Raw genomic sequence first — 72,089 nt, forward strand, 5'->3', positions numbered from 1 at the left:
TTAAAATTGTTACCACAAGCTCCATATAAAACAATATTTTCCACTGGTATACAGTGGTTATATATGTAGTGCCTTTTGCCTTTAGTATTACAAAGAGTATTCATTTCTGCAGTTAGAATGGTAACTTTTTCTCTCCATCCTCTTCATGAGGTTATTTTATACATTTATAAAATAGTTATGGTTTGTCATTTGTCAAGTCTGCATTTTATTCTGTGATACCTCAGTCTCATAAGTAATTTTTAATTTGCATATATTAAAATTTAGTCTTTGTGCAATATTCTATGGTTTTAAAAACTACATAGTGTTTGGAATGGGGATATAACTCAGTGGTAAGGTTTGCCTAGTATAGAATCCCTAGGTTCAATTATATTCAGGGAAAAAATGATTTTGTAACCTGGCATGTTGGTGCACACCCGTAATCCCTGTAACTTTGGAGGATTGCGAGTTTGAGGTCAGCATGGGCAACCCTGAATGAGAGGGGAAACAAACAAACAAACAAACAAATCATTGTGGTCTTATACAGCTTTTTCTTTACCCTAAACCTCCATATCCTGGACCTATTCAACACTTCCACCTTATATTCTTGGCAACCATTCATCTACGGACCATCTTTATAATCTGGACCTTCAGAAGGTCAAAAAGACAAATCATAAATATGTCGACGTTTTGGACTTTTTTCTTCCACTTAGCATATGCACCATTTAGCTATATGTTTTGGGATATAATAAATAGCTCATCCTTTTATAAAAAAATAACTAAATAACATGGCATTTTGATGTAGTACACTTGATTTCTTTCCTTTTAAAAATACCCATTAATATGTTATCTATTGTCATCAAGTATTATTTACTGCACAGAATTGTATATGTTATAATTTTCTGACTGGCAGTACAGCAGGTCTGTTTATATCAGCATCACTGCACATGTGAGTACAGGGTCCTCATGACTGCCGCACCAGGTTACAGGATTATTCAGCTATGGTATAACCTTTTTATTTTTTTTTTTTAAAAAAAGTTGGTTCAACTTAATTACATATAACATTTGGGTTCATTTTTACATAATTATACAAGCATGGAATACAATTTGCTCTAATTCAATCCTCAGTACTTTTTCTTTTCCTCTTTCCCATTCCCTTCTCTCTAATGATCTTCTCTTTATTTGTAATTTTAAAAATTAGTGCCTTGTATATATACACTGGAAGGTGAGATTCACTGTGGTTATTCATGTATGTACATAGGAAATTAGATCTACAGTTTCCTTCTTGACTTACTTTTTCAAACACGACTTTGTTGCTTCTGGCTTCTGTTGATCATGAATGAAACTGCTGTTAATATCTAGGGCAGAATTGTGTGCAGACATGTTTTCAAGTCTTGGTGGCAAGTAGGAGGATGTCTGATATGGATAGACCATATTAAGTTTTGTAAGAAACTGCCATATTATCTTTCAAAGTAGCTAAACTTTGTGTCCTCACCAGTAACAAATGGATATTCCTCTTAATATTCTATATGTGATATCAGGATTTGGGGATTTTTAGCCAACCTAACAGATGTGCAAAGGTATTTCCTTGTTGTTTTAATTTGTAATTCCCTAATGGTATGTTGAACATATTTTCATTTCCATAGCTGCATATAATTTGGGGAAAATTTTTGTTCAGATAGTACATCCTTGGATTATTTGTTTTCATTTTCAAATTTTAGAGAGTTCTTCATATATTTTGGATACAAGTCCTCCATATATCTATGACATGAAAATTTTTCTCCCAATCTGTAATTTATCTTCTCATTCTTTTAACAATGTGTTTTGTAGCACAGAAATTTTAATTTAATAATGCCCAATTTATCATAGTTTTCATGGGTTATGCCTTTTATTGTATCTGGAATACATCATAAAGCCAAGATTGTGTAGATTTTTCTAACATTTTCTACAAGAAGTTTTATTAGAGTTTTGTATGTACATTTAAACACATGTTATATTTTGAGCTAATTTGCATATGAGGTTTAAGGATAAGGACTTGCTGAATTATTCTTAAATATGTGAACAGCCAATTTTTTCCTGCACTTTTTATTTAAGTTTATGCTTTCTCCATGGTACTACCTTTGTGTCTTGGCCTAAATCAGATAACTGTATTTGCATGGGTGTGGACTTATTTCTTGCTTTATGTGTGTTCCATTTGTCTAGGTGCCTAATAGTTTGGTAATACTACATTTCTGTGACTGCAGCTTTGCAGGAAATCTCAAAAGTCTGATACTGTGAGTTCTTCAGCTATGTTCTTTTTCACTACCATATTAGACATTGTAAATCTTTTGTCATTTTTAGAACATTTTAGAATCAGTTTGCAGATGTTCAGAAAATGAGACATTGGGATTTTCATTGGTATAGAGTTCAACTGATGAATCAATTTGAGAAACATTGACATCTTAAGAATATTGAGACTTCCAATGCAAGATCATAGGTATTTCTGTTTATACAGAATTTTTATGAATTTTATCTGTGTTTTATAGTGTTCTTTGTGTATCGCCTGTATGAATTTGTTTTCACTACTTATACTTCAGTGTTTTTATATGGGCACTACTATTTTATATGGTAATTAAATAATCCTAATCATTCAGTGTTGGTACACATTATAAGAAATTACTTTTGTGTCTTGATTACATAATGTGACTTTCTGGACTGATTTATTACCCCCAGATATTTTTTTTTGTGAATTATTTTGAGATTTTCTTCAAAGAAGAACATACCATCTTTGACACAATACCAAACCATGATTTCTGCGTTTCTAATCTGCTTACTTCCTAGGACTTCTTGTGTTATTTTTATTAGGAGCAGTGTGAAAATATCCTTGTAGTTTTTCTGATATTTTAGAAATTGATTAATTCTTTACCTCAAATTATGATAGTAGCTATAGGATTTTAGTAGATGCCCCTTATTGAGTTGAGTCTGATAACCTCTATTCCTATAGTGCAAAATGTTTATCATGAATGGAGATTTTGGTTAATACTTTTTCCATATCAATTAATAAATTCATATAAACTATACATTTATTTCTTTAACCTACTGATATGTTGGATTGCATTTATTGCTTTTTTAATTTAATAAGATTGTATTAAAGTTAAATATCTTATTCCCTATGTTATAAAATACTTTTTATATACTTTTTGCATTCATTTAGCTAAGCAGATCTTAGTTTTCTTTTTTTTTTTTTTAAAGAGAGAGTGAGAGAGGAGAGAGAGAGAGAGAGAGAGAGAGAGAGAGAGAGAGAGAGAGAATTTTTAATATTTATTTTTCAGTTCTCAGCGGACACAACATCTTTGTTGGTATGTGGTGCTGAGGATCGAACCCGGGTCGCATGCATACCAGGCGAGAGCACGCTACCGCTTGAGCCACATCCCCAGCCCCCAGATCTTAGTTTTCATTTGCTGTATTTGCTTGCCTCTCCAGTTTGGGCATGCAATTTGTCTTGCAACCTCAGTTTTTTGGATGGATTCCCCCCAAAAGTTGTTAATTTTTAGTTTTTTTCCCCAGCTTTTCATTGTAAAATGAAAATGGAAACCTTCAAATTCTTTGCTTGCTGATGTTGAAACCATAAGTGACCCTACTATTTCCTCCATTAAAACAATAATACCTTAATATCCAAAAATGACTGTTGATACTCCAAAAAAAAATTATTTCGGTAAAATTGTGACAGGATAATTCTGATTCTTCTCCTTTCTAACTTTTCTATAATCACAGAATTTCATTCTTTTTCTTTCCTGTTTTTTTTTTCAATTTTCTCATGGTTCTCACTTTTTTTTCTTTTTAAAATTTTTAAGTAATGAAGCCTAAGCAATATAAGTCATTAAAATATTATAAAAATACAATCAGTCAGTAATGCTGCTAGAAACAACATATTAATGTCAACCACAGGGAGGTCTCTAGTCAAACAATTTTCTTCTCAAGTCAGACCAAAAAATGTCATTAATTACTTAGGTAAATTGGAGACACCACAAATATGCAAATCATATCTGCTGACAATATCATGAAGGAATGATAAGTCTGATATAACAAAATTAAATTTAACTGGAATGCCCAACATTATTTTCACTCCAAGTGATGGTTACTAATAATGTAAGTAAAAAAGAAAAATAAGTATCAGTCAACATGCTATCAAAGTATCTTCAATCGCAGTCAAATATCTTTACATAACATCACTCAATATTATTCTTTAAAAAAACATATATAAGACATATTGCAGAATAAATATTATTTTCATAATAAAGAAACTATAGAACTAAGACACTATTTTCATGCCTCAAATAGAAATATAATAGATACTTGAACCCATGGCATATGAACTCTGTAATAATAAATTTAGAAAGATAAGTTTCACCTCATTTAAATATCACATGATAATACATGTTTCAAAATATTACATTGCCTCATGATTTTGTTTTTATGTATCAACTAAATAAGCTTAAATTAAAAAGAAACTCTTTGGTGACATAAATGTGAAAAACATTGTGCTGTAATTTTTACAGTTGTATTTTATAATTTTGTAGAACATTTTAAACATTTCAGTACACTCAGAAAATTACTAAAGATGAGTGAATACTTTGAAACAATCAAAAGAGCCATATTTAAAGATGAATTGTAAAACAGGTCATGGTAAATCTTTTCCTATGGAAAACAAATAGCCTTAGAAGAAGATCATGATAAGTTGAGTTTTAGATACTTGATTTTCTCACATTTAATTTTTTATGTCTTGTATCTGATTTAAAAAAAAAAGAAAGAAAGAAAGAAAGGAGAAGCTACTCTCTATTCTAAAGCTCACTGAACCATAGGTGAGCTGTCTGGCATGCATGATAGGAATCTCCTTCTTGCTGATTCATTTTGATTTCTTAGAAAGCTGCTTGTGATCTATATCATCTCTCTTAACATTAATATTCCTCTTGGCAAGTACCTTTCGTCGGTGTGAATGTGTGTTTAAAAGAAGTAAGATTTATTAAATATCTGAAAGCGCTTCTTTCATTTTGTAGTTCTTTGTTCATAGCATTCTTGGGCAAAAATTTTTGTCTTGAAAATGGAATGCACTATTCCAAGGATGAAGATATGGTGAGGAATTACAGATCTTATGACAGAAGAAGACAAGAAATGTGTATTCCCGATTTTGCAATAATACAACTTTCTGGAAAGTCTAGTGATTTTTTTAATAAGATAAAAAAAAAGAATTCTTTAAAATACCAACAATGATAACTGGAAGACCAGAATATAGCAATTTTATAATTTAGGAAAAAAGTCAAAAGCTCACAGTAAATTATGAGTTTTGCTTACATGTGGGTGGTAGAAGAAAGAATAACAAGAAAATGAATCTAAGGCAGGAGAGGGGAAAGTTGAAATTAAGATTGAACCCTGAATCTTCCGATGAATCCAGGAGGCATTTGGTATATTGATCTATGAAAGAAATTCCAGGAAAAGATTTTATTCCTTCTTGTTTTTCTTTTTGGCACTTGGGTGGAAACCTCTGAATTAAGATGAATTGAACTGACATAAGTGGTCTCAGCAAGGACAGAGGGTGAAGCAGAATCAATAGAGAAAGGAATTGTTAAATAGTCCCAAACCTCACTAGTGTGGCTTATACCATATCAACAAACATAATTCCTTTATCTCTGGCAGTTAAAGTGATGAGCGTAATTGAAAGCTCTGTCCTAAATCAGCTCTTCTACCCCTAGCAAGAGATGAAGTGAACCCACAGCTGAGGATGAAGCACAGAAATCCTAGGTCAAGAGCTACAGAATAAATATAAAATAGATGATGCAGAGGCCTTTACCAAGAGCTCCTGCTCTGAACAAGACAAGAAGATTGTCAAATCATGGATGATACCAGACAGGGCTAGAACAGCTGTTCACAACCTCTCTTTGGGAAAGGACCAGTCTTGCTTCAGCTGACTGGAAGTGGCATAGTCAGCCATTCCACTCTATGGAACAGTGGACAAAACATCAATCTGTGAATGCCCATATACTCTGATGCCACAGCATTATGGAAACATCACAATTCTCTTTCTGAATAAGGAGTAGAGAGAGGAATGAAACCAAACATAAATATTAATAGCAAAGGAACCCAAAATAAAGAATAATCATCAAATCAAAATGTCCTCAAACAATTGACTTCCCTTTCTTACCCAATCTAAGTCCAAGAAGTTTTATTCTGGACATATCATCATTGCCTTATCAAAACCATTCAGTAGCAGAAACCTCAAAAAGAAATTGTCATGGTCATGTTACAGTTCTGCTTTGATTGTTTTAAAGCAGAATATTTTATTTTTCCTACATCTGTTGAAATTTAAAGGAAGGAATAACTAATCTCAACTTCCCAGTTTAATTTCATATCTATTGAGAAATTTTAAACGTGATGAGGTATAAAAAATGTACATTACTTTGTACATCTGTGCCTTATTTTTTATTCTAAACTATCACTAAATAACTATGTACAGAAACATATCAACATTGCTAAGGTGTCTTCTAAATATGTGACACTGTGAAATAGTAAAGCAAACTTCACAGGTGAAGTTATAAAAAAATAAAATGTTAACCAATTATACCAATTTGTAGTGTTTCTCCTTTATTGAAAAGAGGGTGCATATTGTCTTTTAACTCTGATACAACCTACTATGACCATAAAAAAGGATCAAGGGCAAAAAGGAATGCAGAAAATAAATACTTCTTACATAATGTTCTCAGGACATCACAGAATTTAACTCAGAGTTCTAGGCTAATGTGTTTGAAAGTCACATATGCATACTTCTTCTTACAAAAGAAAAAACATTCTTGCTTGATTGACAAGATGTTATTCTTACTAAATGGGCACCTATCTTTTTTTATTCCATTCTTCCAATGTATAAAGAAACAAGTGACAGCCTTAATTTATTCTGAGACATCTCCTCCATTTTAACTAGCAAGCCTTTACTTCAATCCTATTCTTAGTCCATAATAAGGAGACTTTTTAAAACTTCTTTAATCACTAAGAAAAAGATGTTCACCTAAAAAGACATAGCAATATGTACAGCATTCAGGCACCTGCTCCACTTTTCTTTTTAAGTGTATTTAGCATAAGATATTTCTTAACATTTGCCTGGTAAAACTAACAATGTCTGTGGAAATGGACACTGACATTCACATAGAGGTTTCAAACAAATGGTCTCCAGACCTGATTTTCTTATTTTCCCTTTGGTATTGGGGATTGCACCCAAGGTTGCTTTACCACAGACATTCCAGACATTTTTATTGTTTTAATTTTGAGTCAGAGTCTCTCTGAGTTGCTGAAGCTGGTTTTGCACTTACCATCCTCCTGCTTCAGCCTACTGAGTTGCTTGGATTATAGGTGTGTACCAACATATCTGGCCAGATCAGATTTTCTAGCAATAGACAGATGACCCTATTCCAGTTGTATCAGAGTGAGTCTCCCTATACTATATACTATAAGGTCAGGAAATAGCATATCAGTCCTGTATTAAGATGACTTATAACTTAAATATTATACCATTCTATGGTTTTCCTTGAAAAATAAATGTATCATTATAAATCAAGGTTTGCATTATTCATATACATTTTTTTCAGATGTAACTCTTACAGATCAGGATTGACCATGCATAGATAGTCTTAATTTGTTCATGAAATAATGCTACCCAGAGGTAATTTACTGCAAATCCATTTGACATTCTTGAAACTTTGTAGAAAGTTCACAGGTGTCATCATAAACAAATTGTGCTTCATTCTTCTAGCTAAAAAATAAGCAATATTGTGAATTATTGAGGTCATAATTTTTATTGTTTTTTGCTTTGGTTCATTTCTGAATAAATGAACAAGAAATTAAAGATGACCTCTAAGTAAAAATTGCTTATGAAGACAAAAATCATGCCTTGTGCCTTGTGGAATATATCATCATCTTGAATTTCACCTCTTTGGAATTAAAATAACCTTAAAATGTGTATTTACTTTTTAATGAGTACATGACAAAAACTGAAATTTTAACAGCTTTGTGGTTGATAACCCCTTTCTTTTAATTTCTAAAAGTAATAGAGATGTATAAAGTCTAACAATGCCACCTATCACTTTATCTAAATTGTATTGTAGTAAATATCAATTATCCTCTACTTGCAGCCAAAATTATAGTATTCAAGTCTCTTTTCTCAAATAAAATTTGGTGCTGAGACAAAATGCAAAGGTAACTAGGTTGCTCTTCATATCATTAGCATGTCATATAATTGATTTTATGATTGTTCAGAATATTGAACAAATCTTTGAGTTTGGAACCTACTACAGCATTGTCATTTGTTTAATGATGGCATTCTGACTCCTATCCTCCTCCACTCTTGTTATGACAATTAGCTTTAAGAGATGAAAGTGCTTTTGAACAGTGAGTGATTTTATTTTCTTTAGGAAAATTTTTCTACTTTGTCACTTACATTTTGACCCATACAGAAACATTCAAAATACAAATTTTCTGAATATATCTGTATTGATAGATTTAAATAGGTGGTATAACCTTTTCTCTCATCATTTAGCATGGATGTAAGCAATACTGCACCCCCACAATCATTTGTTTTTAAAGTAAATGATATGCAATGTTCGCTCCTGCTCTTGACTTTTTTCACATAGCTGGTACTGTTGTTCATTTTAACAAGCATATATTTTATTTCTACTGATAACAGTTTCTGGATTTTTTGTTGTTGAAGAAGAATGCAAATGCATAAACCCAATACAGAACAAGACTTTTATGAACTTACTACTTTTATAGGATGCGTTAGATTATAATTACATGAAAGCTATATTAAAATAAAAGCAATGAGCAAGAATATGTTGAATTATGCAGTACTTTATAATTTTATAATTATGTAGTGACAACTTGATTTACATAATATATTTAATGCATTGAATTATGTTTCATAGTGTAATTCACATTTTCGTTTTAAAGTTCTCTTTCTGTCATGGATAAGTAGGACAATGATTTGATTCAATTATCTGTTTTTTTCTAAAAAATCATTCAGTGCATGACTAAGAGATCTGCATTTTTCTTACATCCCACATTGATTCTTACATAATCTAAGATATTTTCAAAGAGAAATTTGGACATTTTTAATTAAAATGGTAATTGATTAAATGTTTCTTATACTCCTTATAAAACATATTTCAACAATTTATATAAATTATACATTAGTTTGGGTGCATTTATCCATGTTATAGAAGTAAATTGAATGAAAAATTTGAAAAGGATTCCAAATTTTAAATGGGATGTGTAGATACAAACTCATCTGCTCCTAAACACATCTCATTAAAAATTTTGTTAAGCATTCATATGCCAACTATTTCTCATGGTTATAAGGCTAGATATATTAATTTCTGCTTGGTCCTTAGTAGTTAATATAATATGCAACCAGCCACATAACTGACAGCTTCTTGGAACAAGGATTTTAGATTAGAAAAAATTGGGATAAAAGTAACTTATTGCCACTGATCTTCACTCTTATGGCTATTGTAGATTCTAAAATATTAGATATTCTCAGTTTTTCTTAGAGAAAGAAGTAAAAGAACTTAGAGAGATACAACTGAGCCCACTCAAAAATAGCTAAGCCTATTGTGATATGAAATGTGACAAGCTATGATGCAGAACTGGGATGCCAATAGCTTTCCTAATCTGCCTTAGAAAAATCTATTTTTCTCTAAGCATACCGGAAGAATGGCCATTCTCTTGATATTTCAGGGGGAATTCGTTTACCATTCTTCCTCTCATGCTTCTGTGTAGAAGCATATAATCAAAATTAATGTGAAATTGAAAGCATCTCTCCTTCCTCACAAGTGAGAATCAGGTTGATTAAATGAATAAGACTTTGAAGTGAAACATGAAAACTCCTTGTAAAACTTGCAATGTTTTAATTTTCTATTCAGAATTTCAAAACCTTTAATAGTGGATTCCATGCTATTTAAAACTTGTCAGCACTGCAGTTATACTGATGAAATTACAATAAATGTCAGTGAAGGAGAATTTTAATAAGTAAAATAGTTTCTGAGTTAAGCATATTTTCATCTCTTCCAGAATTCACCACCTGCTCAATCAACACATTACACTGCCTCAGAATAAAGAATAGTCATATTTTCCCCAAAGGTAACAATTAAACTAGTTCAGTATTTCAGTTGTTTAAAGCATTTTCCTAATATCAACAAGTTCAATTTTGTGAAGATAGTACAAATGAGTGGGTCAGGTGTTCTGTGAATATGCTTATCATGTCACTGATAGACATCACTGATCTTGATATTACATAATTCTCCCAAGTAACCCCTTGTTTAACCTCTTCATTTAATCTAAACATGGAAAGCATGTACAATAATGACAAAAGATGAATAATTTCAGTATGCATTCACTTGTCTAAACCCATCAACCCTTAGAATAAATATTTAAAGTAGGGGTAAAGTTATTGATTATCAGAACATGTTTAGAGTATTTAGCAGGTTAAGCATAAGGACTTGGCAGTTCTTTATTTCTTTTTTTACATCAATTTACCATTAACATTTGAGATGAAGGCTCTTTTTGTCTTTGTTACTTATTCCTGCATAAAAAACCAACCTGCAACTAGCATCTTCAGTAACACACATTTGGTGTCTTACCATTTCTAGGATCATGTAATTGGGAATAACGTAGCCTAATAATTCTATCTCAGGATCGCCCAAGAGTTGAAATGTAAACTATGGGTTCAGTAAACTGAATGGCTTGCCTGGGCTGGAAAACGCTCTTCTAACAAGTTTTTCACCAGTAACTATTAAGAAGATGCCTAATCTCTCACTAACTAATAACACATATGGTAGTACCAATCACACCGATTTTTACATAGAACTGATTGAATATCTTCATGGTCCCCTCAGAATGACTGATTCCTTAGGGAACAAGGATTACCTGGTCTCCAAATTACACACTGTCATTTTTATAATACAGTATAGATTTCACATGTCAGCCCTATTTAATGTGTGAAGGAGTTATATAGGAACATGAATGATAGGAAGTAATATTCATTAGTGTCCACAACTTCATTCAGTATTTAACTTTAAAGTACTATCAAGAAAGATTGGAAACATTCTCAAGTATTATTATTCTATGAGCATGAACTATTTTAGAAGCTACACCATTGGGAAGCTGCTGAAATCAGCTATTAAGGAATTTCAAAAATACTCTTTGAAAAATCCATTCTCATTTTTTCCTAATAGAAAGCGTTCACCAGGTCAGGAGAATTAATTCCAATGCTTTGCTCATTGTCTCCTTTATGATAAACGTCTAATCCACTATTTCTCATGAGCCTCATTCTTCTTTGTCTTCCTTATTGACAATGAGAACACTAAAAACTCTTTTTCCACCAATCTGTATACGCAACATCCTTTTAGCATTAGCAACTGGCTTGTATTTGTAAGGCACTTTCTCAAGAATTTAATATTAAATGGGCAATATCATATACTTTTTTAAAAAAAACTTCTTATTTTGATCAGGATATATCATAAACACAATGAAAATATAAGTAGCAATTATGCAATTAAATTATCTATATAAAAGTAACTCAGAAGTATTTCAGACAAGGAACTTTGCCAAAAGTTAGTCAAATTTATCTGTCCTTTGAGGAAAAATTGCTGACATTTTTTTATATGGTTTTAACCCACATTATTCTAATATCTGCCATTAATTAACTACTGCTAATGGCACATTTTTTGTTGACCACAATATCTTAGAAAACTAAAGATCAGAATGAATATAAAACTATATTCCACTCAGCTTTACTTTCTTGTTAAAAGGTTTCTTTTAAATTTGAACTGTTATTTTAAAAAATATTCTTCCTGGGGATTTTGTCATAACTCAATTAGAACTGACAGCACATTTCAAATTCCACTTTTGCTTTAACAAATTACTGTACCAAACTTCCTTCAGGCTGCACTTTGATTATTAATTAGCACACATATCATGTAGCTAAAGGAAGATAGGCTTTTTATGGCAAAGGTTTTTCTCTCAATTAAATGTAACAGCTTATTCATTTCCAGTGACTTTGAGGTTAACTTTTAAAACTCATTTCTTACTCTTTATTTATCTTTCTTAGATGAAGGACATACACTAATGTGATATCAGTTGGTTAGTGGTAAATACTGGTATTCTCTTCTCCATTAGTAAGGTTTGAGTTCAGAAAGAAACTTACCTTTGTTATTGCATCCTCTTCAATAAACTCATCTTTTGCCTATATTATCAATGTTTACAGTGATTTATAATCAGTAGGATTTTCTTAAATAATTCTATTTTTGTATTTATAGATTAACAGCATGCCTTTTTTTGTTCAGTTTTTTATGTGGTGCTAAGGATGGAACCCAGTGCCTCACACATGCTAGGCAAGGATTCTGCCACTGAGCTATGGCCCCAGCCCCAGTAGGGTGTTTTTTTTTTTTTTTGAATTATGAAAAAGTCAGGGCGAAGATATGTCACCAGCATTGATTATATATTGTCAGGATATAAGAACCTTCTGTTAATTGTCAGTAGTAGATATAATACCCCAATTTGAGTTTTAAAGTACACTTATATGTGAGTATCTTACTAGGAGTATGTGGTTTAATTCTCAGTCTTGTTTATTCTTTAATGTTCTTCTCCTTGCCTGGTTTTCCCTTCCTATGACAAGTCACAAAGTCAGCCGATTTCTGACTTCTGTCCAAAAAGTTAGTCATGATTTCTCCCACTTTTGAGCCTGGAAAACAACTATTGTAAATGCTTACCACCTACACAATTTAAAAGTGTAAAAGAAAGAAGAATCTTTTTCCGCCATCATTTCTATAGTGGTAGGATCATCCAAGAATATTTCATATAAAAGCTTGGCTAAAGTTTCAATGCTGTTTAAGTCTGAGCTCTCTCTGGAAGATTGGACCACACTGTATTTCAGAATTAATCACATGGTAGACATGTCATTACAACTTTTAGCCTCTCTCTGCACAATCAAGTCCACAAGTGTCATTTCTTTTAAGCCTCGATTTTAAGTCAGAGGACTCACCACTCTATTGAGCAATTCTGGTTCTCCCTCATATGTTTAAAATAAGCAAATTTCAGGAGAAATGTAATTAAGTCTTTGTTCTTATTGTGCAGGAGGACATTTTGGCTCTTCATAAATAATTGTTGTTTCTCAGCAATCTTCATTATGTGAATGTTTTTAATGCAAGGGATGAAAAGAAATTCCTCCTAGTGGACAAACTAACGCATATTTGAAAACATACATATGGATAAATACTTATAATAGTATGTATATCTGTGTGAATATGTGTGTACAGTCAAATATATATCTGTTCATATAACTTATTTGTTTATATAACTTATTATATGTTTATATAACTTATTTCATGCTTCATTAAAAATTCTTGGTACAAACTGAAAACATATTAAAATGCAATTGCCAAAAGTATAACCTGAGGGAGTAAATAACAGCAATAATTTTATTTTTCCTATTTTGTATTGATAACATCTTGTTGGACTCAAACACAATATATTTATTGATAAAAATAAAAAAATAATAATAACAAAGAAACAACTTATACAACTATGTTTTAAGAGATAAAAGTAATGTCTTATGCTCTCTCCCAGAACTTGAAATAGGATCACGTTGAATCATGTTCCTTGTAAAATGGTAAAATGTTAAATCAAGTACCTATAAGAAAAAATTATCCTGCAGTTTAGCTCTGCTGCTATTAGGTTATCTTTCCATTCTTTTGCTATGAATTTATTGACACACAGAAACCTGTTACTTTTGCTATCATGGATTTCAGATCATTTTGCTTCAGGGGGTTACTCACTGATGTTATTTTCAATTTGCAATCTAGTGGTAGGCTTAATGCACCACTTGAAATAAAGCAGATTTTCATCTATAAGTTTATCTCCTGTATAACAAAATCTAAAATCCTGTTTTTGGCACCCAGGTATCAAGCAAAGCACACACTCTAATTTATTTCAACATTTCAACCAATATGTATAAAATATACTGATTGAATCTATTAGTAGTCAACCACACACCTATATTTTTATGAACCAAATATGTACATTTAAATTAATAATTTTCATGACACTTAATATCTTAATATCTTCAATATTTGATGAATCTTAGGAGATAAAAAAGTTTTAAAAAGTCATCATAAGATTACATTTAGTGGCATGATATGATATAAAGTTGAAAAACAATGAAACACAAAATAAAATAAATTATGAGAGGAGTTATAAATTATTTACTGATAACATCACAGACTGATGAATAGATAATCCTATAACATCATGGACAGACTTTAAACAGAAAGGCAATCTCAGAGCTTGTCTAGCTAATTCTGTTTTATTGATGGTTCAAAGAAATCATAATTTATAAATCTTTTCAATTTTTAATTGGCCAAATATAGGAAGGCATCATGACAAGGAAATGCCATTGTGGATTACCTTGCTTTCTGAAAGACTTATTTCTAAGAAGTGATACACTAAAAGAAGTGAATAAGGAATGTGGAATTGCAATTTATGATTATAGTCATAGAAATTTTTATGATAATAAAAAATGTCCCCCAAAGATTGGCATGAGTTTAGAGCCAAAAATCTAATCTAATTCTAATTTTAGTATTTATCTTAATTAAAATTTTTATGTGTGCTGTTATCTTGAGTTCTTTCCAATAACATATTTTAAGGAGATATAAATAAGGTAAAATGCATAGAGAAGTTGTGTTAGTCAGCTTTCTGTAATTGTAACAAAATGCCTGAAATAATCAGTTTATACAAAGAAAAAGGTGGCTTTTAGCTCACAGTTGGTAGGTTTCGGTTCATAAATAGTTGGTCATTCTTTACTTTAGGGTTTGTAGTGAGTAATATGAGGAATGATAAATAGATAAAAAAAATGATAAATAGATGAAAAGAAAGGTCACAATATCCCCTTTAAAGTTAGGCCCCCAGTGGCCTAACTTCTTCCCAGTAGGCATCACCTCTTAATGTAGTCACAGCCTCCCAAAAGTTTCAGGCTGAAGACCAAGCCTTTCGCCTTTGGGGTATCTTTCACATTGAAACTGTAGCATAAGTCTACTGGTCAATGAATTTTGAAGAATGTATGTGGCCATGTAAGCACATCTTTATCAAGATGTTGAATTTCTGTGTTCCCTTATGCTTCTTCCAGTCAATCTTCCCCATCTCTGGGTTCCAGACTTCTATCATCATAGATTTATATTGCCTACTCTAACACATCAAGTAAATGGAATCAGGTTGTATTGTCTTGTGTTCCATTTCTATTTCTCACCAAAATGACTCTCAGCAAAATCTGGGAATCTACACTATTACATGTATCATAATTTGTTTCTTTTTTGTTGCTGATTAATATTCTGTTTTATGCATGATACAGTTTCATTATCTAGGCACTTTTTGATGTGTACTTATAATGTGCAATTAGATATTTCCAGATCTTGCCTATTACAATTAAAACTCTTTGAAACATTCTTATCTAAGGCTTTTAGGGTCATGTTTTATATCCCTTAGCTAAATGACTGGAAGTAAAATTCAAGGGTCATAATTTGAAGAAAGTATCATAGTATTTTTCAAAGTAGACGCATGCTTCTGTTGGCAGTTTGAGAGTTTAATCTGCTTGAGAAACATCATTATTTACTTTCTCTGCCTCTTAAAATTTTTATTTTCGTAAGTAAATCATATTATTGTGGTTTTTGACTTTTCCATTCAGGTAACTAATGCTGTTGATCAATTTTTTCATGTGTTTACTGGTCATTTTGAATATCTCGTAAGCATTTGCTCAAGATTTTACTGCATGAATTTTACACAACATATTAGAGCAAGAGGGATTGGACATAAAACAGAAAAAATGGGATTTTTTTTGTTCTGGATAGATATATCCAAATTTTTGTGCTATATTTCTGAACATAAACTGTTTTTGGACTTATCCAATCATTGGAGTTACAAAAAATTATATAGTTTTTGAAATTTACTCCTATTTGTTTTAAAGAGAGAGACACAGAGAGAGAGTTTTTTAATATTTATTTTTTAGTTTTCGGTGGACACTTTATTTTTATGTGGTGCTGAGGATGGAACCCAGCGACCCGGGCATGCCAGGCTAGCGTGCTACCGCTTGAGCCACATCCCAGCCCACTCCTATTTTTTAAAGTGTGTGTTTATCCGTACTATTGAATGGCTAACACATCTTAGATTTTATAACTTATCCATATTTTCTATTAAACTAATATTTCAACAGACAATAATCTGATTATGATTCTCTCTGCAATGCTTGTACACTGATATTTTATATACTAACAATGTAATAAATTATCTCTTTTTTTTCAGTGCAATGAATCATTGTCCTAATTCTCTGGAATGGCAATATGTCTGAATTAAACTTTTTTTTACTATATTTAATGCATTGTTCATCAGTAAAATTTCATTAACTACAGTCATTACATAATATTTAATACTCCATGCAAATTAATAAGTCAGAACATTACCCATCAACTCTTAGCCATTCTTGAAAGCTGACCTCTGATATTTTAATCTTTTAAGTTTTCCAAAATTCTTTGTTGTTAGGACTTGAAAAATGTCAAGAGAATGCCAAGGAAATGCTTTCTTTGTTTAGGAGAGAATTTGGTTCAATGTGATCACAGTACCATATTTGAACATTTATGGAACCAACTGCTATGGGACTATGATGCCATAAAGCAGAAACTGGAAACAGTGGAATATAGGGAGGCTTTTAATTTTGGGAAAATATCTATGTTCTTAGTAAGGTATGGTTATGTGAATCAATAGTTTTCCTTTTTGCTTAAATTCTTCCTTATGTTCTTTATTTCAACTGTGTATTTAATGATCACATATAAAATATATCTTATGTTCCAATGGACTGGTCAATCATTTTACAAATATCAACCCAGCATCAACCTATTAGGCACATACTATTATTTCTTCAACTCTACACATAGGGAGCTAAACATCAGAAGGTTTATGGATACTATCTTTTTCAGTTATCTATTGTTAACAATAAGCCACACAAAATTAAAAAGACAAGTAATTACTTGTCTATAATTTTGTGTGTCAGAACTTTTAAATGGGCTTACCTGGGAGGTTGTGCTGAGTTGGCCTAGGGTCACCCATCCAACTTCTGACACTCTAGTTCCACTAGGATGACTCATCCCAGATGGCTGTACATATATAATTCGATGCTGACTCTTGATGTCAACTAAAGCTTTGTTCAGCCTAATCCCACATGATGAAGATTAGGGCTTAGTTTTTCTTCTATTAGACACAGAGTCTCTTGTTTAATCCCTAGGTCCTTGATCCATTTTGAGTTAAGTTTTGTGCATGGTGAGAGAGATGGGTTTAATTTCATTTTGTTGCATATGGTTTTCCAGTTTTCTAGCACCATTTTTTGAAGATGCTATCTTTTCTCCAGTACATGTGTTTGGCACGTTTGTCTTATATAAGATAATTGTAATTTCGTGGGTTAGTCTCTGTGTCCTCTATTCTGTACCATTGGTCTACCAATCTGTTTTGGTGCCAATACCAGGATTTTTTCTTTGAGTCCCAGTTGCATCAATTACTGAACAGATTGAATTAGAGAATGTTACTTGGCTTCACTGACTCCCCATTGTCCTCATCTATGAATGGCAAGTGATTGGGACTTTTAAAAGGATATTTTATTTTCCATTTTTCATTTTTTAATTGGTAGATAAATCCATAAATATTTACCTTGTACAACACATTGTTTTGAAGTACATGTTTATCATGGGATTACTAGATTTATCTAAATAGATATTGCCTTACATGGCAATATATATTTAGATAAATTTATAATTTTTTTTTTTGGTAAGAACACTTTTAACCACTATCAGTATTTTTCAAGAATATAGTATATTGTTCACTATAGTAACCATGTTTATAATGAAATAACATTTGGCCATAAAAATGTATAAATATTGTGTTAATCAACCTTTTGTCACCATGACCCAAAGAAATGACAAGAATTATTTAGAACAGGAAAAAAAATTCCTTTGACTCACAGTGTTTGAGGTTCAGTATGCAGTTGACCAGGCAGAAGACCATGGAGAGAGGGCAGTAGAAAGACAAAGCTGCTTACCTGGAGGCTAGAGAAGAGGCAGAGTCCTCTAAGGATGCATGTTCAGTGACCTGCTTCTTTCCTCATGTCTCCTGACAGTTACAGCCAGTACAGTAGTCCTTTCAAATTATAAACTTATGAACATTATCAATACACTGATTAGGTTATAATTCTTATAATCTAATCATTTCACTTCTTAATATTTCTGTATTGTCTTACAGGACCTTTTAAGGGACTATGCATATCCAAACCATTATAGATATTTTGTTTATTAAGAAAATCTGCTGTGAATGTGACAGTTTTCCTATTTGTCTTTCAGCAAATTTGTCATTGATGTATAGGAACACAATTGATTTAATTGTGTGTTAATTTTATATCCTGCAAGTTTTCTGAATTTTTTTATGAGTTGTAGAAATTTTCTGATAGAGGCTTTTTTTTTGATCTTCTAAATATAAAATTATGTTCTGGGCAAATAGGGATAGTTTGAGCTCTTCTTTTCCTACTTGTATCCCTTTAATTTCCTTTTTTTGCCTAATTGCTTTGGCTAGCATTTTAAAGACCATTTTGAAAAGAAGTGGTGAAGGAGATCATCCTTCTCTTGTTCCAGGTTTTAGAGGGAATGTTTTTAGGTTTTCTTCATTCAGCATGACGATGGCCTTGTGTTTAGGGTATATAGCTTTTACAATGATGAGGTATTACGAGGTTAGTCTCTATGTCCTCTATATTCTCTGTGTCCTTCTCTTGCTCTACCAGTCTATTTTGGTGCCAATACCATGCTGTTTTTTTTTTTTGTTGTTGTTGTTGTTACTATTGCTCTATAGTATAGTTTAAGGTCTGATATAGTGATCCATCTGCTTCACACTTCTTGGTAAGGATCGTCTTATCTATTTTGTGTCTCTTATTTTTCCAGATGAATTTCATGACTGCTTTCTTCAATTTCTATGAGGAATGCCATTGGGATTTTGATTGGAATTGCATTAAATCTGCATAGTACTTTTGGTAGTATGGTCGTTTTGACAATACTAATTCTGCCTATCCAAGAACAAGGTAAGTCTTTCCATTTCTAAGGTTTTCTTTGATTTCTTTCTTTAGTGTTATGAAGTTTTTGTTGTAGAGGTCTTTCACCTCTTTCATTAGGTTTATTCCCAATTATTTTGTTTATTTATTTTTAAAGCTATGTAAGTGGTATAGTTTTTCTTGTTTCACTTTTATAGGATGTTTCACTGATATACAGAAATACCTTTGACTTATTTGTGTTGATTTTATACCCTTCTATTTTTCTGAATTTATTTACTTTTTCAAAAAGTTTTCTGGTGGAATTTTTTTGTGTCCTCTAAGTATGGAATCATATCGTCAACACATAATGATAATTTGAGTTCTTTTTCTATCCTTTTTCTTTTAATTTCTTTTTTCTGTCTAATTGCTCTGGCCAGTATTTCAGGAATGATGTTAAATACAAGTGGAGAAAGTGGACATCCCTGTCTTGTTCCAGTTTTTAGAGGGAATGCCTTCAATTTTTCCCCACTTAGAATAATGTTTGCTTGGGGATTAGCATAGATAGCCTCTATGATGTTGAGATAGGTTCCTGTTATCCCTAGTTTTTCTAGTGTTTTGAATACAAAGGGGTTCTGTATTTTGTCAAATGCTTTTTTATGCATCTACTGAGATGATCATATAATTCTTATCTTTAAGTATATTGATGTGATGAATTACATTTATTGATTCTGTATGTTGAACCAGCCTTGCATCCCTGGCATGAACTCCACTTGATCATGGTGCACTATTTTTTGACATATTTTTGTATTCAGTTTGCCAGAGTTATTATTGAGAATATTTACATCTATGTTCATTAGAGATATTGGTCTGAAATTTTCCTTCTTTGATGTGCCTTTTCCTGGTTTTGGAATCAGGGTAATTTTGGCCTTGTAGAATGAGTTTTGGGTGCTCCCTATTTTTCTATTTTATAAAATAATTTGAAGATTATTGGACTTAGTTCTTCTTTAAAGGTCTTCTAGAACTCAGCTGTATATCCATTCAGTCCTGGGCTTTTCTTGGTTCGTAGGCTTCTGAGGGCATCTTCTGTTTCATTGCTTGAAATTGATCTGTTTAAATTGTGTACATCATCCTGATTCAATTTGGGCAAATCATTTGACTCTAGAAATTTATTGATGTTTTCAAAATTTTTTGGAGTACAAGTTTTCAAAATAATTTCTAGTTATCTTCTGTATTTCTGTAGCATCTGTTGTGATATGTTCTTTTTTCATCATGCATGTTAGTAATTTGAGTTTTCTCTCTTCTTCTCTTTGTCAGCATGGCTAAAAGTTTGTTAATTTTATTCAGTTTTTTCAAATAAGCAATATTTTGCTTTTTCAGTTTTTTCATTTTTTTTGTTGTTTGTTTCAATTTCGTTGATTTCAGCTCATATTTTAATGATGTCCTGTATTCTACTGCTTTTGGTGATGATTTGTTCTTCTTTTTCTAGGCTTTGAGATGTAATGTTAGGTCATTTACTTGTTGGCTTTTTCTTATTTTAAGGATTGAACTTTATGCAATGAACTTTCCTGTTAGTACTGCCTTCATAGTGTCCCAGAGATTTTGATATGCAATATCAATGTTCTCATTTACCTCTAAATTTTTTTTTAATCTCCTCCTTTATGTCTTCTGCAACCCATTGTTCATTCAGTAGCATATTATTTAGTCTCCAGGTATTGGAGTAGTTTTTATTTTTTTAATCATTGGTTTCTGATTCATTCCATTATGATCTGATAGAATGCAGTGTAGTATCTCTACTTGTTTTGTATTTTCTAAGAGTTGCTTTGTAGCATAATATATGGTTTATTTTAGAGAAGGATACATGTGCTACTGAGAAGAAAGTGTATTTTCTGAATGAAGTTTGAAATATTCTATATATGTCAGTTAAGTCTATGTTATTGATTGTATTATTAAGTTTTATAGTGCCTTAGTTCAGGTTTTTTTTTTTTGGAAAATCTATCCAATGGTGAAAGAGGTGTGCTAAAGTCACCCAAAGTTGTGGTCAAGTTGACTCTTGAACTTGAGAAGAATTTGTTTGATGAACATAGATGCTCCATTGTTTGGGGCATATATATTTATAATTGTTATGTCTGGTTGGTGTGTGGTTCCCTTGATCAGTATGAAATGTCCTTCTTTATCCCCTTTGATTAACTTTAGCTTAAATTCTACTTTATTTGATATAATGATGGAAACCCCTGCTTACTTATGCAGTCCACATGAGTGGTATGCTTTTTCACAACCTTTCACCTTGAGTCTGTGGATGTCTTTTTTTATGAGATGAGTCTCTTGAAGGCAGCATATTGTTGGCTCTTCTTTTTTGATCCAGTCTGCTAGTCTATGTCTTTTGATTGGTGAGTTTATGCCATTAACAATCAGGATTATTATTGAGACATGAATTCTATTCCCAGCCATTGTTGTTTATTTTTGTTATTTAACTTGAGTTATTGTGTTCTTTGATTAGTTTTTTCTTTAGTGTAATACCTCCCTCTGCTAATTTTCATTGTTGTTTTTCATTTCCTCTCCATGAAATTTTGCTGAGGATATTCTGGAGTGCAGGATTTCTAGTTGTTAATTCTTTTAACTTTTGGAGATTCATGAAATGTTTTTATTTCATCATCAATTCTAAAGCTTAATGTTGCTCAATACAAGATACTTGGTTGGCATCTATTTTCTTTCAGAGCTTGATATATGTTCTTCCAGGATATTCTAGCTTTCAGAGTATGAGTTGAAAAATCTGCTCATAACCTAATTGTTTTTTCCCTATATGTAATCTGATTCCTTTCTCTCATGGCTTTTAAAAGTGTCTCCTTATTCTGTATGATATGTATTTTCATTATTATGTGCCTAGGTGTGGGTCTGTTGTGATTTTATACATTTGGCATCTTGTAAGCCTCTTGTATCTCTTTTTCCAATTCATTCTCCATGTTTGGAAAACTTTCTGATATTATTTCATTGAGTAGATTGTTCATTCCTTTGATTTAGAACTCTATGCCTCCGTCTATTCCAATAACTCTTAAACTTGGTCTTTCTATGCTATCCCGTATATCTTGAATGTTCTGCTCTTTTTTTTTTTTTTTTTTACCTTTTTCACTCTGTGGTCTACATTCTTTTCAAGATTATATGTTTTGTCTTCATGGTTTGAGGTCTTGTTTTCCAAGTGATCAAATCTGTTGGAGAAGCTTTCTATTGAACTTTAAATTTTCTTTATTGTTTCTTTCACTTCAAGGATTTCTGTTTGGTTTTGTTTTTAGAATCTCTATTTCCTATTGAAGTAATCTTTTGTTTCCTGAATTTGTTTATGTGGCCCTTTGTCAAATGATCTTTTGCTGCCTGTATTTGCTCTCTTATATCATCCTTTAATCCAACGAACATTTTAATTATGTACATCCTGAACTCCTTCTCTGTTATTTCCTCTGCTGTGTTGGCCATAAATTCTAATAATGTGGTTTTTTGATTTGTTTGGGTCACTTTTATCCCTTGTCTTTTCATGTTGCTTGTGTGTCTTCCCTTCTAGCACTGTGGATCTGAAGCATTCTTTTTTTTTTTTTTTTAATCCTAAAAGCTTATAGTACACCTGTAGGTTTCCAATATCTTTCTTTTGAGGGGAAGGACAATGTTAATAGATCCCAATATAAACAATATACAAGCTTAAATCAAATAGTTGTTATTACGATGTTTACAGTTTGGTCATAAGGTACAGAAATGGTGAATTCAATTATTAAATGCAATATAATCAGGAGGGTTGTGAAAGGGTTTACAGTTTTTTATATTGGAAAAAGAAATGAGGGTGAGATGTATGATGGTATGCTGAGGATAGTAGGAGACGAGGATATAGTTTTTATATCTTAAGAAATGTGAAAGAGGAATCTAAAGAAGAAGTTTAGTAGTAGCAGAATCGAGAGGAAGTAATTTTGGATACACAAGTAAGTGGGAAGACAGTAGAGGACATAAAACAAACATATATATTAAGAAAAATAAAAGTTGTTAAAATAGTAAAAACTGGACAAAGGAAAAAAAGGATATACACACAACTGTAATATATTATTCAGATGTCCCAGTCCTCAAAATTCGAATTCATGTAAAGTACTTAGTTTCACGTGTCTGGGATGTGAGGGCAGAGAGGGAGAAGAAAACAAAATCTCGAAGGAAGATACAAGGATTGTTTTGGTTGGAGAGTGGTATTATTTTTGCTTCCCTTCTTAAACAATAGGTGGGATCATCTGTTGTTAGCTAGTACCTTTACCCTTAGGATGGTGAAGGTAACCAGGGTGGGAGGATCGGTCCTGGGTGGAGGGCACCCGGAAGTGCAGTGTTGTACCCACCAGTCCCAGAAGGGAGACTGCACATCAGGGATTTCTCTTTAGGCCCTCTTTTATGATGTGAATGGCTAGTCTTATCCCCTGTTCTTTCATGAAGACCTCCCAGTTTCTGGTCTCTGTGTTAGTCTCTAAGCTGCATCACACTCACCCTCTCCCTTACTAATTCCTAATAAGGGATCTTTCTTTCCCAGGGTCCTTTGTGTGGCATTTTGGGCACATTGTGCACTTGCTGCTAAAAGCTGTTTTGTGTTGGACAGTCACTGTGCCAGGTTAGCAGCTGCTGGGGAGAGTGAAGAATTAGAAACTTGGTACCTGGCCAGCCACAGTTCCAAACTGGGAGTTTCATGCACTAATGATGATGATGAAGGTGACCCAAGATGGAGGCAGCTTCTTTCAGTGATAGGGTGTTGGGTTGGGTGGGGGGATGTGGGCAATGGCATTGGACATGGACAATGTGTTCAGAAATGAGCACTGTGGTGTGCATTGTGTGGTTTTGGCTGTCTTCAGAGCCTATGTAAGGTTCTCAGGTACAGGCAGGCAACCGTGCATATGGGACTATCTCCATTGCTGCAGAGTCCCCAAACCAGTAGATCCCCATGTTTGTAGATGGAGGTCTACATGAGAGTGGCAGCCAGAGTTCCTGAGTGTGAGTAACTGCTATGTATCCTTCCTGGGAGTGGCATCTGGAATTTCTACTCCTGTGGGTGGGTAATAGTTCTGCTCAGGTGCTGATGTCAATGGTCCTGCTTGGGTACTTGGTAGTCTGTGTGGGCAAGTAGTTGGGAGACTTATTCTGACACTGAGGCCTGGAGCCCTGGGCAGTTATGGTGGCTGTGATTCCTGTGAGGAAGCAGGAATTTTGCTCACAGAGAAAGAGTATTCTCACTACTTGAGTCCCAAGTCATGGAGCAACACAGAATTCTGGCTCCCTCTGGCCCGCCATCTTGAATCTCCTTAAAATTGTATTTTATAGAAAATATCTATTTTATGCATACTTTTGTGTAAAGTAATATAAGTACATATTATCTAAAATAGATAATTAACACATGATACTGCAAGATAGTTACTACATAAATACTACATAATCAAATGGGGTTTATCCCAAGAAATCAAGGCTAATCTAACAAATTAAAATATATTGTATATAAAATATTATATTCATATGTACATGAGTATAAAGCCATATATGTTATATAAATGTAATACAACATGAATAATTGCTACATGATTATCTTAATACATTTTAGAAAATGTATTATTAATAAAATCTGTTTTAATTAATTTCTGAAAATTAGATATCTATTTAACAATGCAAAATAACGTGGGAAAATTAAATATAGAAAAATTATATTTTTTATTTAATATTCTGTATATATGTATAAAAGGAAGATTATGTGACTAAGGAATTATTCTATTTGGCAATATTTGAACAAAAGTTGCCGGAATTAAATGAATGTGTGACATATGCATTTAATTCCAGCAACTCAGGAAGCTGAGATAGGAGGATTGCAAGTTCAAGTTCAAACCCAGCAACTTAGGAAGACTGTTTCAAAAAAAAAATAGGAATAATATTTTATAAACAAGTATAACTTGAGCACATTTTAGAATATTAATATTGGGTAAATATTGATTGTCTAAAAATAAGTCTTGGTCAGCTTGTTCAGCTTTATAACCTATGGAAATCTTTCTCAAGACTTAGAAGTCTTGAGACTTGGAATGTTGAAATAATAAAAGGTAGCACCCTGTCTTCTAGTTTTTGAGGGTCAATAAAAGCCTAACTTCAGTGGATTTTACAAGTTGGAAAACTACATATTGTCACTAATATATGAGAAGTTTTTTTTGCCTATCGATGCAGCCAATTATCTTTTACTCCGTGGTCAACCCAGTTACTTGGTGAATCTAACATCAACTATGTCTGACAAATGGTGATGTCACGTTTTCTATCTTATGGACTGACTACCGTTCATCTTGATAACATGTGTGAGTTCTCATCTGTCTTATGGGTTTTGTCTGCTTAGGTGTATGAAAGGGCATGATTTTTTTCTTTCTCTGTAAAATCTTAGCAGATTGTGATATGATCAGTTCCTGGTTTAATGCTTATTCCATAATAAATTTGCTTTCATTCTGTACACACTTTGTGTAGAGATTTTATGAGTTGTGAACATATTTGGGTATTAATTATCATTCCTCTAAATTTCTTATAGGATTTATTTAGTAAGTACCTATATCCCAAGTATCAAAGTCTAATTAAGTATGTTTTGGTTTCAAATAGACAAGTGACATATGTTATAAAGTATCATAATATAAAAATAAGGAGCACAGGTTTATCTTATCACTATAAATGAATAGTGCCAAACTAGATATCTTTTTCCCAGGCTTGAGTATTCAACTAGATAATTCCAATATACATCCCACCAATGCCTCAAATCCTAACATGCCCAAATGTAAACGTAGAATCTTATCTGTCCAAACTGCTTCTAGTTTCATTCAATGCATTCGCCCTGACCCAGTTGTCCAAAAAAGAAGTATCATGCTTGATCAGTTTTTTTTTTTTTTTTTTTGCTCATCCTGCCAGTCATTCAGGAATGTGAATGGTCCCTCCTGAATAACTGTCAAATCCATCAAATCTTCTCTATTACTACTGTCATCATATTATTTAAAATCTTTATCATATCACAGTGGGTTATTGTAACAGTTACCTAAATGGCATTTCTAAATTAATTCTTAGTTTCATTTAATTCATTCTCCAGTTTCAGCCCAAGTAATTTTTCTTTCTTTTTTTTTCCAAAATGAAAATCTGTAATTGTCAGTCTCCTACTTAAAATATTTCCTAATATTTCTTGCTTTCTATGTAAAAAAAATGAAAAAAAATTCTTGCTCTCATCATATTTGCAGGCTTAAATTAAGCTGTTTCTTCTCAACTCATAAATTTTGCTATTTGGCTGCCGTGAGCTACTGCTTTCCAATTCTCACTCATCATGTACTCTCTCTGCTTTTTCAAGACTTATGGCAATCATTATTTAATTTTTAGAAAGACATTTATGTGCTCTCCGTGTCCTTCATCTCAGCTCTACTGGTAGTAACTTCATTGTATTTTAGATTCCTTACACCTCTAGGCATGATCCACAATTTTCTAAATTTCATAAGTAAAAATATTTTCTGTTCAGTGTTTTTATCCTCTTTACATATATTGGACAGAGAGCTCTCTCAAAAACAAAAATAAATGATATACCAAGTCCAAACTCTTTTTGACCCTTAAATAAAAGTTTCATCTTATCATAGAGAGAAATGAATCAAAATATTTTTAGATAGGCATAAGTGCTTAGAAGGTACTAGAACAGTTATATTGGTTTTAAGGGAAAGGGTATATACCTTAGATGGAAAACCTCCATGATGATATTAGTTCACTGTATCCCATGATTCCTAGTACATAGTGCATAGACAATACATCTTTGCTAAATATTTAAATTCATGAATAATTTAAATATTTTTCCCTATTCAAGTTATTCATTATGTAGATTGATGGATACTCAATTAATATAAATGATCATGTATGAAATTACAAAAATACCATTTCAATCCATGCTAAATAATATAAAGAAGTTCCAAAATATGTTGGCATGACAATAAATGACACACATTGCTCTCATTCACCTCCTTCAATGGCTCTATTTACCTCATTTTGGTAGATGCATAAAAGAGTCCTGGAGAGATGGTAGATGCATAAAAGAGTCCTGGAGAGATAAGGAGATTTAACTAAGACAGACTACCTAGTCAGGGTGGATTTGGGTTTGGAACCAATTTTATTTCTCCTTAAAGTCTGTGCTCTTTTCAATAAACATTCTGAATCATGATTAAATCATGAAATCGAGAGCAGAAAGAATCTAATGTGAAGAACAACATATATTGCAATATACTACTAAAAATAAACCAAAATAATGGTGAATTTAAACCTTTGAAGCAGTGATTTAGTGCAATTTAGCAGAAAAACATTAAAATAAATACTTATAAAATAGGATTTCATTTCTAATGCTATTTACAAGCTATAAAGTTCTTATTATCTTTTTATTTCTCTCTGTCAAGATGAGTAAAATAACTACTATTCTAGCTAAATCTTTTTGAGGCTAAAATGTGAAATATAAAGTATCGATTTTAAGACTTTTAAAATGAATTGACAATTGAATTTGATGACATAAAAGTCATTTGAATAAAAATTTGAGCTATTGTCCTTCTGATAGTGGAATTATATCTATTCTGGATTCAACCCAATATTTTACTTTGTGATTTGATAGGAAATTAGTGGTGTTGTAGAATAGTAACAAAGAATAAAGTGTGAACAGAAAATGCATAAGAACAGTTGTAAAAATATACGTGAGAAGCCTAATTGTGATTCTAAACATAATGTGTGGCAACTTTGTCAACTGGACTACTGTTTTCTGGAGTAAAAACTAAATCTATACAAAACTAATCCTCTATCTTATAATTGTTGAAATTTTCTTTAATTATTTTTGAAAACTCTAATAATGAAAATTGTTTAATGTTAACTATTCCTAGGTAAATATGGATCTATAGTCATTTCTGTTTGTTCACGTTTTATGATGATATAGAATTTTTATTTTTATTAATATGCAATGTGTTCTTTTGTGAGGTAAATACTGCATATTGACTAATCAACTTTTATTTTTTCCTCTCCATCTTAGAAGCGACGTAAAGCTGCTACTTTTCTTTCCCTGGTAGCTTGTAGTTTATTTTCTGGATGCAAACTGAATAAATAAAAGCTCCATAAATTAGAAACATGTGCGTAAGGTTTGGAAGATAAAAGCAGAGAAAAACCATTTCCTGCGTATTTTTGCCATTATCACAGCAAACAACATTGAAAATTAGTGAATATTTCCAGCAGCCACTCTTCAAGACTCTTCATCCAGCTCCCAATATGGTAGGAGACAGCTGTGGCATCAGCAACCATGGCTTCCTGATTCTGTGTTTGATTCCTTGAATGCCATCCTCAGGGGTGTGTGCTTGGAGCCATGACTCTTATTTCTAGTGGTAATGAGAGAGCTGTGTGGTATTCCTTATTGGTAACCAAGAACGCTCTCCCTCAGGGCTTATGATTGGGGAAGTGTCTCTTTAAAACCATCGTGTACAATAGGTTTTGTTTCTTGTATTTAGCTTGTTGATAACAGAAGCAGATGCAGAAAACACATGTTCAACATACCATAAGAAAGATGGGAGAAACAGGGCTCAAGAAGCTGTGGCCTCACTGCAAAGAGTGACTACTTCATTTGGGTATGCTGGTGGAGACAAGGAATGTAAAAACTGAGCAATGAGTTGGTTACTTTTGATAACACTGCTAAAAGAAAGTTGATTTCAAGTATCAGCATGTCCATTCTCAACTCAAGGCAGACTTTAATGTTTCATATCAGAAGTCTTTGAGCCTTTATTGATGGCTGTTCATACCTTTTTGGAAACTTTTTAACATTTACCTGAGATAATTGCTTTGATGTAGACTGATAATTTTCCCTCCTGCATCACTCAGGATCAATAAATCAATTCTGATCACAATTTGTCTCAGTAGATAATAATATCAAGATCAATACACTGGCACCAAATATTACATTAGTATAAACATATATTGTCCTAGTGACAAAATCTAGAGCGATTTTTTGTGGGAAAGTATTCTAAAAGTGCCAGAAAATGAAAGATTTATCATACTAGGGTGATTTAATCAATCTGGCTACATGTACTTGAAATTCTGAGTGCAATGTGCTATGCAGAGAAGCCGGATGTGGTTCCAACAGTTGGTTCAGTTGTTTTGATTAAAACCTAGTCTTAGACTCAGAGGTGGCCCACATTAAATTAATATGCAATACTAAACATTTTTTGGCATCATTTATGGGTGAAATTGGTCATAGGCTCTGGATTCTTTTAGAGAATCCATAATGCCACCATGTTCTACCAGAGTATGAGCTAAAAGGCAGATGACAGAGTTGGGTCATGAGTTATTTTCACAGTGAATTCAGTGGTGAGGAAGAATCAAGGAATAGTTTTACTACCTGGCCCTTCAGACAAAAAGAAAACCATAAACGCAAGCAATACAGTATTTCCTGGGAAAAGAGCTGAGATTGAGGGTGGGTATTCCTATCACAAATCCATTTGCTATGTCTGTTTGGCCTGTGCAGATGAAACATGGCAGGAGTGGGAGACAAAACACATAAAATCTGACGATGCCTCCAATTGCTGTTCCAGATGTACTCTCTTTATAGGACCAATTAGCATCGCCCCTGGCACCTATTATGCAGCTTATCAAACTGCCAAAAGATTTTGCTTTCTCCAATAAGTAGAAAACACCAGCAGCAGTTGGATTTCAACTTGTAATGACAGCACTAAACCTCTATTGTCTCTTTTCTCTTTAGAGTTTTCTGTCATAATTTAATTAGCAGTCTTCCAGCCTAACTCGCTGTCTCAAGAGACATAGCTCTGGTCCACCACGGGGTGATGTCTAAATTCTGACAGGATGCACAGAATTGGACATAGTTGCTACCATCTCACATTTAGCCAGAAACATGTTTTTTTTTTTTTTTTTTTTTGAGAAAAACAAAAGCTTTAAAGTGTCAAATATCAGGAATTTTCCATTTCAGCCATGAGTGTTGGTTTTTCAGACCTGGATTGTTGTACCAGGATTTCCTCTTTAGAAAGGCAAAGTTTATGTCCGTGTATTTTGTAGTACTGAAAAAAAGGGACACAGGCTCTCATAGCATTTTCGTACTTCAAGGTTAGTATATGACAAACTGAAGTGTTCTTTAAAGATACAATTCTGATTTTGAATTGGGGTCCAGACCTCACATTGACTCTAAGAGCTAACAGCAGTAGTGAGTATACCTCTGCTACATATGACTTGGCAGAGTCAATCATGCTAAAATTCCTCCAGCACGTTAAGGTGTGCATATAGCGTTTTGCAAATGAGACTTACAATATGGGCACTGGGCACGTAGGGTTTGGAGAAAATCCTTCTGGGTTCTGGGGGATACTCAGCATTACTGGACTACAAGAGAGTATTGTAGTCAAATGCAAACTGACCTCATCAGTGGGCTGAGTGGGCATTATCTAATCCACCAAGCCACAAGTGCTTGTTTACCACTTTTTGTTTTTTTACCATGAAATGTGTACACTACATAGGAGAAGGGCCCCTAGTCTTTCCTGAAAGAAAAAGTTGAGATACCTAAACCAGTGTATCATGCTTTCAGATCACCAAATATTGCTACATTTTCCTTCACTCCCTAACTGACCACCTTGCCTCATGGTAATTTTTCTTAGTTAGTTTTTCTTAGTTAAGGAAGTGGAGGATAATCTGCTTTACAGATAGTTCTGCATGATAAACTGACAGCAGCTGAAGATGGAAAATCATGACATTAAAATCTTATACATGAAAATAAAGAACTAAATTTCCAGTGAAAGAGAAGCAATGGTCTGATCAGCATGGATTTTTCTGTTGTCCCTCTCATTATTTTCCATAAGACATTGGGTTCTTAACATTTCCAGAATTAGATATAAAACTCAGTTACATTTAAAAAATAAAATGAAACAGATAAAAATCTTGTGAAAATACCTCAACTGTCAGATCCAATACCCTAAATTTTGGGTAAATAATATAAAATTATATAAAATTACCTTGTCTTTGTAATTTCAAATACCTGATAATCTCTCTTCATTGGGATACAGTCAACAAATATGATGTAGTCTGAATGATGTCTAAATAATGAGCCTATGTAAATATTAAAATCCATAAACTAAACAACTCATTTTATTCAAGGAAGAACCCAAAGCTCTTCAGCAAACTGTCTTCATTCCTAATGTACATGCCAAAAAGATCCACAGTCAACACTCTTCCCAACTAGTTTCCACCCAGAGCTAATAATAGTAAGTACCAGCTTCCCATATTTTATGATAGCCGTTAAAATAATAGAGCTGAGCATTTGCTGGAACACATGAAATGATAAACCCAATAATAGGAACTTGCAAGAAGAAAGCAACCTGGGTTCATTTATTCTGTGAAAAACAAGGCTATGCATCTCTGAGATAATTTACTTTATGAAAACTGGACAGATGATTAAATTGTTCATTTAAAATTATTTCTGGAGTATTTTTTAAAATATTTAATTAATTAATATTTAATTGATTTTATTTTTAAATACAGTGGAAGCATTACAATTCTTATTACACATATAGAGCACAATTTTTCATATCTCTGTTTATATATAAAGTATGTTCACACTAATTCATGTCTTCATACATGTACATTAGATAATGATGTTGTGGAATAATTTTTTTTCTATGTTGGCTACTGTTAGATGTTAAAGTAAAAAATACAAACGTCTTTACTATTTTGCATCTTATATTTGAGTGATTAATGTTCATCCAATATTCATCATAAGATTTTGAGCATCATGATGAGTAAAAAGATCTAAAGTATTATAGGTGCAATGATGCTAGGTTAAGCCACATGGAATTGCCTTTGTTAGGTAAAAAGTGGGCAAGAATGGGGAATTTCACACTGACCTATTGATAACTGTAAATTCTAGTAGGAGGCAGAGATATAAAAGTATACTTGTGATGAAGCATAAAAATGCTATTTCTTAAAACAGAAACAAAGTAGGTCATATGTTAATAATTAAATCTCAAAACCAATCATAGTATTTTATAGCTCACATTATTCATTACTTTAAAAATGTACTGTGTGTACTGTGTATATTATCTGAGTGTACTTTTCTATGTATTTGAAATATGGCTATGTTACAAACCAATAGTAACTTTTTAAGTAAAAGTTGAACAAAGATATAAAATCAGAGTAGAAATATCAATTTTATAATATAGTGATGAAATTAAAGTAATGACATAAAATTTCCAATTGGTTGTCTTGGAAGATTTTAAATGTACCTGAAAAAAATAAATTCTCAAAGATATTATCCCTCTTTTTAAAGAAGAATAAAAGAGTGGGTTATTATCCTATAAATTAAGAATACTGTTAAATGTGACATGAAGTTGAATTAGGGTATAAATTAGAAAAATGAAATATCAAACCATAGTTCTTAACCATTTCAAATGTAACTGAATGTCTTAAATGACAAAAAATGAAATAAAATAAAATAGAGACAAACATCAAATGTTTAAAATATGTGAAGGAACTAGAGGTTTCATCCTTTGGGCAATTGGTAAAAGCAATTAAAAAACTATTAGTATGTGCTAAATATTGTGTCTGACTAAGTAGCTGCATACTTAGAGGTATATTTGACATTAAAATACTCACTATCAAAGCAGTATTTCTAATAGATGCAACTCTAAAATAGCCTAAGTAAACACTGATGAGTGAAGTAGACAAATACCTTGCTACATATTGTTTGGTTTCATGTTTTTTGTTCGGGCAATTCCCTCTTCTATTCTTTAAGTATTTAGAATACTTGACTCTATAATCAATTTTTTTTTCTTTTTTCATATATTTCAGATGATGTCAAAACATTTGAGGCCAATCTTTTAGTATGCTTCTATTTAAACTTTGTAAAATATTGTGAAGTATGGCAAACTTTTAGATGTATGTTAAATGCTCTCATATAGATTCATAAAAATGATTTACCCAATGTCTCAATAAAACACCGTAAATAAATGTTAATAGGTTTACTGAAAGTAAAGTGATTATTTTGAAGTGTATAAAGTATGGATTCCAGCTAAATGAAAATGAGAAAGGAGAGAAAAGCAACAGATCTATGGCTGCACAGAGTCACTTAGTTGGTGTTTCTTAGTCAATTTCTTATTTCTGCAGCTGTGTAAACTACATAATTTGTAATTTCTTTTATTTAAGAATCTGTAGTTAATAAAGTAATAGGTAGAGATATTTTTGGAAGTATGAAAAATGGCCTGAGATACCAAGAACCAAATATATCACAAAATCATTAATAAAAAAATATTTGTTGAGTTGGATAGAAATAATTTTATCTTTCAATTAAATAACTGGTCAAAACTGCTTAGACATTTCAAGCCAATGCACAGCAGTTTAAAATTCAAATTCTAGAAGTCATATAATCAAAATAGGACAAAAATAGCAGTGAGTGACAAGTGGGACTCCATGGCATTGACTTCCATAAACTATGGGAAAAGAAAAATTAGAGATTAATTAGAGTGCTGCCACATTTTAATTATATATTAGAAAAATGAGAGGCAGACAAGAGGGAGAAAATAAATCTTAAAAATATATTCAGATAATAGAAAACACAACCACTGAACACATACAATTTTAATATATAAAATAAAGTAGAATTAATGACACATATTGTAATTTATCCCTAGTAATAAAATGGCTTGGAAGAAATCCACTTATTAAGTAAACACTTATGTTGTACTTACCAGGTGTTAGGCTCTGTTGTCTAACAAATATAAACACTAATCCTCCTAAGAACTGCAGAAGGCGGATGCTATAATCACACCCATTCCACATGGGAGGAAGCCTAAATACACAGCTTTAGTAATCTGTCAACATCACAGCAGAGCCCTAGTAGAGACCCAAGGTGTAGGTCCAGATTTCCGGCTCTAGACTCTTGCTCTCTACTGTATTATACTGTCTATCTAACTGAAAGACATTAAGAATAATTTTCTGAACCATTACTGGAAAGATGAAAGCCATACAAGTTTTCTCTGTATAATGAAAATATTAGAAAGGGTCACTAATTTGTTGGGTTATTTCACACCTATTACTGAGTGACAAGGTTATATGCCAAATGTTCAGGGACCACTAGATAGTACAAAAAAATTATCTGGTTTTGATTATGGTGCATGATCACTGAGTTGGAACAAATGATTGTAGATAATGGGAAAATGACAATTGTTGTAACCACAGAAGAGAATAGATTATTACAAAATGAACCACTAATTTTAAAAAATAAATCCTAGAAAAAAATATAGTTAAAAATGTGTATGAGTGAATACATTTCTTCACAGCACTTATTGGCATAAAAAATACATTTGTATAGACTAAAAAGAAAAGTATATGGCAGAGATGTAAGAGAAACACTCTTTAATGTTTAATTTTCAAAGCCAAATTACCAAAATAAAATAGAAGATGACATCAAAATATTAGAAAGGTAACCAACTTATAGACATGAGAATGGACTTGGAAACAACTTTTTATAGGAACTTATGAAAGGGGCTTTGGAGTTTGTGTACATTGAATTGTTATAGCACTTGTTAGGCTGCAATGGCTCCAGTTATGAAAAAGAATACAAAAATGATTTGGAGGAGAAAACAGGAAGTGGCCGAGTCCTTGTGTGTTGAGACAAAGCTCCTACAAATATTCAGACTGATAAAATCTATAGAGCTGGAAAAGTAAGGAACAACTTTAAATAAGTTTTTCTTCAAATTGTGGCTTAATCAATCTTAAAATGTGACTTATCAGCATCCTCACCTTTTCCATTTCTCATCTGCTTCCTATGTAAATTTTACCCTCTTGCTTTTCATTAATTTTATTTTTTTCTTATAAACTTGAGACAGGGATCATGAGTATAAAGTCTCCTTTTGATTTTGTGAAAAATGAGTTAAACTCAATTTCTATGAAACTAGGGCTCTAGAACTTTTGTATCTTTTTTTTTTATATATAGTTGGGGCCACTGAGGTATAATAAATGCCAAAATAATTAAAGTCACTATGCTAATGTCAAAGCTTCTTTAATGCTCCTTTAAATCTTAGGTCCCTTACTTACTGCCACGTCCATCCTGGTGGTATCATCTTTTTGTGCTGGAGGTGCGAATATATATATACACACACATATATATATATATATATATAGTACCTATCATCACTCTGTAAATTTTTTTTTAATTTTAATGATTTCAAGCTCTAGATGATTTTGTTGTATAATAATTATTTTATCTTATTTAGTCACAAGACATTTATAAACTAAGATAAAATTCTACATATGATTTTTTTTAAAGAGAGAGCGAGAGAGAGAGGAGAGAGAGAATTGTTAATATTTGTTTTTCAGTTTTCGGTGGACACAACATCTTTATTTTTTATTTTATGTGGTGCTGAGGATCAAACCCCAGTGTCCCGCGCATGCCTGGGGAGCACATTACCTCTTGAGCCACATCCCCAGCCCCATCATATGATTTTATAGAATTGTACAATTCATACATGGTTTATTTCAACAATTCAACAATTGTGAATAAAATAACACAATAATGATTATGTGTAATGCATAATTTTTTTCTTTAGTTTTCATCAGATTAACTATTTATGAAATTTCTGCCTAACATGATTTAGTTAATCTGCAAATCTACATTGTATGGCTCCTACATTTTTAAACTGGAAGAGTTAACCAGATGGCTACAGTGACCACATGACATCCTAGGACCAGAGACCCAGGTGCAGGATCTTTATGAAAATGTGAACTGTCTCCCTGGATTGAGCTCAGTGTCAACCTGTACCTAGTTTAGTTTGGCACCAAGGTCTTTCTCAAGGCTTGTTTATTTAAATTGACAAGCTAATCTCCCCAAGGACTACAAGAGTCTTATTATGCATAACTACATGTGATTTTCCCATCCTGTGCTCATTCATATCAATACAGCATAATTCCAAAAGCAGTTTTATTCCTGAGAGAACAGAAAACAACAAAGACTATTTATTCTGATAAAAAGAGAATCAGTTTTATCTTAATATACCTAGTGACAGTGTGAATCCAGGGAAGGAAACATTTCTAGTCTGAAATGTTTTCACTACTAATGCAATTATATTTGATAAATAATTCAAACAAACCAGGTTTTATCCCTTTAGATGTTAGAGCTATTACTGTGTAATAGATATTAAACTCTTCTCCTTACATAGCCATACTGTATGTCCAGACTAGATTACATAAAATTATGGGGAAATTCTGAAGATAAGCCAATAGCAGAACTTGCTAGAATTGAAGAATATAGAAAATAAATAAAATAAATTTTGGTCTTTCAGTAAAACTTACAGCAAAAACACAAATAAATCTGACCATTGCAGATGGAAGGAAGAAACTTTTTTGCTGAACATATTTGAATCAGACTGCATACATATGAAACTATATTGGTTTTAGAAGTAGCAATAAGATTATTTTCATCATAGTAACTGAAAAGACGTGTTCCTAATAAACATATTGAAGTACACTTTGCATAAATGTTAAGACATTTAAAGTAGGAATTGAGGATACATTAACAATTTTTAAGTCTAATAGAGAAATTTGGGTCTTGTAATTCCATTTCTCTCTCCTTTATTACTGAGGCTCATCATCATTTGAATTTCTATTTCCAATTATTTTCCATATCATTTTACATATATTTTATTTCTACTTTATCCCTTGGATTTATAGCCTCTACTTTTCACTCAAATCCTGTCATTTTTATTAAAACCACTTCCTTAGGATAAGAGATTCCAATTTTCCTAATACATTTTACATATAAAGAAGGTAAACATTAATATTTATGGTTCATGATTCCTTAAGATGTGCATGCTTATGAACTGTATTTTCAGCTAAGATGGAAATTTAAATCTGTAGGAAGCTATGATTTGAGAAAGTGGTTCTCAGATACTAGAACTCCACTAATGTGATTTGGTTGATTCATTATAAAACATTTAAATTAGTTTAGTTTGAAAAATATGCATTTCTTTATATGTGTTAAAAATAAAATAACCATTATTTAAAAAACAAAAACACTGGGCTGGGACTGTGGCTCATCAGTAGAACACTAGCCTAGCACGTGCGAGGCCCTGGGTTTGATCCTCACACCACACATAAAAATAAATAAATAAAATAAATAAAGGTTAAAAAAAGAAAAGATACTGTTATTTAAAAAAAAACACTGCTTTTAAGACAATGGATCAAAACATTTAGTCATTTTATAAGAATAAAGCATAACTATGTAAATATGAGCAGACAGAATTGCCCCAATTATGCTGACATGAATGAAAGTTTAAAGAATATATTTATAGAACTTTTGGTGCTATTAGAACCTATTTCACAGAGTTACTTTGTAGTTGTATCCATGCCAGGGCCAAAGAACATCTTAGGTTGTGAAAAACTGTCATTGTATTCATATAAGTTGTATTCTTTTGTTGTTGTTGTTTTGTTTTAAGCTTAGAACCTGTCTAAGAACATACCTTTTTTATTGAACCACTGCAGAGGGGAGCTAACAAACTAGACTTCTGTCTTTTATTTATTTATTTATTTATACATGATGGTAGAGTGCATTTTTATATAATTGTACAGGCATGGAATATATCTTATTCTAGTTAAGACACTATTCTTAATGGATATATATGATGGCAGGATTCACTATGTTGTATTCATATAAGTACATAGGAAAATTATTTCAGATTTATTCCACTGAATTTCATTTCCTATCTCCTCTTTCTTCTTTTTCTTCCCCTTGCTTTAATCTACCAAATATCTCTTCTTCCCCTCTCCCACTTATTGTGAGTTAGCTTCCACACATCAGAGAAAACTTTGACCTTTGTTTTTTTGGGACTGGGTTATTACACTCAGCATGGTAGTCTGCAGATTTATCCATTTACTGGAAAAAGTCGTAAAGTCATTGTTCTTTATGGCTGAATAATATTCCATTGTGTCTATATGCTATAATTTCTTTATCCATTCATCTGTTGAAGAGCATCTGGGTTGGTTCTATAGCTCTGCTGTTGTGGATTGAGCTGCTACAAATGTTGATATGGCTGTGTCACTCTAGTATGCTGATTTTATGTGCTTTGGTATTTACCAAGGCAGGGGATAAGGAGTTAAATGGTGGTTCTATACCTAGTTTTTTGAGAAATCTCCATACTACTTTCTAGAGCGCTTGCATGGATTTGCAGTCCCACTAACAATGTATCAATATACCTTATTCTTCACTTTCTTGCCAAAATTTATTGTTACTTGTATTACCGATAATTGCCATTCTGATGGAAGTGAGATGGAATTTTATTGCAGTTTCAATTTGCATTTCTCTAATTGCTAGAGAAGTTGAACATCTTTTCATATAATTGTTTACCATTTGTATTTCTTTTTGAGAAGTGTCTGTTCAGTTCCTTTGCCCATTTGTTTACTGGGTTATTTGTGGTATTTTTTGTTGTTGTTGTTATTTGTCTTTTTAATAAAGAATCACTTCATAGATTATATTCTTTCTTTTATCATTCTATGATTTAAATATATATATATATATTTATATATATTATATTTTATATATAATATATATAAAAGTATATTTTATAAATATACTTTTATAAAAATTGCATGTACAAGATAAAAAAATCCAAACTTCACAGAAAGTTGAAAAGAAAAGTCAAAAAAGAAATGCCAGATCCCCAAAGCATTCATTAATAATCATATATTATTTAATGCCTCAAGACCTCAATATATATATATATATATATATATATATATATATAATACAAATATTTCTTACTATAAATTTCTAGCTGTTATTTACCTAAATCATTTATCATTATTTCTTTGCAGTTTTGAAACTGTGTTCATGGTCTCAAAGATATCTTACTATTTGTGATATACAGGATGGACCTGGAGCACATGATGCTAAGTCATAGAAAGACCAATATGTCATGATTCCCTTTCTCTGCTGTATCTAAAATAATCAAACTCATAGAAGCAGGGATTGGTTCCCAGAAATTAAGGGAAAGGGAAAATGTCAATACAACATGCTGTTTAATTTTCATCAAAATTCAATAATAGATAAAAACTAAAGTATGGTATTAGAATTTGAACAGAAATGGGGCATGGAGTGATGTGAACATTAGGGGAGAATTCTTTGGAATTCTGTTAATGTGTAATTTCATGGCCTTGTAGTTATTTTATTGTGCACAAACTTTGATATCTCACAAATAATGTTTACTCTTGTTTTGTGAAGCTTTGTATATGTATACTATTTATCAATGAACAAGTTCATCAGTATTTTTACAGAGAAAACATTATATATAAGCATTTATAAGATACATATATCATATATATCAGATAATGTATATATGTCTCAAAAATTCAGTGAGTTATAACACTAAAATTTTTGACATAACATTACATATATAGTATCAGTACTGTTTTTAAAAACTGAGGGTAAAAGATAAGACATGTTGGTATTTGTGAATTCTAAACAAATATGTAAGAATTGTAGACTAGTTCCTCTTCTGTATTGTGTTGTACCATAACTAATTAAATCTTCTAATTGACTCATTTCACCTAGTAGGGTTTTGTGTTTTTTAGCAATATTTATATGAAACAACACTGCATGTAGATGTTTTACTCAGGTAGCAAGAATTCACACAAACTTACCCCCAAATCCCAACAAATGTATAAAAATAAGTAAAAATAGTTTTAATAGTAATATGTCTATACTTTTAAGGATAGTGTTAATTATTATAAAAATAAATTGTTTGAACTCCTAAAAACTTATGTTAATTCCTAATAAATATTCTACTCAATTAAATAAATATTTTTTTCTTATAAAAATATTTGCTTTTACTTGGTATTAGTTTTTCAGAATTTATATTGTACAAAATTCTATTTTAAAAAATGTTTTTATAATAGTTTTAATTCAAGGGCCAAAATATCAGAATGTTTTTCTGACAAGCATGGTCCATGGATACTCATTTTGGGGTGAGAGTTTCACATTAACTTTAGAAATGAATATTCATCTAATCTAGTATACAGTTTCCTGTTTGTCCAACAATCTAATTTTTTTTATACAGCACAATTCACAATAGCTAAACTGTGGAACCAACCTAAATTTTTGCCCTTCAGTAGATGAATGGAATAAAAAAGAATAAAATCAGCAATAAAGAAGAATAAAATCATGGCATTTGCAGGTAAATGGATGCAGTTGGAGAAGATAATGCTAAGTGAAGTTAGTCAATCCTAAAAAAACAAATGGTGAATGTTTTCTCTGATATAAAGTTACTGACTCAAAGTGGGGTAGGGAGAGGGAGCAGGAGAGGAACAGACGAACTCTAGATAGGGCAGAGAGGATGGAGTGAAGTAAGCCAGTAGGGGGTTAGCAATGATAGTGAAATGTGATGGACATCATTATCCAAAGTACATGTATGAAGACATGAATTGGTGTGAACATGCTTTATATACAAATAGAGATACAAAAAATGTGTTCTATATGTGTGATAAGAATTGTGATTCATTCCGCTGTCATGTATTTAAAACTTAAAAGCAATTAAAAAATACTATTTTGATCTTAACATTTACCTTAATGCAGTTTTTATATTTTCATTTATCACATATTTATGAAGACTTAAAATGATCTATCCTAAGTTATTGTGGTCATTTCTGTCTCTTCTTTACTAATATCACATTGAGTTTGTCGGTGTCAGCTAGATTTCTAAATATAGTGCTTATTCATTCAGGGAATTTCCCCCAATAAACCTCAATCAGCAACTGGCTCTTGTCACTTATATCTAAATTGGAAATGAGTAGCTGACATATATAAATATCAAGTTTTCCTTTCACATAAATATGCAGTTGAAATCAGCCAATGAAAATTTATTACATATTAAATATACTTTTATAAAAATTGCATGTACAAGATAAAAAAATCCAAACTTCACAGAAAGTTGAAAAGAAAAGTCAAAAAAGAAATGCCAGATCCCCAAAGCATTCATTAATAATCATATATTATTTAATGCCTCAAGACCTCAAGGATAATGGCCAAAAAACATCTGAATCCTAATTTCTGGAACCTTGGAATGTTTTAGGTTATCTGAAAAAGAGGAATTAAGTTTCAGATTCAAGTAAAATTGATAATCAGCAGACCTCAAGATAGTGAGATTACCCTCAATTACCTTGGTATCTTGAAATAATCACAAGGATTCTCAAAAGTACAAGGAGATAAGAGAGAAGGAAACAAAGGAAGACTAACATGAGAAAAAATTAATTGTCTCTTGTTGACTTTGAACATGGAGAAGGAAGGTCATAAACTGAAATTGACAGGAGGACTCTAAAATATGGAGAAGATAAGAACAATAGTCATACTCCTTGATGTGGAGAGCAGTGAATCAAATCATGGCCTCTGAATCTCTTGTGGCTACGTTTGTGCTGGGAGCTGCCTGTGCAAAGATGCAGGTCAAGAGGCCCTAGTCGCTATGGTGATGCTGTCCTGAGAACCTGAGAAGGCTTCATCCCAAAGTGTAGAGCTGTAGGCCTTGAGTTCAATACCAACTCGCAGGAGTAGAGAATTTTGAGCACAACAAGATGACCCTAATGTCTTGCCAGTCCTGCCTCCTTTATATTGCCCACTTTGCTGACACTTTCCCACAAACAACTGCTTGATGAAACCTATATAATAAATGTGCTGAGCTAGCTCTGGTGTCACTCAATATTCACCAGGGCTCAACTGAACAATTGACCCCAGCTTTTTCTATATGTGTGTGTCAGTTTGTCTTTTCTTTATCCCCTTATCACCCTTCTGGTTCCTGAATTAACAGCCCTGGTATGAGGCGTCAGCACCTCTAAAGTCCAGAGAAAATGCTCTTTATTTCAGCCCATTGAGACTCATTTTGCATTTCTCACTTCCATAAAAAGCAGTGATAAGTTTGTGTTGGATCAAATCAATTTTTATTTTGGCAACTTATTATGGAGCCTTACACACTGATCTAGACCCACTGTATATTAATATAAAGGATATTTCACATGTGAAGATTAGAAGTTTGGAAAACAATTCATCTGATACAGAAATGACTGAGCTTGTACAACCTGAGCAACTGCATGTGACAGTGGCCATGGTTCTGTACTTCACGACTTTGCTTACAAAGATATCCATATATCAGTACATTAAAAAAACTTCATTCCTCACTCAAATTATATAGGTTTTTGAACGGAATGTACCATAATTTAATCATATGTTGACCATAAAATAAGGTCATACAAATAGAAAGCCTATCATCTATATGCTTAACTTAAGAAACCAAAATTTAAAATACACCGAAGAATATTTAAGTAGTTTAGAAATCAAAAATTAGTATCAGAAATCAAAAATAATAGTTATTCTTTATGCAATATATTGGTCAACTTTTTCTGTAGGCTAAACTCTGTGTCAAAGAATATAGCTTTAAAGTCATAGATATGGTCAAATAACATTGTGAAAGATACTGTAAAAAAACATTTTATTTTTCTAAAAAAATGTAGTGTCCCAAAATACCCATGAAATGTAGATGTTTTTGTTTTTATTTTACACTACTAGAACTAAAGTTCAAGTATGTTGAGTATTTTTAATAAGTCCTAACAGTTTTAACAATGTTAATAGAACAATATTAATACCTTTAATGAGGTCACACTTTTGCATCTAAAGTTTTCAATTTTGATTTTTTTACTGTCTTTTATTTTTTATTTGTTCTTCTTAGTTATATATGACAGTAGAATTCATTTTGATAAAATTTTATAAGCATGGGGTATATCTTATTTTAATTAGAACTTCATTCATTTTTGAGAGAGAGAGTTTTCGGTGGACACAACATCTTTGTTTGTATGTGATGCTGAGGATCGAACCCGGGCTGCATGCATGCCAAGCGAGCGCGCTACCGCTTGAGCCACTAGAACTTAATTCTTGTGGGTGGGCACTATGGTTGGCTTCACTTAGGTATTTTCATAATGTGTACATAGAAAGATTATGTTAGATTTATTCTACTGTGTTTCCTATTCCTATCCTCCCTCCCTTCATTTTTTCTCCCTTTGTCTAATCTACTAAACTTCTTTTTCCTGCTGCTTTACCTTCCACATATCAGTGAAAACATTTGACCTTTGGTGTTTTGGAAGTGGCTTATTTCACTTTATGTAATAGTCTCCAGATCCATCAACTTAGTGGCAAATGTCATAAAGTCATTCTTTGTGGCTTAGTAATATTTCATTATATATATATATATATATATATATATATATATATATCCATCCATCCATCCCACAATTTTGTTATCCATTCATCTGTTGATGGGTATCTAGTTTGGTTCCATAGCTAAGATACTATGAATTGTACTGCTATAAATATTGATGTGACTGCACCACTGTATTATGCTGATTTTAAATCTGTTGGATATATGCCAAATAGTGGAATAACTGGGTCAAATGGTGGTTCCATTCCTAGGTTTTTGAGAAATCTCTATACTGCTTTCCATAGTGGTTGCACCACCAACAGTGTATAAGCATGCTCACATATATTGTTCCTTTCCAATGTTTCTTGTGACTTGTGTTTTTGGAAGTTGCCATTCTCACTGGCATGAGATGAAATTTCAGTGTAGTTTTAATTTGCATTTTTCTAATTGCTAGATATGTTGAACATTGATTCACATATTTGTTGATCATTCATATTTATTCTTTTGAAAAGTGTCTATTCAGTTCCTTTGCCCTTTTATTGAGTAAGGTATTTGTCATTTTAGTATTAAGCTTTTTGTGTTCTTGGTATATCCTGGAAATTAATGCCCTATCTGAGGTCCAGGTGGAAAAGAATTTCTCTCATTCTGTGGGTTCTTCTTCAAGCTTTTAATTGTTTATTTTGTTGTAAATAAGCTTTTTAGTTTGAAGCCATCCCTTTTATTGATTTTGATTTCATTCCTTGTGCTTTAGGAGTCTTGTTCAGGAAGTCAATTCCTGTGCCAATATGTTGAAGTGTTAGACCTATATTTTCTTCTAGTAGCTGCAAGGTTCCTGGACTAATTTCTAGAACTTTTATCTGCTTAGAGTTGATAGTTGTGTAGAATGAGGGATAGTGGTTAACTCATTCTATTTCTTATGGATTTCCTTCTTTTCCCAGCACCATTTATTGAAGGGGCTGTCTTTTCTCCAATACATATTTTATGCTGACTGTGCCAAGTATAAGGTAACTGTATTTATGTGGATTTGTCTCTGTGTCTTCCATTCCTTTGTTTATTCTTGCCTACTGTGGTGTCAATATCATGCTATTTTTGTTACTACAGCTCTGTAATATAAGTTATGGTATTGTGATGCCTCCTGCTTTGTATTGCTTGGTTAAGTATTGCGTTAGCTATTCTGGGCCTGTTATTTTTCTAAATTGATTTTTTTACTGCTTTTTCTATTTCTATGAATTAATTTCCAGGATATACAAATTATGAATAGGAATTTTCATGGGAATTACAATGAGTCTGTATAGTACTTTTTTTAGTATGGCCATTTTGTCAATATTTATTCATCTAAGAACAAGAGAGGTCTTTCCATCTTCTAAGGTCTTCCTTTGCTTAAATGTTTTGTAGTTTTCATTGTAGAGTTCTATAAAAGTAAAAAAAAAGTAAATAATTTAACTAAAAACCAGTAGTTAGTTTAAATTATTAGGTAGTTAGATAATTGTAGATATATTATAACGTATGATGAAGACTAACTATTATTAAAATTTCTATACTTCTCAAAATGATCTGCAGTTCACTGATATTCACAGTTCAGTGGACATTTCCTATAGATACAACAAACAAACAATCAAACAAACCTGGAGTTCATAAGGAATCACAAAAGACTCCAAATTGTTAAAACAATTTTGAGAAAGAATAAAGCTGAAGATACCACATTTCTTGATTTCAAAACATATTACAGAGATTCAGTAATTAAAACAGTATGGTACTTACTTGCATAATGACACATGATAAATTAATGGAAGATAACAGAATCCAGAACCCAGAAATAAACCCACATCTGTAAAGTCAAATAATCTTCACCTAAAATACCAAAAGGATAGATTTTTTAACAAATAGAGAGGATAAAACTGTTCATTCACATGCAAAGGAATGAGATTGGACTCCTATGTTCTACTACACACATACACACAAAATAAAAAAATAAATAAAAATATAGAAGATCAAACCCTTAAACCTTGAATGAGAAACAGTGAAACCTCTAGAAGAAAACACAGGGAAAAAGCTAATCTTTGTCAGTAATTTATTTGATTGACACTATATCTGCAGACAACAAAAGCAATGGTGGAAAAGTAAACTACATTAGACTAAAAAGATTCTGCATAATCAAGGAAGCAATAAACAAAGTGAAAAGGCAACCTATAAAAATGTTTGCAAACCATCACAGGTGAAGGGTTGATCTACAAAATATATAAGACTCCTACAACTCTACAGCAAGTAATAATAATGATGTAAGATATGCAAATAATCTGCAAATAGCATCTCTCCACAAAAGACACAAAAATGACCATCAGCTATTTGAAAAGATACTTAAAGTCACTAATTATCAGTGAAGTGGAAATGAAAATCCTTTTCTTCTGAATGCCTACTTTTATACCTGTTAATATTTAAGTAACAAACATAGGGTGTCTGGGGCTGGGCGGTAGCGCGCTCGTCTGGCATGCGTGTGGCCCTGGTTCGATCCTCAGCACCATATACAAACAAAGATGTTGTGTCTGCCGATAACTAAAAACATAAATATTAAAAAAAAAAAACATAGGGTGTCAAGTTTACCTGAAAACTACTAAGACTCTGGGTGACCTTATCTTCTTTCGAAATAATTTATTTTACTTTTTTTTAAGATACATTTTGTGGAGGCAAAACTGAGTCAAAGCAAAACTTAATTCCTTTTGAAAGCTGTTTCCTTCCCTTTCTTCTTTACTTCATGGGGCACTTTGTGTGTAGCCTTGGCTAAATATCAGAATCCTCATCTTTGGTGTCTGCTGAACTTCAGTTTTACCACTGATGCTTTTGTAAGCCTGCTTGCCTCAACTTTTACACCAACTCTTTTGCTTTAGAACCATTATTGCTTCAAACCAGCTCCAACTATTAGGTTTAGCTTCCTGCTTCATTTATTCTGCTCATTTTGGAAAGCTCACTTCCTTGATAGTTCTCCAGTGCTTTCAGACAGATGTTTCATTGTTTTTCTTTCTTTTTTTTTTTTTCTCCAGGTTTTTCAGTTTTGTTCGCTGAAAGAATTTGATATAAGCAAGATAAGCAGTCATTATCTAAAGTGGAACCAATGATTATTTTTGGTTTAATAAAAGCAGCAATGGATTTATTGCAGGGGTTTCAGAAAATAAGAGTAATAAAAAATAGCAAATTAAGTCACATAAAAACATGACTTAAACTATACAAACTTAATCACCATGGAAACATACCAACTTTGTCACCATGCAGTCAAATGCCGTGTTTACTCTATTTTTTTCATTGAATAAAAGAGCAAATAATGAGTAAAATGAAAGAGTAAAAATGAGGAAAAACTCCAGCATCACTCTTTATTGTGAAGAGTTCTGATCTGATCTTTATTTATTTATTTGTGTGTGTGTGTGTGTGTGTGTGTGTGTGTATGTGTGTGTGTTTGTGTGTTTGAATAATAGGTATTGAACTCAGGGGCACTTGACCACTGAGCCACATCGCCAGCCCTGTTTTGTATTTTATTCAGAGACTGGGTCTCACTATGTTGCTTAGTGCCTCACTTTTGCTGAGGCTGTTTTTGAACTTGCAACCCTTCTGACTCAGCCTTCTGCGCAACTGGGATTATAGGCATGTGCCACTGTGCCTGACCTCTGACCTGAATATCTTAATTAGTCCAACCTATATTTGAGTTGTCAGTCCTTCTTCCAGAATCCTTCAAAAGAAAACAAAATGTTGCGACACTTCACATGTAAACTGTGTAACATAGCCCAAAAGAGACTATATATAGTCTTCAGCCTCTAATTAATTTATCATGTCTGTTTTACTTTACAACTTGCCTATACCATTTCTACATACTACTTTCTGATACCTCATATTTACATGGCTTCTTCCTTTACTCACACTTTTGTAGAAGTTCTTTGTTCCTTCCCACTCTCCTATGGTCATCCTCCTAACTCAGCTCAAACATTATTTTTCAAAGAAATCCCCAGATTTTCATTTTCCAGTTATATATATATGGAATTTATTTATTTATTTTTATGGGATGCTGATGAGAGAACCAGTGTACTGCATGTGGTAGATGAGCACTCTACTGCTGAGCCCCATACCCAGCTGAGATCATCATACATTCAGCTCTACTTAGACCATGTCTACTACTGCTGTCTCATGTTATTTCTTTTTATCAATTACAACTTTTCCTAGCAGGCCATTCTTCCCATAAATGAACATAAGATGTCCTTTTATTCGGGATTTTGTTCAAGCACTTAACACAGTTACTTGAACATAATAGATGCTGAATTCAAATTTATTGAGATTAAAAGGAAAAACAAAAATAGAGCCAGCATGATTTTACAGCAGATGTGCTTGTGTTTTGAAGAGGCATTTGGTGTACATGTGTTAGCTTCAGGTGACATTATTAGACTGGAAGTATACAAAATGTACATTTTTTTCATCTGCCATTTCTCTGATCAAAGAAAAGATTGAAATTTATTGAATTTCCTTTCCTTTTTCAGTTCACTAAATTGGATTGCCATTATAGTAGCCTACAGATTTTATTACCTTTTATTGTTGGTTATGTCCTTTTTTAAAATTTTTGACTTGTTATATATGACATCAGAATACATTACAATTCATAATGCACATATAGAGCACAATTTTTCATATCTCTGGTTGTACACAAAGTAAAGTCACATCCTTCATGTATTCTTACATGTACTTAGGGTAATGATGACCATCACATTCCACCATCTTTCCTACCCCTATGCCCCCTCCCTTCCCTTCCCTCCCCTTTTCCCCTTTGCCCTATATAGAGTTCATTTAATTCCTCCCCACCAGCATATTATGGATCAGCATTCTTAAATCAGAGAAATCAATCAGCATTTGGTTTTTGGGGATTGACTAATTTGATTTAGCATTATATCCTCAAGCTTCATCCATTTACCTGCAAAGGTCATGATTTTATTCTCTTTTAATGCTGAATAATATTTCATTTTCTTTATCCATTCATCTACTGAAGGGCATCTAAGTTGGTTCCACAGTTTAGTTATTTCAAATGTGCTGCTAGAAACAGGTTGATTATGTTCTTATTGAAATATTTGAGTCATTTACCTCATCTGAATAATAATCTTTGGTAGTTTGACAATACATTTTAACCAATAAAAAGGAGAATTCATATAATTCTTTACCATCTTCTACCCATGCTACCATTACAAACCATGAATCTGGGGCTTGTTTTTCCCCTCTCCGTCAAATTTAAAATCATCCATATTAATTATTTAGACAGTTTATGATGATGAGATAATATATTCTCTGTTTACTTTACTTCCTCAATTATTCTTTATTAATATGTGTATTCCTCTGAAATATTAAAAGCTGTAATGTATTTAAAAATTCCATCTCCCCAATCTTGAAGTTGGTGAAGGCTGTGCCTCTTTTTTTTTTTTTTTTGACTATCATGTCTATTTTTACTTTCCATTCACTAAGCTGCTTCCAACTCCTTTAATATGGAGGCGAGGAAGAGGGAAAGTTAAAAAGAGATAGAAAGCGTATTTCTTGGCTGACACAGTATAAAATGTATTTGATTCTTTCATTTTTTGCAGATGTCTAAACACAACTATTTTGTCGTATTCAATGAGTTTTTCATAGACTTTCTCCTTATTTTGGAAATCTCTGAACTAGAGACTTCTGACTCCTTTGATGATTGCTTTGTAATTCCAGCTTCACCCATGGTTATCTAAAGGTTATTCCTAATATTCCTAATCCTAATATCCCTCTAGTAATCTCTTGCTTAACTATCTTAAATTAACTTTTGGCCCATACCTGGCTTGGGGGAATATCTTTTACCCGTCTGGTATGTGGTTTCCTGAAACTCCAGGGTTTTTAGTTGTTGTTGTTATAGCACAATTCAGCTAGATATCCCACTTCTTTCTTTTTTCCTCTCAAGTGGTAGTTCATTGTATTTTCTCAGACTCTAAGAGGAAATTCTCAAATTCTCCAGTGATTTCCCTCTAAGATCTAGGAACTGAAGAATCATCTCTGCTCCTATTCTGTGCTGATTTGACATGACAGTCTCTTTAGAAAAAGCCTCAGTTTTTATATTACCCACAGTGAAATAATCCTCAGACAAACTAGTTTGGATCTTTTAGGCATAGAAAATCTAGACTCTCACTTTGAAATATGGCAGCAATTTACTCCTGCTCCTATAAATGGAAAAGTCTCTACATTTCTCTGTTTAAACATCTACATGTATATTGGGACTGCTTTTCACCAATATGCCTTTTGTCTTTTAAATATGTACATAGTGACATTGATTTTAATATTGTTGTATTTAATCAATCATTATATTTTTATCTTTTTAATATAGTTTAATGAATCAGTTATGCTAAATAAAATGAAAACTTAAAAATACTGTTTTCACACTTAGGCTTTTAATTCAAGATATATTTAATTTTTTATGGAAAAATAAGTATCCCACTCTGTTATTTTTCAATAAGGAAATCTAGTTATTTTGTGTTTTGATTTAGTTTAGATAGTAGTGCTTTATACCACCACATGTCATTTCTACAGCATAAGGAATATTCATATCCACCTACATTAGCTTCTGGGTTCTTTATTCTCATTTTAAATCTATTTTCTCTTACGAATAAATAGGACATATTTGTTGTCTGTGCTTCACCATAAATGTTGTGGCAATTGTTTTTCTTGTTCTCTGAAAAACACTGCCTTAGCCATTCTTAGATTTTTATGCTTTATGAGTTTTGAATTCTTTCTTAAATTACGATGAAAATTTGGTGCTTTGACTATAATTATTAATATTCCTTTTATTTAGAAAATGTGTACGTGGAGAATTACCCTCTTGATACTAATTTCTATATTGACTAACACGGTACAGGTAAGAGTATGCCCTATTCAAAATGCTTGGGACCAGAAGCATTGTAAATTTAACAAATGTTTAGGTTTTAGAATATTTATATATGCATAGTGAAATATTTCAGGGAAGACCCAAATTTAAAAACAGAATTCATTTTTCTTTCCTAAACATCTAGTAAACATAATCTGAAAATAATTTTATACTATATTTTAAAATAATTTTCAAATTATGTGAAGTTTGTGTACACTGAATCATCAGAGAGAGAAGATACTCAGCCACACATAGGGCAATCGGTGGTTGTTTGGCAACACCATCATTCTTGAGTGTGACTTTATATGCAACCTATAAGCAATCAATTTCTTATAGTTATTCATAGAAAACAGTTAACAGTAAAAATATGACTTAGGATTAATAAAATGAAAACATAATTGCACAGTGTACTGAGCTACCCAGTAGCATCACCAAAATACCTGTGCCAGTTCTTAAATACAGCAACAGGAATGATGTCTTTGCACCATAGAGAGGAAAATGGGGAACAAAAAATCACAGAGAGGAGGCTGTTATTGGTCCATACACCCTGCACATGTGCTATGTCAATATCCTGGAAACTAGCCTGTGAGCTAGAATATGGGCACTTCAGGAAAAGACCAGATTAAAGTATTTGGGAGAATTGTTTTTTCCCATGGGTACATTGAATAAATTAATTTTTTTAACCTGCTTTTTGGCTATGACTTGTCACAGAGGCCAGATGTAGAATTTTTCACTTGTGGTCTCATCTCATTGCTCGCAAGTTTTGGATTTAAGAAGGGTTTCGGATTTTAGATTAAGTCTGATCAATCTGTGTGTTGTTCCAATAATGTATGTATTTTTTATGAAATGCATTTTTTCAAAATTATTTTATAAAATGTTTTTTTAATTTATCCCTAAATGCTTTAGAATGTTCTTGTAATATTGTTTAATGACAAGAAGTATTCATAAATTAATTAATCATATCTTCTTTCCTCCTATTAATTAGTAGGCAAGGAATAAGGTCATCTGCTATGTGCTAATGATAGACTTACATCTGGAAAACAAGCTAATGATATTTGCTGATGGGGGCATGCTTCTATATGGCATGCTTTTACAAGAATGTTTATGTTTATCTCGGTTATCTATGGGAACAAACCTGGTCTTTAGTTTTGTTAACATGGCTCCTTACAATATGTCACATAAACTCTGTAACTCTAAGTATAGCCTGCTTTGCATTATCACTATGACTTCTTCAATGTTTATGAAGTGCTTGTGTACATTCATATGTTTACATAGGGACCCTGAGGTAGTTTGAAAGGATCTGATGAGTTTGTTCATAGTCTCAGATCTCTCCCTATTTTACCTTTCCCTCTTGATTATTTAAATCCTTCAGATAATTAAACTGGATACTGGATAAGATCATCACTCTATTTTGAATGTACTTATGAGTGTTATTTTGACAAACTGCTCATTTGTGATATATCTAGCAATACAGATCTGATATATTAAAATATTTTTATATTTGTTAAATATTTTGAAATATGCTAATATCATGTAAACTTTTAATTTATTGACTTTATTTGTTGATACACTTAACTTTCAAATACTGAAAATTTATAAGTATACTAATATGGCTCCAGAGTAATTTTTCCATATACTTCTAAGTTCCTTTGGTTTATATGAATTACATTGGTATTAATAGCAGAAAAATAGTTAAAAAAAAGTTGTGATGATGTACAATCTCACATTTTTTTCCAAAATAACTTGAGTGATTTGTGGAATAACTTTAAGATAAATTAATGATTGCAGAATAATTTTAAGATACATGACAATTTTGTCATATATTGTAAATCAGATTGTTATTTCTAGTTTTCTTAAACTTTTAATCATTAGTGTATATAATAATTTAATGTTTTCCTACATCTACTGAGCTCATATGATTTTACAATTTTAATTTATGCATCATGATTTATAATTGAATTGTATATGTGATTGAAATTTATGTTTAATATTAGGAATTCTTTAAAATCTGGATGTAGATTCTGGAGCATCATGAAATATATTTTTAATATATTTGTTTGATTTTTCTTTAAGAATTTTTCTCTTTTTTAAATTTGATACTAGGGCTTGAAAAGGGGCTTTATTTATTCTAGGCAAGTACTCTCCCAGTAAGCTACATCTAGGCTCAAGAATTTTTATCTACATGTTTAAAAAGTAAAACTGACTTATTATTTCTTTTCATTTTAGTTGTTTTCCTAACTTTCACACATATTTATGAAAACATCATAATATATTGTGTACTTTTTCTAATTTGTTACAATTTTGTATAAAATAGGAATTAGTACTCAATAAAACCTATAAAATCATCTGGTATATCAATTTTATGAGGAATATTTTTGATTATCAATTCATAATCTACTTCTTTGAATATTCCTTATTATATAATTCTGGTTATCACCACTTTTCTGAAATGTTTCAGTTTCATGTTAGTTTTCAAAATAAATAATTTAAGATCATGCATATTAATTTCTTTGGAATACATTTTGTGATCCACTTATCCATGTCACTTTATTTTTAGTAGTATTGGTTTCTTTCTTTTCTTTTTTTATTCACTAATATATATTTTTTTTATAATTTGAAAAAACTAGATATGGTTTTGCTTATCGTATCTTTTTCAGTTTAACTTCTATTTATTATTTTATGTTTTTAAGTTATTTTTTAGTTGTAAACTGTTTTCATTTATTATGCTAAATATTCTATACTTTAGTTGAAATTTATTTTTTAACTCTATTTTCCCTGTTTTTTAATATTTTTTGAATGTTTTAAACTTCCTTCTGTCATAATTCCCATATTTAATGATGAGATTTTTAGATTGAGAGCTAGAAATAAGTATGTCATAATTTCTTATCTTTCTAATCAATAAATTATTTGCAACTCTTTATAATATTTTTGTACTTGTATGTAGTCTTTAATTTGAAAATTTTATATTTAATTAAGAATACATATTTATAATTTATGAAAATACACTACAAATATTTACTGATGTGTCACCATTGCTTGAAAGTAAGGCACACATTTGTTTGTTGAATGCATAGTTCCATTCCTATCTGCATGTATTCTATATATTCACCAAAGCTCTAACCTATTAGCATAATATAGTTTTAATACCCTTTCTTAATGTTTACTTTGTAGGTACTTTATATATACTTTTTTCTTTAGCTTATAAAAGTTTATTTTAGTTTGTAAATTTCTGCATTTTATTGTTTCAATGACTTTTTTGAGGCTCTTTAATCACATTGTTTTTATATGGAATTTTGTCATATCATCTAGTTTTAAATTCTTTTACTCTTAAAAGAATGTTTTACTTTTTCATCAGAACAGCATATTTATGTACAGTATACACATTTTATTCTGTTCATTTTGGTTTATATCTGAAGAGTCATAATATAAATCTTTATTAAATTCTGTATATTTCCTATTATGCAACTCAGTCAGTTATTAATGTGAGAGAAAAGGCCTTGGTATCATAAGAAATTTAGTCTTATTTATAATTTTTTTTCTTTTTTCAATTATTGAAAATACATACATAACTTACATTACACATGAGTATTTTCACATCGCTATTTACTTTATCTTTAGTTGCTGAACATTCTTTAACTACTCTATCTTCATGTCACCAACTTTTTAATATGGTTTCATACACGAGGGACTTTGGTAAGCTAAAATTGTCATATGGATTACGTGGAATCAGAGAGAGAGAGGCTAATGTACTGTATGTAGGCTGCTATTTTACTGGTTAGAAAAGTATTGGACATGTGAAATTTTCCTGCGATATTTTATTGCATGTCAGTGTGTCCTGTTGTTAAGAGACTATTTAGGTGGAGTGGGCCAGACCATATGTTGCTATGGTTTTCTCCAGTTTCATGGACATTTTCATATTTATTAAATACAAATATTGTAGGAAGGATGCCATTCATATTCGAATGGCATCAAGAAGCAGCTTCTGTGGCAGCAGGATATGTATGATTTTTTCACGATGATGGTGCAAGAAGAGGTTCTAGAAGTGGGAATAAAATGTCAATTTGGGAAGAAATTTCTGGAGACCTAAACTAGAATCCATTCCTTCAACGTATTCAACCTATTTATGAGCTCTGATATTCCATGTTAGATAATCTTCAGTTTGTTAAAATACCCAAAGTATTTTAGTGTGTTCTGCCTTTCATATTGTCATAATTGACTCACTATTGAGTACTAGAAGTAGTTTCAGGATACATCAATGTTGGAAATGTGAATTAAATTGATTAATCTCTTAGATTTGAAGGTGGGTATATGAAGTAGACAAAGAAAAATGGGGTTTTAGTTATCCACTCCATACAGTGACAACGTAGTCATTTCATGAATCCTTGTATCCTCTTGGGATATTGAACCTGTTAAAGTGAGTGTACCTGTGTCAGGGGTTGCTCTGATATTGGGCAGGGAATAAGAAAACCATGGGAGGTTACTAAAAATTGTCTAATAAGTGACTATTCCTGAGAGTATAATAACTTTTTAAGAAATCTGCTATTTGATGGAAAGGACAAAATAGATATCAAAAGGTAGAAAAAAAACCTTTTGTTTAATTTAGATAGTAATATCAAAGAAGAGGAACTCTTTGATGTATTTGTTGTAACTTAAGCAAAGACATTAAAGGGAGGAAAATGATTAATATTTGAGGTATGAGAAGAGAATATTTATGCATGAGAATACCTTCAGATTAAGAGATAGATCATCCTGCTTCACAGAATGTAAGAAAAGATTGAAATGGGATTAAATTACATTATATCATTTGCTATTAGTTTTCAATAAATATTTGTTTAGTATTTTTCTAGAGAAATTTACCTTAAACACGTTTACCTTGCAGGGGTATATTTCTGAAAATTATTGGAAAGAATGTATAAATAAATCATTGTAACATCTTAGACAGTTTTGTTAAATGATCAACTCTTTTACAAATATTGACTGAAAGTAGAAGGGAAGATATCTCACCAATGACAGTGCTTCAAATGCAGGATTTGTCCCATAAGAACAATTCAGAAGATTAAGCCAAGATTGTGATGACAAACTTATAACAATATAGGCTATTCCTACAATGGTAGTCAATGAAAAGGTACAGGATATATGGAGTATAGAACAAAGTTAGACACACCTCAGTGCCAAAGATAAGATACTTAATACTTTAATAAATCACAGAGAAACAATTGAGTAAACTGAGATAATAATGAGACATTAACAAATGAATTAACATTAACAGTTTCAAATGAAGTTTACATTATATGTGATCAATATGAATTGAATTTCCAAAAGGCAAAGACATGATTGTTCATATTGTAAAGAAGAACCATTAAAAATGATTTTCATGTTTCTACTTTAAGTTAAAATTTTAGATATCCAAGAAAGCAAAAGAAAATACATAATTAAGAAAAATACAGCAAAGATTTGAAATTTCCAGTCGAAATTATAGAGAATAAAAGTCATAGAAAAGTAGCTCATGTAGATGCTATTGAAAAGGTAGCAAAAAAAACCCACAAGTTTTATTTATTTTATTGAGGGTTATATAATCTCAACTACACCTGAGATACCAGGAATTAATAACATTCCAGAAAGAAGAAAATGTTTTCAGACAAGCAAATCTTCAAAGAAAAGGTAACTTCAAAGATGTAATCATCTATAAAAAGATCACCAAATGAAGAACATAAATCTTACCCACAAAGCATATTCTAACAACAGAGGAATTTAAACTTTTTCAGAACAAAAATAACAAAGCTTCCAACAATTATCTACCAATAACCAAGACTCAGTGTAAAGAAATAGAAATAAAAGTACCTTTAGATTTTAAAAAATTGGCTTATATTTGTAGTAAATGACATACAATGAGGAATGATATTGGCCAAATCATATTGCTACTTTGTGTGTGTTCAGATGTGTAACAACCACCATTATGTACAACAGTACTGCAAAAATTTTTAAAAAATGCAGAAAAATGATATTGGAGAATTTAGTGTGAAATGAGAAATAAATATAACATAGTAATAGAAAGTCATTAGAAAACAAAAACACTGCTTTAATAATCTCAAAGAAAACACAAATAATATTTATTTTCATATCAAAGTAAACAATGTGGTAAAAATATGAACAACAATGCTTAATCCATTTTAGCATAAGATTATGTGGATTTATAGAATTTTATTTTCCTATATAATCATAGGCATTTAATACATGTAGAATACATTATTGTTATATATAATATTAGGGTCATATGATAGAAAAAATATATGCATGGGACACGTTTTTATATTTAAAACTTCATCCTCAATATTCTACATTTTCTAACAAATTATATAAACTATACAAAAATCCATACTCAAATGAAAGTTGGAAATACTGTTATTAAAATTAGTTGAATTGAAGAATTTTTTTATATGGAAAAGAATTAAATTTAAGATGTTCACATATTCACCAGTTTTCTGAATTCCTAACAAAGGTTTCCATTTAGATACAATTTGTAAATAACTGACTTCATAAAATATATGGAAAATATATCAAATAATACATTGAATTTAATTGTATGCACACTTAAAATAAAGCATATGGGTAATAATATTATTTCACATATTTAATTTTAATTTTGTTTTTGTAATAATTTGTTTTAGGTGTAGTTTAACACAATAACTTTATTTTATTTTTATGTGGTGCTGAGGATGAAACCCAGTGCCCCGCATGTCCTAGGCAAGTGATCTACTGCTGAGCCATGACTCCAGGCCCTATTTGACACATTTTAAATAAAATAAAATTCAAACATATTTGTAAATATTCAGTAACCCTACTAATAATGTAACATATAGTCAAAATTTGTCTATGACAACAGGCATTCTAGAATAAAAAAATTATAAAAAGTGTTATAAGCACTTTGTGGGTATTTTACCTTAAAATGATAGTGAAGATTACTTGTTATATATTTAAGTATTTTTAATTAATGTCTATTAAATGTTCTTTATTGCAGGATATATTCAAAGTTATGAGGAGTACTTAAACTGATTTTAGGAAACAATGTAACAAAAAATAAAAGTCTTCAAATGATTCATTTTTGTCCAAAATAAGAAAGAGAAGGACTGTCTTATTCTGCCATCAATTAAATAATATTATGTATCTATATCTGTAGATGCAGATATATAGATATAGATATGTATAGCTATAAATAATGATACCAAAGCCAATAATATATTGTTGTTCTAAGACTTAATTAGAAGCAATATAATTTATTCCAATGTCTGTATTATACATAAAAGTAAAACAGCTCTGAAAAATAAACTGTCTAAAAAATGCATACAAATTACCTTCAAGAAAAATAATTTGAAAATTTGAATTTAATCATAAATCAGTTTTCAATTTCTGATGTCAAAACACTCTTATAGGCAATATTTGTTGACATATTCATATAAAAATAAAATATCAGTGATAGTAAATATCACTTATATTATCATTGTGTCTATCCTAATAAATTGCTTTCCAACAGTTGACATATAGAAAGAGTTATATAATGCTATTTTTTTAGTCTTATAATATTATGTTTCTGATAATGTATCATAGCTCTCTGTGACTCTTTCTATTCTAATTTTGAATAAAATAAATACTAAAAATTTACTTCTCCAGATTCCAAGAATGAGACTACATTAGTTAGATTTATTTTCAGCTGTAAGTTACTGGTATTCAAGATGAAAGAAATAAGATAGCAAGTAAAAAGAGATTTCACACTCATAAAACTCTGAGCAAGCATGGCAGCTAAGCTTTCTCCCAAACACACAATCACACTGACTCTGGCTTTCTCCTTCATCTGAAGGTGTGTCCCTTGTTTTGATATAAGACAGTGCTCTAGTTCATATCACCCAAATATGTAAATAATTACATTAAAGACAGTTTTTCTAAAGGACCCAATGAAAAAATAAAGATTGCCTAGATAATTAAGAAGGTAAAATTCCATTCCGTATATTGATAAGAAACCTAATTTACATATAAAAGAAGAGACACATTAAAACTTACAGGATATAAAATGATATGCCATGTTATCACTTTCTGAAAAATGCTGAATTAGCTGAGTTAATATCAGATTAAAAAAAGATCTCAAAACAAAGGATATTGACAGAGAAAGGGCTATTTAATAATCACAAAGGTGTCAATTCATTAGGAAATCATAAAAATTCTAAATGTTTATGCACCTAAGACCAAAGCTTCGAAATATGTGAAGCAAAAGCTAATAGGATTGTAAAAAATAGACAAATTCACAATTGTAACTGAGGATTTAGATAATTCTCTCCCAATAATTGATGGAACAGATAGGAATTCTTTAAGAATACTGAAGATAGGGTGAACACTATTAACAAGATTAATGTAGTTATATTTTTAAAATACTTCATTTAACAACAGCATGATATATATTCTTCTCATGTATGAATGCATATTTATCAACATAGACTCTATGCTGGGTAATAATAAAAGTCTCATTGAGGTTAAATTACAAATGCACTAAAAGGATAATATTAAATATTATAAATAGCATATCAAAATTAAAAACATAGATGATATGGACAAATGATTTTAAAGACATAACTTGCCAAAGATCACTTGTAAAGAAAGTGACAACATATATATATATATATATATATATATATATATATATATATTTATTTATTTATTTATTAAAGTAATTAACTGTGTAGTTGAAAAATTCTACTCACAAAGCAATATTTTAGGTCCAGATAAATTCATCAGAGCTCTACCCATCCTGCAGAAATGTCTCTCATAAAATCGAAAAGGCATGGATTTTATTAGCCAATGTATTCACCAATGATCTGAAACAGGACTCAGGCAAGTTAATTTGTTGCAATAGAATAATCAAGGTTATCAATAAAAATGTTTATGTTTCATAAGAAGCATATTAAAATTACCTGAAAATAAGTGATGGTGAGTTAAAATGTGGAACATAAACCTCCAGGAAATCAACAAAATAACACCACAAAGAACTGAAGGTAAGAACTCAGCATAGGAATTAAAAAATATAATAAAAAGTGCTCACTTTATCCAGAAAAGGAGAACTGAAAGAACAAAAGAGAAAAGAACAAACAATAAAGGAAATAAGCATTCTTCTGAATTAGAAAGCATGAAAAAAGTGTGTCTCTATTCACAAACAAGATTTTCAGTTTATAAAATTTTGTAGGTACAACAAAGTGGCCATTAGAAATAAACACCTAAACTTTAGAAATATTAAAAAGAATATTTACATATATAATTGATTATGCTCTATATACTGAGAGCTATAAAATGAACATGGAATATTTTCCAAGGTTAGAGAACATGCTAGAAAATAAAACAAGTCTCAGTAAATTTATACTGAAATCATAAAAAGCCTTTCATCTGATCAGAATGTAATATAATAGGAAATAATTAACTGAATAAATTTCAGAAATTTGTAAACACATGGGAATTAACAACACATTTATATTTTGGCTCACACAGCAAATCTTAGCATATATGAAGAAATGGATAAAATACTTGCATCTTATCTAATTATAATGGAATAAATTAGAAATCAATGACAAGATATAAAACAGAAACCACTATAACACTTGGAGAATAAATATAAATATAGCATCTTCAACAAATGATTCTGAGAAAACTTGAAATCTATATGTAGAAGAATGAAACTTGAAACCTGTATCTCACCCTGCACAAAAGTCAACCCAATGTGGATCAGAGACCTATGACAAATTCGTAGCAGGAAAAATCAGGAGAGAAATTTAAAAATTCTTATAAACAAGTGAGCATAGTGATACAAAATATCAAAATCCATGTGATGGTAGAATGCAATTCTAAGAGAAGTTTATAAAATTAAATTCATACATTAAAAAAATAAAAAGCAAGTAATCTAACACTAAAACTCAAGGCCCTAAAATAAGAACAAATCAACACCAAAAGCAATTGAAGGCAGGAAATAATTAAAATATGAGCTGAAATCAATAAACTTGAGAATTAAAAAAAACACAAAGGATCAATGAAAAAAGAGTTAGTTTTTGAAAGGACAAATAAGATTAATAAATCCTTAGTCAAACTAACCAAAATAAACTGACAAGACTCAAGTTCGCAAAACTGAATACAAGAAAAGAAATATCACCATAGACACTACTGAAATCCAGAGGATCATCAGAAACTATTTTAAAAATTTGTTTTCCAATATGCTAAAAAAATCTTGATGATATTGACAACTTCCTAGAGACATAAAATTTACCCAAATTAAACCAGGAGAATATAGAAAAATTAAAGAGGCCAAGATCAAGAAATGAAATTGAATTAGCTATCGATAGTCTTCCAACAAGGTGAAGCCCAGGACTAGACAGATTCTCAGCCAAGTTATATATAAATAAAAATAAATAATAAATAAATATTAAATAAATAAAAAGTGGAATACATTCGAAGAAGAAGAACAACAACAACAACAACTAATACCAATCATGCTCATTTTTTTCTAGGAAATACAAAAAGAGGCAACACTACCAAATTAATTCTATGAATCCAGTTATCTCTTTTGATACCAGTACCAAACAAAGACACATCAAGGAAAGAAAACTTCAGACCAATATCCTTGATAAATGCAGTTGCAAATATTTAATAAAATATGGCAATCCACATACAAAATACATTAAAAAGACACTGTACATTGATCAAGTGGGTTTCATCCCAGGGATGCAAAGTTGATTCAACATACACAAATCAATAAATGTAATTCATCACATAAATAAATTTAAGGTCAAGAATCACATAATTATCTCAATAGATGTGACTAGAGCATTTCACAAGTCCAGTACCCATTCATATTTAAAACACTAGAGAAACTATGAATAGAATGAATTATCTTTACATTGTAAAAACTATATATGAAAAGCCCAAGACCAACATTATACTGAGTAGAGTAAAACTAAAACCATTATCGCTGAAACCAGGAATAACAGAAGGATGCCCTCTCGAAGCTTTAACCAAAGCAATCAGGCAAAAAAAAAAAAAAAGGAAATTCAATTCAAGAGATGCAAATAAGCAAAGAAGAAGTCAAGCTATGGCTATTTGCTGATGACATGACCCTAAATTTATCACACACAAAACCTCACCAGAAGACATCTAGAGCTGATAAACAAATTTAGTAAACTAGTAAGATACAAGATCAATACACATGAATCGTCACTTTCCTATATTCCAATAATGAATCTGTTGAACATAGAAATTGGGAAAACTATCCCATTCACAATAACCTAAAAAATGTATGGGAATTAATTTAACCAAGGAGGTGAAGAACCTGTACAATGAAAACTATAGAACACTGAAGAAAGAAATTGAAGAAGACCTCTCATGTTCTCAGATAGGCAGAATGGCTAACTGTGGTCAAAATGGCCACACTACCAAAATCATATAAAATAATCAAAACATTCAAAACAATCACTTTCAAAATACCCATGACATTCTTTATAAAACTAGAAAAAATTTATGAAATTCATTTGGAAAAATTAGAGACCCAGGATTTCCAAAGCAATCCTTAGCAAAAACAGTGGCACTGGAGGCACCACAATATTGGACCTCAAATGGTAACTACGGAGCTATAGTAACAAATACAGTATGGAAGGGACATCAAATCACACATGAAAAGCAATGGAATAGAACAGAAGACACAGAGACAAACCCACATAAATACATTTATCTCACTCTAGGCAAAGGTATCAAAACCATACACTGGAGAAAATATAGCATCTTCAACAAATGATTCTGAGAAAACTTGAAATCCATATGTAAAAGAATGAAATTTGAAATCTGTCTCTCACCCTGCACAAAAGTCAACCCAATGTGGATCAAAGACCTAGGAATTAAGCCAGAAACACTATGACTTCTAGAGAAAAATGTAGGCTCAATCCTCCAACATGTTGGCACAGGCACTGATTTCCTTAAGGCTCTTAAATGTCAAGAAAGAAAACCAAAATCAGTCATTGTTAAAACATCGAATAAAAATTAAATCTTCTGTACAGCAAAGGAAGCAATTAAGAGCATGAAGAGTGATCCTATAGAATGGGAGGAATTTCCCACCAGATCTTCAGGATATTAATATTCAGAATATATAAAGAACTTAAAAAATGTAACACCCATAAAGTAAATATCCAATTAATAAATGGCCTAATAACTAAGCAGATATTTCTCAGAGTAAGAGATACAATTGTCAACAAATATATGAAAAAATGTTGAACATCTTTAGCAACCAGGGTAATGTAAATCAAAATTATATTGGGATCTTATCTCGCTCAGACAGAATAGCAATAATCAAAAATACAAATAATAATAAGTATTGGCAAGGATGTGGGGGGAAAAAGGTCCATTCATACATTGTTGGTGGGACTGCAAATTAATGCAACCATGCTGGAAAGTAATATGGAGATTCCTCAAACCCAGGAATGGAGCCTCAATATGACCCAGGATCCCACTCCTCAGTATGTATCCAAATATCTAAAATTAGCATATTACAGTGAAGCAGCCACATTAATGTTTATAGCAGTACAATTTACAATAGCCAAATTATGAAACCAACCTAGATACCCTTCAACAAATTAATGGATAAAGAAAATGTGACGTATATACATAATTGAGTACTACTCAGTCAAAAAGAAAAAAGAAATTATGCCATTTGCCAGTAAATGCATGGGGGGAGCCAGTGAGAAATAAAAATGGTAAAGGGGGATTCCATCAAAATAGAAGGAAGATTGGTGGAATAGACAGAGGGAATTGAGGAGGATGGAGAAGGAAAAGAGGATAAGGGAAGAACATTGGAATGAATCTGACCTAGCTTTCCTAGGTGCATATGTGAATATACCACAGTGAATCTCACCATCCTGTGTATTCATGAGAAACTATTTTTTTAAATAGTGTAAGTAAATATCAGAAAATTTAAAAAAATAAATAAATCAATAGAGTAGAAGGAAGAGAAAGGAAAATTACTGGGGACTGTATTAGAGCACATTACATTCCATTCTTTCATAATTATATCAAAATAAATCGTAATGTTATGTATAGCTAAAAATAATAAAAATTAAAAAAAAGAAATTAAATTAAATGGAAAAATCTTAGAGACAAATTAGTGCCTTTCCCTAGAAGAAATAGAAAAAATGAATGAGACCATGATAGAAGAAATGGATAATCTGACTAGAATTATGAAGAACAATGAGATTCAAGGTTAGAAATCAAAAACTATAAATATAGAAAAGTCAAAGTTAAATGTCTGCAGTGGATGATTCTAAGTAAAGAATCAGCACTAGTTATTCAAAAGTTTTTAAAAAAGGAGCATGGAACACTTTCCAACTCATACTACATGAACATTATTTTCTGATACCAGAACAACAAAAAAAAAAAGACATTACAAGAAAAGAAGTTATACACCAATACTTTTGTAAAAACAGATTCACAAAATCCATAAGAAATTACTATGGATTTTGTGAATCTGTGTTTACAAACCATATCTGCAAACAATTAAAAAATATTGCATCATGACCAGGTGGATTTATCCCAGGAATGCAAAAGATGTTTAAAATTTGTTAAGTAATTTTATATATGACATCAAAAAGACAGATGACAGAAAAGCACATATTAACTGAATAGAGATGAAAAAAGTAGAATTCTTGTTTACTTTCATGATGAAATTTTGAAAAATGGGCAAACACATTAGAAATTTTAAAAATGTACTTCAACCTATTTAAAATGATCTGTAATAACTGGGGTATTACTCAGTTGTTGAATCCTTTCTTAACATTCTTGAGGGCCTATATCCTCAGTACAACCAAAAATGAAAAACCAAACCAATTCAAACAAACAAATAAAAAAAATAAAAATTTTTAACATCATGCTTAATGGTGAGAGAATAAATGTTTTCCCCCTAGAACTGGGAATAAAAGAAGGACATCATCCTTTTGCACTTTTATTTAACTTTTTAATCGAAGTTATAGTAAGAACAATTGGATAATTTTTTAATTGAAATTAGAAAGGAAGTAGTATTCTCAGATAACATAATCTGGCATACAGAAAATCCTGAAGAAGTAACAATAAAAACAAAAAAAAAATTATAAAGTTATATGATTCAAGAACAATACACATAAAGTGATTATATTTTATATTTTTTCAATAAACAATTCAAAAATAAATTAAGAAAGCGATTTTATTGAGAATGAATTTATGAAGAATGTAATACTGAGAAATATATTTAAAACATAAACTTGTACTTTGAAATCTATAAATATTTTTGAAAGAGGTAAAGAATATCTAAAAATAGGAAAGGCAACCATGTTCATTGTTCAAAAGATTTCATGTCATTACATAAAGATGATAATATTGTCTAAATTGATTTAAAAGTCAAAAACAATCTTTAATAGAATCCCTTTGGTTTACTTTGCAGAAACTGAGAAGATGAGTCTATACTACATATGGAAACTAAAGGGACCCAGAATAGACCAAACAATCTTAAACAAGAAAGCAAATTAGAAGAATCATTGTTACTCATTTCAAAATTTATTACAAAGGTACAATAATCAAGACAGTGTGGTTCTATCCCAAGAATAGATATAAAGATCAATGGAATAGAGCAGATAGTTCAGAAATATACCTTCACATTTATGGCCCATTGATTTCTCACAAATATCTACACTATCTCTTATTATAAGCAATATGTCTGGTTTAGTGTTTGTGTTTATGTCTTTTCTCACAAAATGGAAGATAACATGAACAGTGCTTGCATCTGGAGGATAAATGTTACTAAACAAAAGTTAGATGAAAGGGTCATTTTTCTTTTTATTTTACATTGTCTTTCTTCTCAATAGTTCTATACTGATAGAAATTCTTAAAATATACATGGATAAATTTGATAATTAAAATGTAAAATCAGAAAATAAGAATCTATAATCGTGCAAATAGTAGTGTTTCATTTCCGTGCTATCATTTAAATATGATGTTTTCAAATCCTTTTTATGATGTAAGAGATAAAATGGAAATCAATGCCACTTCTATGGCAAAGGCTAGTGTCAATGAAGGATAATCAGTTTCTATTGGCTAAATATATTATTTTTTGACCTTCCAAACTATTCTGGAGTTGTGCATCTTACTAGGAAATTGAATTACTTGATTATGTGGGTTTATGAAATGTGCTGACAAGGTGTTGAACTGAATTTATTTAACCCTACTTTCCAATATAACTATACTGTTATACATCAGATCAGAAGCAACTAATGTCCAACTAGAGAAATTATTATGAAGTTAAACACATTCCTTTTGTTTGTTGTTGTATGTCTCTAAGCTGCTTAAGAATTCTTTTAATCTGACTTATATTTCTGCTTACCAATGAAAATTGCCATTTGGAAATTGCACTCCATTCATGTCCCCCAAATCCTAACACTTTACAGAAAATATATATACACCTTTTTATAGTAAAAATTAAAAAAAACAACACAAAACTTTAACTTTACTATTCATTCATGAGCATTTTTTTTTCTAGCACCTGAAATGCCTGGGCACTGATGTTGAAACACAGAATGAACAGAATTATCCTCCGAGCCACAAGCAGCACCAGACCAGAACAAAGCTGCTACTTTGAAATTAAGATTGAGAAAAAAAGAGAAGAAGTTATTATATCAAAAGTTTACAACAAGTTCTTTTCCAGGAAAGAAAAATTGAGCACATGACCCAACATTCATGCCACTTTTTATTTAAAAACACTAATTAGATTAAAATACTCCCTCTTATGAAGAAATCTGGGAGGGAATGGGGAGGCCTTGGTCATAAATTTTGACAAACAGCTAACATGAGCTGTGGGAGCAGATTTTATTTTTTTAAATCAATGCATTTCTTCTTATTCTTTTAATCCAAGAAGTGCATTTCATGTGAAGTTTCCCTATGCTACAAGGAACAAAGAATATATTGGCTTCGGGAGGCCTGTGAGTGAAACAGAAAGAGAATAAAACTATTGCCTTCTTGAACCAAGGTGAAAAAAGAAAGTATGAAAATAAGACACATATATTATAAATACAATGCATATAATGTATACATACATGTAATGTGTGTACATATACACACACATTAATCCACGTACTAATTATACTGGCTGAGCCTTTTACTCTTCTCATCTACTGAAACTTTTCTACTTGGAAGGATTAAGGCAAATGTAGTTAAGAAAACTTATAAAAGGCAAAATCCTGTTCCTTTGAGCTGGGAAGATAGTAAATTCTGCATTGGTGTAAAATCCAAAGGAGAGTATATACAGGGAATCTATGATATATACTATAATTTTTAAATGTGCCTTCACAAGTTGGACTAAATTATAACTTCTGATGCCACCATAGCACAGAAGAATATATGTTTTTATCAAAGGTGAGTATGCATATATCTAGAAGGAAGAGTCTCCCACCACATGAAAGAGGAGGAAGATATTTTATTATTTTCATTTATTTTTTGTGTGGTTTAAGGTGATAGTATGGTTTATATTTTAAATGTCACACAAAAAGCATGAATATTTAAGCCTTGATCTCCAATGCAATTATGTTTAGAAATGGGCCTTTGGAAGGTGATGGGATCATAAGGTTTAGGCATCAACAATAGAAAATCTTTTTGGAGGAAGTAAGTCATTGGGTGTCTATTATGTCTTTGGCCCTTCCCTACCCCACTTTCTTCTCTTTGCTTTCTGTTCTCCAGGATGTGAGTACTTTGTTCTATCACCTACTCCCTGACATGATATTCTGTCTCACCACAGCCCAGAAAAAAAATAAGTAACCTAGTGACCCTGGGACTTAACCTCTAACACCATGAGCCAAAATAAACCTCTCTCCTTTAAGTTTATTTTTCTCAGGTATTTTTTCACAGAAATAGCATGCTAACTAACACAGATGGAGAGGTGATAATGTTTCACAGTCACAATAAACTGTGAATTCCAGGACATGAGCAAAGTTTATTTACAAATATGAATCTCTTGAACAGGCCAGTGGAGAAGAATTTTAATAAAGAAAAATCCATAGGCATAATCAATTTAGTATCTTAGTACAAAACATACTATAATCAATTAAGTTTCATAAATGATTGGTGAAGATTAAATAATTTGGGGCTCATTAAGTTAAAGTTTGTCGTATCATTTGAGTCATAGAAAAGTAAAGACATACTTTTCATATCAAACTTTGTGTACTATAAAATAACTTTCTAGTATATGAAAGAAAATAGAGTAGAATATAACAAAAAAAATAATGTGCACAAAATGAATTTCATGCCTCCCTAAAATTCACTTTTTGAATCCTAATCCTCATTATGAATGTGTTTGAATGTGGGGCATTCAGAGATAACAATGTTTGTGCAAAATCATGAGGGTGAGGCCATCAGGATATGATTAGAAGAAGAGGAAGAGTGACTAGAGCTTTCTCAGTCTCTACCATGTCAGGACACAGGGTGGATCTGTGCAATCCAAGAAGAGGTCCATCATATCAGGAATTGAATTAATTATCATCTGATCTTTGTCATCCAAGTCTCCGGAACTGTGAGAAATAAAGTTGTTTTCTAAAGCCACACAGAGTGGCATTTTGTTATAGCAACCTGAGCTGAGACAGTGAAAGCCCTGGATAGTTTAACATATCCAAGGAAATTTTCATAAGGAACTGACAGGCCCAAAGCCTATAATTCAAAATGAAAACTAAAACAAAAAAAAAGGAGGAAAAATGCTTTTGAGAATAACATCTGTCAAGGACTTGTAAGTTATTTAATGTGGCTGGATTTTAAGATGAAAGAGTCAAATTCTAAGTTATGAACTAAAATGACTGAAATAAAGTATAGACATTCATGAAGAGTATAGAGTTTGGAGACTGGTAGCAAAGCAGTGCCATTGGATTATAGGTTTAGATAAATACCAGCTCTGTACTTTGTGATGATTGTTCTGACATTGGTATTGCAATTGGGTCAGAAATAGTGAGATGGGTTAAAAGAAGACCAATTAGGCTATGTCATTTTCTAGGAAACTACTGATGATCGAACTGATGAAATTTTAATTTTGGGAAAAAGAATCAATTTGTAGAAAATCTTTATAATTTTTCATCTATAATTCTGTGATCATTAAGCCGTTGCTCCAAGGTAAACTTAAATATACTCTCCTCCACAGGGATTTGTGATGTTGGCAGCTAGAACTTTGGTTTGTATTTCTGCTTTGTCAGTTGTCACCTTGATAGATTGTTCTAAAATGGAGTCCTAGAAGGTGATAGTGGCAGTTAGTTTTAGTTTTGATTGGTTTCCATTTCCCTGTTGTTTACTAGTAGTTGAAGAAGTAACCCCACAACTTTCAGGACATGAAAACTAGACATGCAGCCCTTGTTACCTAGAGGTCTGTTTCCAGATCCACAAAAGGGCTCCTCCCACCTCCCAAATCCCAGTAATCCTCAAATTTCCCATAGTTACCTTAACTTAGATGAAAACTCCTCTCTTTTATTTTTAATTTTTTAAAATTAGTTTTAATTAGTTATACATGACAGTAAAATGTACTACAATACATCATACATAAATGGAGTATAATTTCTCATTTTTCTGGTTGTACATGATGTAGAATCACATGGTCATGTAATTATACATGTACATAGGATAATCATGTTTGATTCACCCTACAATCCTTTCTATCCCATGTCCCCTTCCTTCCTTTCACTCCCTTCTACCTAATCTAAAGTATCTCTATTCTTCCACCATAGCACCTTCCATACTTATTGTGAATTAGCATCTGCATATCAGAGAAAATATTCAGCCTTTTTTTTGGAATTGGCTTATTTTGCTTAGCCTGAAATTCTCCAACTCTACCCATTTACCTATATAAATGTCATACCTTCATATTTAAGGCTAATATTCCATTGTGAATATATACCACATTTATTTATTCATTCATTGCTCAAGGGTGCACAAAAGTTGTTTCCATAGTTTAGTTATTGTGAGCTGAGCTGCTATAAACATTGATGTGACTGTGTCAATGTAGTATGCTGATTTTCAGTCCTTTGGGTATAAACTGAGGAATGGGATAACTGGGTCAAATGGTAGTTCTATTCCAAGTTTTCTGAGGAATGTCCATAGCACTTTCCATAGTGGTTGCTCCAGTTTGCAGTCCCATCAGCAGTGTATGAGTGTACCTTTTCCCCTAAATCCTCTCCAAAATTCATCGTTGCTTGTATTCTTGATAATTGCCATTATAATTCTTGATAATTGCCATTATGACTGGAGTGAGATGAAATCTTAGAATAAAAGTTTTGATTTCCATTTCCCTAATTGCTAGAGATGTTGTACATTTATTCATATATTTTTTGATTGATTATATTTTCTCTTCTATGAAGTGTCTGATCAGCTCCTTAGCTTATTTATTGATTAGGTTATTTGTTTATTTGGTGTTAAGTTTTTTGAGTTCTATATATTTCCTGGAGATTAATGTTCTATCAGAGGTACATGTGGTAAAGATTTTCTCCCATTCTGTAGGCTCTCTCATCATGTTATCTAATGTTTTCTCTGCTGAGAAGAAGTGTCTTAGTTTGATACCATCCCATTTATTGATTTTTGATCTTACTTTTTTCATTTTAGGAGTGTTGTTCAGGAAGTCAGATCCTAGGCTGACATAATGAAGATTTGCGCCTACTTTTTCTACAAGACCTTCAAAGAAGAGTTAATAGCAATACTTCTCAAAGTATCCCATTAAATAGAAAAGGAGGAAACCCTACCAAACTCATTCTATGAAGCTACTATCACCCTGATACCAAAACCAGACAAAGACATATTAAGGAAAGAAAAATTCAGACCAATCTCCCTGATGAACATAGATGCAAAAATTCTAAATAAAATTCTGGCAAATCTCATTAAAAAAAAAACATTAAAAAGATAGTCATCATGATCAAGTGGGGTATAATCCAGGGATAAAAATTTGGTTCAATATATGGAAATCAATAAATGTAATTCATCACATCAACATACATAAAAAGAAGAATCATGTGGTCATTCAATTGATGCAGCAGAAGTACTTGACAAAAAACAGAACCGCTTTATGTTCAAAACACTAGAAAAACTAGGGACAGTGGCAATATACCCCAACATTGTAAAATGTATCTATGGTAAACCCAAGCTAAACATCATTCTAAATGGAGAAACATTGAAATAATTTTCTCTAAAAACTGAAATAAGACAAGGATGTCCTCTTATACCACTTTTATTCAATATCACCCTTGAAACTCTAGCCAGAGCAATTAGACAGAAGAAAGGAACTAAGGGAATACAAGTAGGAAAAGAATAACTCATAATAACACTATTTGTCAATGGCATGATTCTATCTTTAGAAGATTGAAACAATTCCACCAGAAAACTTCTAGAACTAATAAATAAATTCAGTAAAGCAGCAGAATACAAAAATCAACAGCCATTAATCATACACATTCATTTACATCAGTGATAAATCTATTGAAAGAGAAATTAGGAAAACTACCCCATTCACAGGAGCCTAAAACAAACAAACAAACAAAAAACCTCAGGAATCAATCTAACAAAGGAGTTGAAAGACCTCTACAGTGAAAGTACAGAATACTAACAAAAGAAATAGAAGACTTTAGAAGATGGAAAGACTTCCCATGCTCTTGGACAGGCAGAATTAAAAGCATTATACAGACTTAATGCAATTCCTATTAAAATCTCAATGCATTCTTCATCAAACTAGAAAAAGCAATCATGAAATTCATTTGGAAACATAAGAGAACCAGAATAGCTAAAGCAATCCTTAATAAGAAGAATGAAGTAGGAGCCTAACAATACTAGAAGTTAAACTATACCACAGAACTAGAGTAACAAAAACAGCATGGTATCAGCACCAAAACAGACACATAGACCAATGTAGAATAGAAGACACAGAGACAAACCCAAACCCACCTAAATACACTTTTCTTATACTAGACAAAGGCACAAAAAAATTCACTAGAGAAAAAAAAGATAGCATTTAACAAATGGTGCTGAAAAAATTGGAAATCCACATGTAACAAAATGAAATAAAACCTCTATCTCTCACCTTGCATCAAAGTCAACTTCAAGTGGTTAAAAGACTTTGGCACTTGAACAGAAACCCTCTGCCTAATACACGAAAACTCTCTAAAGCTAGTATTTCAGTTTCCACCTATTTTGAAAACATTTAAGGCTGAATCTTTTTATTACATTTTTTCTATTAAAATAGCTAATATATGTATATTTTCCCTCTCACAGAATCATGACTGGTACAGCTCCTATTAAAAATAGAAGTGAAAATTTACTCTCAATTATATTCCTTAAAATTGCAACACAAACCACTGTAACCAACTCATGGTCTAAAGCAATAGTAGTAGTACCAGGGATTAAACCCAGGTGCATTTAACCCCTGAGCCACATCCCCATACCTTTTTATTTTTTGTTTTGAAACAGGGTTTCACTAAATTGCTTAGGGCCTCACTAAGGTGCTCTGTTGGCTTTAAACCTACAACCCTCCTGCCTCAAACTCCTCTCCTGAGCAGCTATGATTAAAGGCAAGCACCACTTCACGTGGCTCATTGATATTTTAAATAGGAATATTTATTATTATTTTTGAAATTCCATTAATTTTTTAACTATTTAATGAGCTATGTGGTAGACTATGTGATTTAAAGTTTGAGATTTAGAAAATATGTTTCACTGTTTTGCATCAAAAGAAGAGTTGCATCCAAGTCTCTGAAACAATATGTATGCTATTACAATTCCAAAACATACCAATTCTCTCAATAGCAGC

The sequence above is a fragment of the Ictidomys tridecemlineatus genome, chromosome 5 (assembly GCF_052094955.1).
Source record: "Ictidomys tridecemlineatus isolate mIctTri1 chromosome 5, mIctTri1.hap1, whole genome shotgun sequence".
NCBI classification, from domain to species: Eukaryota; Metazoa; Chordata; class Mammalia; order Rodentia; family Sciuridae; genus Ictidomys; species Ictidomys tridecemlineatus.